Genomic DNA, 68,737 nt, shown 5'->3' on the forward strand with positions numbered 1-68,737 from the left:
GCATCGGCAGGCGGACTCTCAACCACTGCGCCACCAGGGAAGCCCCACCAATAATTCTTTAGTGTGTTAGAATTTACAAAGTTCTTTCACTCTTGCATACATTCTCGTTTGAATACAGCCTGATATTGGGCAGAAAGGTAGGACTAAAAATAAAGCACAGATACGAGATAGAGGTTGAACTGAAGGATCTGACTACTGCCTGAATACAGACAATGGGAAAACTATCAAAGGACTTCGGTCTGAGTTGAGAGCTATTCACCATCATCACCACCAACAACGTATTGAGGACATCCTAAGTCTTGGATCCTGTGCTAAAAATTTATATTAGATGATCTCATTTAATTCTCACAGCTATATGTGGTCACCCCACTTTACAGATGAGAAAGCTGAGGTTTAGGGAATATTAAGAAGTTTGTCCATTACATAGCTGGCAAGTGGCAGAGCCAAGACTTGTCTGAATTCAAAGCTGTCAACCACTTTAGCTTGTAGTAACTTCCATAATACTGGTCAGTGACAGGCATAGAAGCAAACTCCTTGTTTATATCCGCATGTCCTATGTAAGATATGCAGATCTTATAAAGAACTTAATTTGACTTTTTTTAGGTTATTCATTATTTGACTCAAGAATAAACAGTACTTTCTTTTAAAAATGAGCTGGGGGCCTCCCTGGTGGCACAGTGGTTGAGAGTCCGCCTGCCGATGCAGGGGATACGGGTTCGTGCCCCGGTCCGGGAGGATCCCACATGCCGCGGAGCGGCTGGGCCCGTGAGCCATGGGCGCTGAGCTTGCGCGTCTGGCAACGGGAAAGGCCACGACAGTGAGAGGCCCACATATCGAAAAAAAAAAAAAAATGAGCTGGGAGCCTTGTCAGAATTGATTATAATGGCAACAGATCCCATTTAAAGAAACTGGCAATCTCTTGCCACACTAGATTTTAATTAAAAGGGTGTACAAAAAATGGGAAGCTTTCTGCCAAAATGCTGTCGCATCATAATAATGTCACCTTCACTTCTGGACATTGTTACATGGAAAATCCTCAAGTGTCAAGGAAAGAAAACCATTTTCCTTTAACCACCTATTCACATATGACAGTATCTGTATCCCCAAAGTTATTATACACAGTCACAAAGTAATTTCCAACATGCCCGACTTTCAGCACTCCTGTATAAACTATTGTGGGGGGTTCTTCTGGAGCCTAACCTAAATCTTTCTGGCCAGTGGGACAACTTAGAAGGTTACTGCTTTAATCCACTAAGTGGACCTTGATGGCATGAAGCAATTAATGACTTGTCCAGAAGTACCCAGTCATAGCATCAAGAATAAGAATGAAACTTTCTATTGCTACATCTTTTACAACGTGATTTTTATATAAGTGTATGTGTACACTTCACATGGATTCTCTATGATTTTATTCTATGCTGTGCTTGAAATCACAGGCCAGTAAGTGAGGATTTATTCTTCTCTATGTATTTCATTTAATTACACAATTACATTCTCTCTCAAATACAGAGAGGCTGTATTTGAAATGACCTAGGCAAAGGAAGGTTTAAAGGTGGAGAGTCATATTATTATGAGCGTTTACAGTTCCTAGTTAAAATGACAAATCCACTCAGTTACATATATTAAAGAAATGATGAGCATCTTTTTTCACAAAGTAAATATTATCATGTTTCTCATCTTGTCTTTCCTTTGTATGGTGTGTTACTTATTTTATACATAAATTTGTCCTGGAGTAAGAGAGGATATAAACAACAGTATGCGTCAAAACGCTTTCTTTCCACAGAAAGAAAGCACTAGCAGCAGGGAAAAGCCTATTTAAAGAGTATTGTCATTTTGGTTGAGCAGGAAATGAATCTGCCACAAAGGGTTGGAACTCACTCTGATAGAATTGAAGGTAATTAAAATCTAATGGTAGAATCTAACCATTTAAATTGCAATTTAAGTTGATCAAATAGGATTGAAATCAGAATACCTGACAACCTTAAAATGGGACTATAAGAGATTCACTGTATGCATGTGAAATGTTTGCTTGCTCCGGATTGAAATGAACATAGCATGGATGAAATGAAATAGTTTCTAAATTTATATGACTTTTCAATAGTAGAAAAAGATGGTTGTGAGGATTTGCATCTTACAATATATAATGACGACAACTGGCATAAAAAGCTTTCAATTACAAACAAAAGACGATTAGGTATTTTCTGTTTATGAGATCTTATTATTCTAGCATGTATATTTTATTCCATAAAGTCTGAAGATGAGAGTTTTAAAATATCAAATTATATTTATTGCTGGCTTAACCTAAGTCTTCACGGTTAGGCTTAACAGTTACTCTCTCCAAGCACAGACAACTTAAAGTTGCAATGCATGTTTCCACATGTAATTATACTGTTTTTACTAAAACGTTAATATATTAAAGTAGTCTGATACATGAAGCAGAAAAAATGCCAGTTACATTTCTTATAGGAAATTAATAAAGCACAACAATACGGAATCTAATGGAAGTTTAGAGAGATTATGATTTGCCAAAGTGAATGTCAGTCTCCCAGCTTCTTCAACATTCTTTCTAACATAAAACCAATTTTTACTGCTTTGCATACTACCTGAGACCCTGGGTACAACTTACTTTGTTATCGACCACCAGATGTTCATTGTTGTTGAGGATATTATGCACTGCAGCTGCATCTGTCAGATTCCATCTTGTTCCAGATGACCAGGGAGAGGGTTTTCAGGCCTCACTGGCCATATAAAATCTAGATCTCTGAACAAGGCTGTGAATTAAAATACACCTAACAATAAAAGACAGATATGGGTTAAATCAACTTTTATTTTCTATTTCAATAGCCTTCTTTTAAATTGAAACTGTTTTCTAATTAAGGATTCTTTTATTGGTTGTATTACATTTATATGTACAGCCCCCCCACTCCTACCCCCACACACTTACATGCATTTTTAAGAACCTTAGTTTCCTGAGAATTTTGTGACTCAAGGAAATGAATGCTTCACTCATAGTAAAAGGCTCAACCACCACATAGCATAATCACATGACTTGAAGGGAAATCATTATACCAAAGGAAAAAAAGTTCCAACAGAAAGAAGAAAACCTAGGTCTCTGCATTAGGTTTACTGAAATTACAGACAAGCAAATGTTCATGAAAGACAGTGTATTTATGTATTTTTCCCATAGAAATAATGTTGAAATTGAGAGCTGTGCTCTTGGAAAGAGACTTGGCATAAAAGTAAGGCTAGCTTAGACCAATGATATCATTTAAAGAAAGCATAAAATTCTTCCATATATTTAATACTAAAATTCTGCTCAGAGTCCAATAAAATGAGCATAAATATCCTATACACACTGATTATACAAGAGGGCACTCTATTCTATAAAGGCTACATGCTGCACATAAATAAAATTGTGCTATAGTATAAATTAAAACTACTTAAAATTAATATGCTAGTTATAATAAAGATTAAACATTTAATTAACAATATTTTTGCTTGCCTTCTTAGAAATTTTATGATTTGAATGGACTGGGTCACTTAAATTGCTGTCTAGGGAAGTTTGAAATGACTCTTTTTCTCCTCAGTAGATTCCCTGTCTTGACCCACATGATCCCGGCTGTAAGATTCTGAGACTGTTCAGCAGACTATAGCGTAAGAGAAGTAAGCACGGTTAAGAATCCACATGCACTGGCTTCCCCGGAGGAGGTCAACCAACTAAAACTAAAAATCAAACCTGGGTCAGACTTAGATGTGATCTGGGCTGGTGTAAAATTCCATGGGGAGAAGAGACCCCAAAGAGGAATCTTCCAATACTGGTGACACCTTTGGTCAGGAGCACTGCAGCTCATAATTCTAGTTTGTAGCAGGACAGGACCTGGTAGCAACTGATAGGAGTAGAGGCAGAGAAAAGCGCTGTGCAGGCTGTCAGCAAAGTGAAGAACAAGTCAGGGATTAGAACTGAAGTCCAGTCATGAGAGGTGACAAATAACAGGAAAGAGGGCAGCCTGATGGACACACAGATGTCCAGGGAGTTCCCAGAGATCCAGAGGCAATGAGTCTGAGAAGTAGCAAGACAAACTTAAGACCCTATCATCACGACCCTGATGGAGAAGGGGCCCCTATTACTGCCAGGTTCCTTGGCTCCAAAATGGATCTGTAGTAACCTGCAGTTCAGCAGCCTGAACCTCTAATGTCATTCAGTGCTCAAAAATCGAGTTCTTGTTTTCAGAGTGTAATCTTGGTGGTTGATAAACATTCTTTCCAACAAATAAATCTGGTAATATACAACACATTTACAGCAGTGTCTAGAGCTTTAAGTTTTTGAAAAAGAGGAAAACCTTCTGAACTTGGTCCTTCTACTTACTTATTTCATACTTGTTAAATAGTTTGTTCTTCTCACTCATCTCACCCTACTAAGAGCATGAAGGCTGCTAAAGAAGATACAAATAGGAAGCTGGAGGATGTTTGGAAAGGAGGAACAGTAGTCATACTCCTCTACCTTGACTCTATGCTATTTGGGGAGGTGTTTATGGTTTGATTATATGTGTAAGGTCTTGAGGCTTCTCATTTCACTTTTTGGAATCTCATTTACTATCTCATTTTATTTACAACACTCTAACATGAATACAGAAAGAATTATTATTATCCCTGTTTTACAGATTAGGAAACTAACTTGGAGTAGAAGTGGTAAATGAAATCTGTCTTCAAAAACCTGAGGCAGAGATCTAACTGTGCTCAAGTCCTTTCACATAGTATATCTTCAAAAATATTTGCTGAATGAATGGGTGAATAGATGATTTTTTTCCACTAAAGTACTATTTTTAGGGCACAAGTAGGATAAGGAAGAGAAGTGAAGTTACAACAGGGCTGAGGAATGAAGTTAACAGTAATAGCTAACATTAATGGCATGCTTACTCTCTGTCAGTCATTTGAGAAACATCTTATACTCATTTATTCCTTAGAACAACTTGTGAAGGTAAGTGGTAGTATTTTTCACATTGAACACATGAGGAAAACACAAAATATATTTCAGAGCTGGGATTCAAACCCAGGTATACTGACCCACAGTCCATGCTCTTAACCTCCCACCACACTATGTAGAAACAAAATTAAGTCAGAAATCACAATAATGGCCAAGAACAGGTGCAACAGTGAGGAAATGAGGATAAGTGGAAGCTCTAATATCTACCAAGTGCCAGGCCTTTCCATAGATTATCCCTAGTGCTCAAATTAACCCGAAAAGTTGGTATGAGAATCTTCACTTCATAGATAAGGACGCTGAAGTTCAAAGAAGCTAAATGACTTCCTCAAAGTCATACAGCTAACAAGTGACAACTGATTCAAATCAAGTCTTTTTGATTCCAAAGCACAGAGTTTTTTTTCTATATAGAATATTTCTAGAGACCAAATCTACACAATCTAGACCACAGAAATCTTCCATGTCCTGGAGCATTCTCTGTCCTTAAGGAATATGGTACAGAGGAATTCAGGGATGTACATGTCTTTGACCAAAGAACCATCTTTCTCAATCTGCAACATTCATCCCTTCACTAAGCATATAAAATACTAAACATAGATGATAAACAAGGAGAAATGAGGGAGAAAGTACACCACTGCCCAGCCAGGTCAGCTGAATCAGCCCTGGTGATCATAAATGATGGATAAGTGTAACCATTTGGGTCAAAGTGCTATACATAATAGAGGATTTCATAATAGAGGTGTATTTCCAGCTCTAGACACTAGGTAGTATGGCTCCCTCTTTCTGTTTGGGGATATACAGATACTTCCATATATCTGTGGTGATCTCTTTTCAGCTTTCTGGAATTGCCTTCAGTCTTATTCCAGAGCAGTGGTTCTCAAACTTTAGCATGCAGCAGAATCAACTGGAGGGCTTGCTAAACAGAAAATAGAGGGCTCCACCCCCAGAGTTTCTGATTGAGTAGATCTGGACTGGGTTCTGAGAAACTGCATTTCTAACAAGTTACTGGGTAAGGCTGATGGTGAAGGTCAGGGGATCATATATCCAGGACTAAGGTTCTAGAGTTATTGTAAGTTTCCAATTTATTTCTCTTTACTTTAAACCAATGCCGGCCATAATATACCAGCTCTCAGGAATGAGCAACCTGTTTTACAAGCAATGTGCTCAATTCCTTGACTTCAAGGCCCCCAGGAAGCTCTATGTACTGATTTGCAGAGCTTCTGCATTTCATACTCAGTTCCACATTTTCCCAGAGCATAGAAAGCACAAATAAAGATGATATCTAAGATAAAAGTTAAAAACAATAATGCCTATACCTTTGCAATTTATGCACAGGTCCTCAAAACTCAATTTCGTCCTACACGGTTTAGATTCCCCAGGCTAGCCCTGCATAATCAATATAATCTAGAAAGCTTCACCTAATCAATACTGTAGAACTTGTTCCTTTTTCTGCCAATATCAGATAGAAATAAGGTTTTGCTCATGTTTTACAAATGAGTTTTTTTAAAAATTATTTTCATAACCTCACTGTGAGCCTTAGACTTCTAGTTGTCAGAGCTCAGCTAGGGAAAGCTGTAACTGTTTCATTTGACAGTTCCTTTGGAACAATTATTTAATGTGAGCATTATTTAAATGTGAGAGGAGAATGCATATATCTTGGTGTGGTTTTAAAATTTAGCCTCAACATCTTATCTTCCATTTACATTTAAAACAGCACATTATTCTTTGCTTCTTGGCTTCCACTTAGAGTTAGCACAGAGTTCAGATATTGGGGGAAGTCATTTAAACTGACGAGCAAAAGATGATAACACATTTTTCTTTCTTCAGATGGGATTAAGAGAATAACATCTCTTTTTTTTCTTTTTTGGACACCCAAATTTCTTTTGTGGAGGGAGGGTCTCTCACTGCACATCTTGTTCATGGGTTCTGCTTCCTGAGTCCTGCGGCTTCATCCCATGCGGCAGCTCGGGTGGGTTGGAGAAGGGCTCGACGCGTAGGGCCTCAAATGCTTCATCTGCTCAGAAGGCTAGTCCCACAGTAGCTGGAGCCTGAGGCCCTGCTGTCTGACTGGTGAAGCCACACTCGCCCAATGTCTTACCGTCCGGAAGCTTGCCGTCCTTGTACAGCCGCTCGCTGCTCGTCCAGCGGCCGCCTGAGGATGTCCTCTACGATGAGCTTCAGCTCGAACACGGTGCTTGACTCCTTGGCGTCCGTGAACACGGCGGTCTTGCGAGGAACGCAGCCATCGCAGCGGCTACTTCTCCCTCTAGACGCTCCAGAGCAGCCGTGCTCCGCCCCCTTCCCAGCAACCCGGGCACTGGACCCAGCATGACCCGCGCCAGGGCGGCCCCACCCCGCGACCCCAGGGCTCCGTGATTCTCTTAATCCCATTTAAAGAAAGAAAAATGTTTTAAACTGAGGCAAAATGTGATCCCAGTTGACAATTTAGGAAAAACCACACAGTCTTTAAGGCATTATTTCAAACCCTCTGGGTATGTACAAAGTTACTTACACTGGTTGCCATTCTGAGGAAAGATCCCTTTTTGAGAAAAAAATTTAACTCAAAAGAGTTCATAAATTAGCGCGGGAAAGCTGCTACAACCTTTCTCCTCAAACCTGCAGGAATTCGGACCTTATAGATGTATTTACAGTGGAGTCCTGGCCACCCTTTCCAAGGGATACTGAGTAGGGCATGGAGGGAATACCAAGAGTCTCCAAAGCAATTATCACTGTTCTGATGAGGTGATGGTGTGAGGCGAAAATGCACAGGAAATGGTTATTTGTTTACTTCAAAATATGAGTAGTGTTCAACTAAGGGGGCTAATCTGGAGAATTTCTGTATCTGTTTCATATGCCAGGCAGTGACATTATACTTATTCTGGAAATTGCCTTTATGTACAAATAGCATTCATTACATGCAGCTTTTGTCAACTCTAAAGGGCAAAGGAAAAACAGATTATTAGTAAAATTAAAAAAAAAAAACACTGGTATGTATTTTTTTCCTCAGGGTGAGAGGGAAAATGCCTGGATGTTGTTTTCAAACATTCCAGCCATCAACTCCAGAGAGCATGGACGAACATAATTTTCACTGATGACAATAATGAAGATGATAATGCTTTTCAGCATTTCCCAGAGCATAAACTCGGTTTGAATGTGAGCCTGGCTCTGTGACCATAACGAATGCTAGTGATATGGGAAAAACAAATGCACGAATGAAAAACAGTGAGTCAGATAGCTTATTCATTTCTGTCAATAGAATCCAGAATTCCCCAGATCTTCTTAGTGTCTGCCATTGTATAATCTTAAGTGCATTGCACACCATTTGCATGTTGAATAAAATGTTAGAATTGCTTTGGAATAAATAAAGCAGTTACATTCCACTGTCTCTCAGAAAGGTTTAGATTTTTGTTTTCTTCCTACATGCTCATTAGATTAAGTGCAAAGAATTTTTTTTTTCAGTAGATGAAGTTGAGAATTCATGCACCTATGTCAATAATCTAGACAAAACACTTTGCTCAACTTCCAAATTACCAGACCACTAAAATTACTTTCTCATTTAAATTATCTGGATACTTTCTCAAAAAAAAGAAAGAAAAGAAAAAAGAAAACATTCTAGAAATTAGTAGTATAAGAAGATTAATATCAAAACCAACTATTTTTCCTAACTGACCATAGTTAACTTTTCTATCAGTTTCCTTCGTGTCTTTTTTCTGTGTGAGCTCATATTATATATACAGTTCTGTATTCGCTTTTTTCTTTTCATGTTATAGCATAAGCATTTTCCATTTGGGTAAAGGCTTTTTATAACTGATTTTAGTGTTTACATATCATTATAGCACAGCAAAGGACCATAATACATCTAAGAATTCTGTATTTGGAAACATTTAAGTGGCATCTAATATTTTTTATTAAAAATAATAGTGATAAACATCCTTGTACATACATCAATGTATCTCATGTTTTAAAGCTGTGAGTAAATGATGACATGACTTGAGTAACATAGGTTTAAGTCAGATCCTCTGATGATAGCTGGCACATGGACACCCACAGTACATTTCTGAGACACCTGTGCTGGTAGTGTGATGATGTGACTAAGTTCTGGCAAGTTAAATAATGAGAGAAAGTCTCCTGTGGCAGCTTCCAGGAAATTTCCTTAAACTATTGATGTGTGTATGTCCTTTGCCTCTATTTTTGGACCTTTCTCCATCTTGGACCACAAGACAAGGGCTACAGACCAGGGATGGTGAAGTGTGAAATAAGAGAAATTCTCATTATGGATCCATTGACAAACTGGAAAGAAAGCATTAAAGTTTTGATAAATCTTTTAATGAGATAGTGAATCACCTCTGTTCCATATTGCGTTTTGAGAGTGAGGGTGATGGAAAAACTAATTGTGATTTATCTTTATAGAATTTAAGAGAAATAACTGGGTTCAATTCTCTCTCAGTGGGCATTCTGCCATCTCATTTTATGAACAACAAAATATATGTTAGCAAAACAATAGCTTTTAAAATAAAATCAGTTCCAATTCCCAAGTGGTAAATAATTTCTAAAGTTAGAAAACTACACGCAAAGGGAGAAATGGCTTCAGGACCTGTATAACTTTAAGTCAGAGTTGCATGAAATTGTCAAACCCAAACGCTCCCAGGATCTTCCAGTGTTAGTTGATTAGCCAAATGAGGAGGATTATTCAGTAATAGATTGTTCAGTAATATTCAGTAATAGATTGTGCTTTGGGCATTGCTAACACAGCTATGCTCCTGATGAAAACTAACCTCAACATTTGATCCAAGTTCCCTTTGACTAAACCTCCATATAATGATGTAACTTCTCTTTTCAACATAGAAAATGAAAGGGAAAATTGAGATAATTATGTTGGCAATTTAAGTAAAACAAAAAATATCCAGATACTTGAGGTAAAAGGGAATTGGAGGTTTGAACTATGCAGATAACAATCTGAGTTCTCAATTTCACTTCGCCAAGAATACAAAGCATTTTTTAAATGAAGTTTATTGAACAGAGATTTCCAAATATTGTGTCTAGTACCCAAACCAATTCTCTCCTTGCTATCTCAGCAAAAAGTGGTATTAATCAAGGCAATTTTAGTTCTCCTGTATTATTCAAATTTGTAAAGAGCAGGCAAGATATTCTCACAAACATGAAAGTATTACTTATATTTATCCAGTTTCCACTTCCTTTGAGTCTCTGGAGGAGACAAGTCACCATCATGACTTGGGTAACAGCTACCAGAGATTTGTTTTTGTCTTCTACCAGTGAACTCATGCCCTCTGAGAAGCTGCCTCTCCTCCCAGGGTTCAACACTTTCCTTGTTGTATTTGCCCCCTATTATCTCTGCTTTGCTGTTTTATGCTTTTCACTGCTTCTGGCCTGTTGTCGTTGCTGATGACATCACTCATTCCACTCCTTGGCCACCCACCCCCTCAATACCAACCCTGCAGGACGTAGGTCCAATCAGTACTTTGATGCCAGGCCTCCTTCTGCCCTGTTTCTCATGATAAGGAGAGATAATTCAGCATAATTTCCAAGCACATCACTTCCCACCCACTCATAGCCCTGTCTTTTCTCTGTTTGATCCATACTTTTAGCTAATATGAAAGAGGACCCTCGGCTCACAAGCCCTTACCTCTAGACATTAAATATTTCAAAGTAATTTCAAGAGAAGATTATCAAATTTTATAATATTTTTATTTATTCATTCCCTTAATATGGCTGGGTTCATTAGGACATTTTATATTTTAGTAGTGTGACACATAATAATGGTGTGTTTGCAAGTTTACCAGCTGTGATGGTTCATTTTGTGTCAACTTGACTGGGCCACGTGTTGCCCACACATTTGGTCAAACATTATTCTGGGTGTGTCTGTAGGATGTTTCTGGATGAGACCTAACATTTGAATACATGAGTAAAGCAGACTGCCCTCTCTAATGTGAGTGGACCCTATTTATTCAGTTGAAAATCAGAATAGAACAAAAAGTCTAACTCTCCCATGACTACGAGAAATTCCTCCTGCCTGATTGCCTTTCCAACTGGGACACTGGTTTAGTCCTTCCTTCGGACTAGAACTGAAATAAGAGCTCTTCTGGGGCTTGCGCCTGCTGACTTTCAGTCTGGAAACACATCACCAGCTCTCCTGTGTCTCCAGCTTGCCCACTGCAGATCTTGGGACTTGTCAGCCTCCATAATAATGAAAGCTAATCCCTTAAAATAAATCTCTTTATATGCATACATCCTATTAGTTCTTTTTCTCTGGGGAACCCTAATACACCAGCCAATCCTGGTACTTATTTTGTTTACTACCCAAGTATATACTTTTCTAAATTACAAATTTGGATTGTTTTGTATTAAATGTCTCTCCGCTTGTAAATAATTGAGGAACTTCATTTTCAAAAGCAATTGATCTATGGTCAGCTTCCTGTTTTCCTTATAAATATAAAATGAAAGCAAATGTGTACTAGCCTAATAGCCTCTATCATCTTGACAGAAGGCTCTCCATCCTGTTACAGTTCTTGCCTGCCAAGTGCTCTGAGAATCCTTCAAACTACACCTTGTGTGTGTTCACAAATGTCTCCCATATACTTCTGCTCTTTTCTCACTTCTAGAAGTTCACTGCCTTACATTTTCCACAGCTAACAATGCCCCTTCATGGACCATCATGTCTGTGATGCTCCCAAAGCTAAGTGCCAATACTTGATGACCCAGACTAATACTCAGTTCTGTAAGATTGGATTCTCCCTAAGTGAGGAAAAGGATTTCTCCTCAACTCTTTGTCATATTCCAAAACAAGTGGTGGCAGCCAGACCCTGACGGAACTGTCATGAGAGACTATGCAACTCTGGGCAGAAGCTGAGCTCCTGTCTTTCCAGTTTTTACTTTCCCCTCAAAGTTTTAAAAATCGTAGGCTCAGTTTTAGTCAGAGCTCAGACGCAAGGTAAAGTACTTCTTTACCCTCAGCTGGTCTCATGAATATGCTCCCAACACAGGGCGGTGGAAGTTCAGTGTGGAGAGGGCAGGCTTCATCTAGCCTAGAGCTACTGCCCTTCCCAGTTGCATTAGGCAGCTTATTTTAAGTTTAACCTTTCTTAATGTTTGTGAAAGTAGGAATAGAATGGTGAGAGTAGGATGGAGATATATCTTAAAAACAAAAAAAATAAAAAACAAAAAAATCATTGTTTTAAAGATATCACTTACAATTATTTTATTGAACAATCATCTTTTACATGTCATCAGACCTTACCCCTGAAATGCAAAAAACAGTTTGAGGTATTAAAACTGAAGGAATATTTGCACATATTTTGTAAGGTTTTCACACTATAGTAACTGGAATATTCAGTATAACTAAATACTACATATAACTGCAGGTTTATAAGAACAAAGCTATTTAAAGCAAACATGGTTTGCCTCATTATAGCTTTGGACATCCCACTTATGTTATAAAGGTGGCAAAAAATAATATGAGATTTAAGTTACTTGCAAACTGGCATGTGCATTATTCAGTTTTAGAAAATGGTGTATAGAATTTAACGGGTTAATAGCTGAAACAGTAACTATCCCCAAAGCACAAAAATCAAACTGACAAACCAGTTTCAATGATATAATGTACTATTCACAGGATTTAATCCTTGGATCAATGGCAATTCACTTAAAGTATCTGAAAGAGATTTACCAGAATATTTCAATACTATCCCTGTACATGGAGGGTCACATAAGTAGCATGGTCCATATTTTTTTCTGTAAGATTTCCCCCTTTAAATCAGTGATTAAATTGCTAGCACTGATAAAGTTCAGAATGGTCACTTCAAAGTTACTTTGAAGTAACATGAGGAAGAGGAGATTGGCTTTTTAAGTGTTTGTGACTCTATTATATTGAAGAAATTATCAGGAGACTTTTCAGATCCCATTTCCCTCTGACTGTGTCTATACCTTGAAAGAGAAAGTTGAGGCAATTATATAGCTAATTAGAATAATATAAATACTCTCTTCTGAACTATTCAGGCAAATTGGAGAAAAGGTATTTTTTTGATTTGATGATTGATTTAATTATTAACATCAGAGCACAGACACTTCATTTGAAACAAATCTAAGCTTGCATAGTGATTTGCATGTAGTATAGTAAAATTAAGTCCTGAATAATAGGTCACAAATGTTGAATAACAATTAGTCTCTACAGCAATTTCTACAATTATAAACAGCACTTCTAGTAGCTGCACATGCTAGGTTCTGGTGTTTGTCATTGAATTGTTTTATTTGTTCCATTGTGTAGATAGATTGAACAAAGGGAAGCTTGATTTTTTGGTAAGAATATAGGCTTGAAACTTGGCTTTTTAAAATTTTTTGCAAAACTGATAAAAAAATAAAATGCTTCTTGCAGTTTACTATTAGAGGAAAATACTGTTTCTTCCATAGCAATCATGACACCTTAAAGGAGACACCTGCAAAAGTAGGCCTCCTCCAGACTATATGTTTTGTCTACATCAGAAATTTGTAAGAAAAGCGACATTTTTTTCGTGGAGACTCCAACAAAATTCTGCAAAAACATTTAACCTGTTTCCTCTTTGTTCTAGGGAAAAAAACGGAACTTAGGTTTTTAAAAACCCACATAGGAATGCTATGCTTGTGTGTGGGGACGATGTCCTCTCCCACAACTACTGTTTGTTTTCCCATGTAATGGTCCCTGAATTAAGAATAATCTTTGCAGTCTGGAAGCACAGCTGCAGCAGCAGCTGAGTGGTTTACTTGGGAGCAGAGGGAACACGTGTTGATGTTCTCACTTGAACCAGGAGAAAATTGATCACAGATTCTTCTATCAAATGAATAACGACCTAGTGTCAGTATCCTTTAGAGGTTAACGACTATTTTTAGTGTTTGCTACACAAATGGATGCTCCCTCCAGGTTAGGATACAATACCCAAGAGTTGTATTTTTTTTTTCTAAATGAATGTTTTCAGACACGGAAATCAGCCAAAAACATAGGAGGTCACAGAATGAGAAATTAAATTTCAGGTGTCCAAATTGGCTGCTCCAGTTAAAACCTATCCCCAAGCTGCAATTATCTGGAATAAAACAAAAAGCAGCTTTCATTTCAGGACCACATATGCAAATCTAAGTGCCATCACAGTGGATTTTAATGCTTAGGGGATAAAATTGCAACAAATTTATGTTTTTTCCTATGGTCACCTTTTATCTATAAAACCAATAATCAAAAGAAAATTGAAATGAAATGAAATAATGACGGATCCTGTAAGATCTAAGTCCTGAATGTCGTTTGCTTATTTTCAGTATACCCACGGGTGCCATACAAACAGGCCTGACCACAAACGTAAGTGACAAGAGCAATATTATCAAAATTCTCTCACTATTGTCATGCTAACAAGCTACACTGAAATCTATCAAACCTACAAATATCAAATGCTGGCTGGCATTCAATTCAGATGGAACACTGACTGCAGTCACTGTAGAGCCAGTGAAGCCTTCTCCCGAGAGCAGGGGCCTGTGACAGTCAGTCAAAGACTGGGTTTCGTGTGCCGTTCAATACCAAACTGGTGGGTGCCTTCCTGTGTAGAAGGGCCAGTAAGCACAGGAGGAGGGAAAAGCTCATGACTCCCAGAATGACCATTCCTGATATCAATGCACTGGTGATGGCGTTCAGCTGGAAATGAGGTTCGTTTGGAGAACCTGCAAGTAATAAACACACACAGTGGGAAGGTCCAGTATCAGATTTAACTCACCTTATCCCAATTTAAAACTGCAAAGCATCTGTCATCAGTATCTTATAGAATAACGGCATGAGACAATTATGCTACAATTTTTTTGACTATAATTCAATTCAATACCCAAAGGATTGTATGGTTTAGAGGCCTGGTATCCCCCGGGCAGCCAAAAAAGTCATCTATAAAATGCTCTAAAAATTGACCAACAGGTTGCATATGAGTTCAGAAATCCTCAGTGAACTGTTATTTAAAATATAACAAGCTTGTTAAACCAGAGCTCATTATTTTTAGCTGATTACAGTTTTGTAACTAATCACCAAAAAATACTTAACATTTAAAAAAATTATACTTTAATTTTCAATATATGTTAATTATCTTACCAAGCTGTGAATTGTTGGTTGGAGTCTCATCTGGGGGCAAGAAAAGAAAAAGAAAAGCAATATTGTGTCTCCAAATATTTATCTGTGTCTGTTATAATTCTATAATTACTTTTTACCTATATGTCCCCTCACCTTCACCCACAAGCTCCCTGGGAAAGGCAATAACGAAAGTCCCGCTAAACCATCTGCTTTCTCATTTCCTGTTCCATGTGTCCAAGATTTCATCATCTATCTATTCCTCCAAGCCCACACCCTGCCACTGCCCTGGGAATACAAATAAAGTCGTAAAACATACTGTGCTGTATTCTTTCCTGCTTACTTTGCTTCATCATTATCTCTCCAGTCAGGTTAGTGGGGGCAGTAATTGTTAACAGCTATTACATTTTTTAAAGCCCTATAACCTGCCATTTATTATTCTGTTATAGAGAAACATTCATTATTTAGTGCCACTCTATTTTAAGTGATGCCAATTTGCCCATTATAATCTGCAAAAAACATCAAGTTCCAAGAAAATAAATTCATACTTAATAACTAAATGAAAAGAAAAATCACTCCTGAACTTGAGTTGCAGTTTTATTTGCATCTGTTAAGTAAAAGACTGAAGCCATTGATTTTTCACTTTTTCCTGACAAACATAATAGATACAATGAACACATTCACTTGGTTTCCCAGTTTTTGTTACTCATTTTGTAATCATATAGCAATTAACCCTTGAGCATACACAATGAGTGGATATTTGTGTTTAAATACATGCGTGTATATGTGCCTGTGAGTGTTTGTTATTTGAACCATAAAATGTGTGCAGCTGGCTGTTTGATTCTGGAGTATAAATACTATTACAATTAATATGTGTGTAATTTCATACAGTTTACAAAGTGCTGTCTCATATGTTATCACATTTAATTCTCATAATTGCCATATGGTTTAGATATTATTGCTACTCCCATTTTACAGATGAAGAAACTTCCATCTGTCACAGCCTCCATGATAAAGTAAACATAGGCTTAAGTAAAAGCTCAGTTTCAGAGTCCCTTTTCTAAAATAATATAAACTAGCAAGTGTGGAAATATTTTTAGTAAAAGAGATACATATCTCAAACTATAAAACTCCAGGATTAGTATTTGAAATAATTGATGGGAGAACCTGGTGAGATATTTATAAAACATCTGATACCATTTCTGTTCAGACATATGGGTCTTGGCAGAAATGATGGTTCTGCTGTTTGATGCTGAAGTATACTGTCCAAAATAAATAGAGCACTCATTTATAGGATTCTTTAGAATGGTGCAGTGCATTGCTATAGGACAAAAAGAAAAAAAAATACAAATTTTCATTATAAGACATCCTTAGGAAAATCCTAACCTCCAATCAATATCATCCTACAAGGACAATAGCTTCTCATGGAAATAGACGGGATGTACGCACTGTGATTAATTCAACCAAAAGATCTGTGTGCCCCTTTCCCAAAACAAGCTGCCTCACTGGAACATGGAAGAGAATATATAATGCTATAAAATTCCTTTTTAAACGTTATTCTTTGCTTAGGAATTACATTTATTTGTTCTTAAAAAAAAGGTTTCTATTAAAGAATAGAAAGTTTCCTCCTATGTATCCCAAATTAAGCAAAAGTTCTATGATTGTATGTCCCCACTATTTTCTACAATTTCAGGTTAACAAAAGAAGTCAGAATATCCACTCCTCTCTTACATTACGAAAGCGCTATTGTAAGAACATCCCAGCTGTCATCTACAAGGACTTGGCTGTGGACAAAATCTCTGTGTGGGGACAAAGATGCCAAATGAGCCACATCAGCTGCAGGCTCCAGGACCCTGAAAAACTGAAAGCATCCTACCTTTGGTAGATGGCTGAAATCAGAGTGTGTAATATTTGAATATTGTTTGGAATTTTACTTGATACTGAATAAACTTAGAGAGAATAAATTTATCTGTTATCTTCTGTTTCTGGTATCCTGCAGTTAGGATCATTGCAATTAAAAGAAAATCAAAAAACTGTCAGAAAAGGGAGGTAGAGATTCTTCAGGAGCTTTTTGTCACCACACACTTCTGGTTTTCTCTCACACCAACTTGGTCTTATACACATGTACACTAAAAGAAACCTTATGGAATTCTAACAGATAGGAATTCTAAACTTGGTGAGCTCTTCAAAAAACATATAGCTAGCTGAGGACCCATAGGAGGAAAGTGAAAGCAGCAATACCACAGCTGTTTAAAAGCCAGAAGTGGAAGATAAATTGTCATTCTCTGCTTTTCTCTCAGGTAAGTAGCTGAAATAAATGGAAAAGGTGAACATAAGTGCAAAGATATATGCAGAATGAATATTTTTCCTTTCTAAGCACAAACTATTTTTTTTTAAGTCTTCAATTTACCTATGTGGTAAAATGAACCACATATTTCAGGTTGAGAATCTCAAAACTTTTTACTCTGCACTGGGTCATGTTCGTTAATAGTCTGTCTCTACATTTGAATTCTAAGATTCCCCAAGGGCAAAGACTGTGACCTGTTCTCTATTTTATTCCCAGTTCCTAGCAGAGTGGCTATCCCTGTAGGGGCTAAATAAATATGCTAGAATGAATTATTCAATGAAACTCAACGACACTAGTTGGACAAGAGTTTGGCTTGAACTTCTCCATATGAATTTTTGTAAAAAAAAAAAAATGAGGTACTACTATTTTCCAGTGATTATACCTTTAAATTTCCAGGATTGTACCCCATGATAAGCATTTCCCTACTGAATAGTTTTAGCATTTCAGAGCTTAAAATAAGAATATTTCATGAATTTTGAGGATTTTGAATTCTAAGGAAATGAATATTTTCCTAAATCAACTAAAAAAGGGATTAACAATGTTGGGTAAAAATAACCACAATGGATTTGACTTCATTAAAGTAAAACAAAACAAAACAGAAGTTCTGAGGTTTAACAACTTATTAAACTTGATCCAAGCCAGATGTCTAGGGGAAGGTGTGGTTCAGTGAGTAAACAGAGCAAAAATTCCAAGTATCAGAGAGCTTTGAAGAGAGCAAATCAAGCCTGAAACTGGACTTGTCTATGAAAGATCAGCCATAGGATCTGCAGCAATAAAGATCAGCCATAGGATCTGCAGAGATAAATTCTAGCTGAATTAAGGTAAAAAGTAAAGTAAAACTAAGAGAAGAAGGTAGCCCTGGTCATTAAGCTGGACATTAAATTTACATAGAATTTTCCTGTGAATGACTATAGCTTGATTTCTGAGTTGTATTTGTATGGAATTTAAAATTAAAAAATTTTAAGGATTTTATAGTAGTATTATGAAATCATTGTTATACATGGTCCTCTAGGCAGTGAGGCCATCATGATATCCAAAAATAAGGACCATCCTACTGCTATTTATCAAAGTTACAAAAAAAAATCCACAGAGAGTGAGAGAGAAATGAAGGAAGGTTAACCATTATCCTTTGGGGGCTTTACTGGTGGAGAGACCAAGGTGACTAGGAGAGAACCTTAGTGCGCTGGGAAACAAATGTCATCTTTGAGGTGGAAACAAGTCGAAATTGGAAAGGAAGAAATCCAGGCATGACATCAGAGGTATTGTTATCAAAAGCATTAGCTCTTTGAGGTTTTAACATATATATTTCGGATGACTAGACGTGATGTGGAAGAAACCTATAAACCTGGATAGCTGGTGAGCTACAGTAGGATTAGAAACTGCTCCTTGGTAATCTTTACTGGGATTTGGAGATCTTAATAATTTTGGTCTGTTTTAAAATTATATTGCACTAGTAAATTATTTAAAATTTGTAATATTTAAATTTGATTTCGTCCAGGTAAGAAGGAAGCAAAGAAGTTAAAAAGGAGGAAAAGTCATCTACTCAACATGGACAGAGAAATGTCACTTTCAAGGTTCTTTTCTTATGGCAAACTGACTCCAGATACGCTTCATAGAAATAAGAATATTTTTTATTGTGCCTACCCAAAAGCATTCCTAATTATTGGCACAAGAGCTGAGTTTCCATGCAGTGTAATTCTATGAGCTATTTCCGACAGCTAGATAGAGATAAGGATTGGGCCTCTGACAAACCACAAACTAGTCATTTTCAAACCATTGAAAAGATACCAAACCCTCAGGGAGTACAGACTAAGTTTGAAATTTTATATTTAATAAATTTCTGTATTATTTAAAGGGCCTTTTAGGCTTTTTTTAAAAATACTAATATGTGTACACAAACACAAAGGAGTGAATAAGCAATTGTCTGGATTTTTCAGGTCAGAATGACTTTTGCTTAATCACCTCTTTCAGACAAAACTTTCTTTTCATTGTGGGACAGGAGGCGTGGGAGAAAAGGTAAAGATAATCTAATTGAAACATAATAATAGCCTATGGTTATTATAAAATAAAGAAAAATTATTAGCATATAGTCCAAATCAGAATTCTGCTTTCCCTTTTTAGACAAATTTAGAACCATAGAGTTAGAAAGAATCTGAAAGGCTACTTTTTCAAATCCTTTATTTTAAAAATAAAGAAAGAAATGTTTGCCCAGAGAAGTGGAGGAAAATCCCAAGTTCCACAGTTTATTAGGACAAAAGCTGGAACTAGAACCAGTTTTTCAGACCTCAGTGTGTGTTGTTTACAATGCATGTCTGTTTTATTCAACTGATTCTGGATATCTCCAGGTTCACACTTGTAAAGCAGTATCCCTTTGGAGAGTGTGTATGTATGGTATGGACATGCATGTACAAATATTTGTATACATGAAAATGTATTGTATAAACAATTGTGTCCATTAGAGTCATGAGCACAAATGAGTACACTGGTGGGTGTATTTACATACTACTACAATTCAGGATCCTGGGAGGAAGCAAATGGTATTCAAACTAGCAATTTAAGGAGATTTAATAGGACTATTTTTAAAGATGGAGGGAATTCACAAGAGAAAGTCAGGTTACCTGGGCTATGGGTTAAAGGGAGAGTTTCCAGAACTCTTGAGAGTAGTTGAATGGAGAGAGTTGTCTGGTGGGAGCTGTGTGGACTTCACACCCAACCTCTGACAGTGCCACCTATTGGCCAAGTCCAACCAGAAACTACTTGGCAAGGCAGCCAGGGGATGCAGTTCACAGAGACCAGTATTCAAGGTCAGAGAGGGGCTGGGAAGGGCAGAGTGGATCCGGACGGGCAAATGAAACATGTCCAGCACCATATACTTGTGTGTGTGTGTGTGTGTGTGTGAAGGGAAATGTGGTAAAGAATATTTCCCTTAGTAAGTTGAATAAACAGGAAACTACCATGAAATTAAAGTTGTCTAGCAGTTTATCTTGTCTCACAGTTAATTAGTGCTCGTTAAGAATCACTTTGAGTTCTCCTTAGAAGCCAAGGAACAAGCCATTTTGGAACCGTCTATTACTACACACAAAAGGAGGAGCGCTCTTACCACTCCGAGTAATGATGGGCCCTGCAGAAAGGACAGCATTTCCAGAAGTGCTCTGGGGGCTCCAGGTGGTCCTCCTCCCCACATCTCGCTTTTCTCTGTGGTCGCAAATCTAAGGAGTTAAGAAAATAAATGAAATTCCACACCAGCACAAAATTGTTTCTTTATGGCCATTTGGAAAGCAGATTCTCTTAGAAGAGATACCACATGTTTAATTTTATTCATTTACTTCTGTGCATTTATTTAATTTGCATATAACTACTACAGTATTTCTCATCCTGGCTTGGGCCGCATTTCTTATTTCCTCCCATTGTAATTGTGCATTGCCTCATTAATTTACATAGCTCAATGGCTCCCCTGAAAAAGAGCTGTGTTTATCAAACTTTTCTACTTTATTTCTCTCAAGGCTTTAATAAATCTTTCCCTGAAATGCTGGTCAGCACAGAGCCAAGGAAATGTGGAATCTCCATTTAACCCCAACTGATATAGCTACTTAGGACTAAAGCAATTAATGACTGTGAAGAAATGCATGAATTAGAGCACACATATAAACACATTAAAGCTATCTCAAATCAAAAAACATGACTGCATTTTTCTCAGGTTAATATTGCTGTAACACTAGGGGGCCTACTGTCTAGATATTCTACTCTGCTCCATAGCTCTACTGAAGGACTGGAAGTTCCCTGGTTACTCTGTTTCATGTGTCTGTGACTTTGACCATCCTTTGGCATGGAGTGTCTCTTACACTCTTGATTTTGCCTCTTTGGGGTTCATCTGTCTTCAAAGTCATATCTCTTCCACTGAGCCTCCCAGCCTCTCCTGTTTCATCTCTCTCACAATGATGAATAATGCCTTTTACTACAGCCCATATATATGTCTGCCTTTGCACCATAACATTTTGTCATATTTTATTCCATGATTATCTCATGATCCTAAAGGATAAGCTAACTGAATTCAGAACTCATTCATGCATCTCTGTATTACCAGCATAATGCTTGGCACAAAGCAGCATTCAATAGATCTTTCCTGGATGAATGAAAAAATTGTACTTCAAACTATTTGACCTGATGCATATCCACTTTCTATGTAGAAATTAGTTCCTAACACTTGATAACTTTCAGCTTAGATCAATTCAACAGTTCAGAATAAAGTTGCTAAAAACATACTGGCATAAGGAAGGGGCAGTCATCAGCTCTGCAGAGCTTGGTAACACAGTGCAGGAAGACAGTAGACATTTTCTGATTCTTGTGTTTCACAAATCGGAACACTTCAAAGGAAAAGCGGCCCTGCTGGCTCCTGCCGTTTTCAATGACGGTGGTTTGAGGATCTTTGTCACAGCTACACGTTAGAGAATGTGAAAACGATATTATTGGAAAGTACCAACCTACCGTGACTTGTAAATTAATTTCTGCAGTATTAAGAGTACCCTATTACATTAAGAGCTAACAAAATTATGTCATGTTATTGATACTTAATAGGAGAATAAACTAACTCAACAGATATGTAAGTGACCTAGATCACAATATTTAAGCAGACCAGTTTCTGATTATAATATTATTATCAAATTTTAGAGGAATTATACTTTCATATCGTTCAAAAATCCAAACAGTATAAAATATATATAGTAAAAAGTCTCTCCTCACATCTCTGCCCTTGTCCATGCTCTCCCGTGTCCACACACAAACCTGCCCATGGTGACCTCACATGTTACTGCAGCCTCACAGGGCATATGCAAATAGAAGCAGAAGCAATATACTCTTAATGTTTCCCCCTTCTTAAACAAATGATAGCACACTCTCTATATTATTTTGTACCTTGCCTTTTTTTAAATTTAACAATGTATCTTAGAGATCTTTCCATATCAATATTTAGAGAGCCTCCTTCATCTTTTTCCACAGTTGTACAGTATTTCATCATGCACACGTCAGAGTTTATTTAACCTGTGTCCTATTTATGTACTCTTGCATTATTTTGAATCTTTTGCATTTTTACAAAGTAATAATGAATAGTCTTAATACATCATTTTGAACATGTGCTGGGTTATCTATATATCTGTAGGATCATTCAGCAGATTTTGCCACATCGCCCTCTATAAATATTGTTGCATTTTGTACTGCCCCAGTAATGTATAAAAAATACTTATTTCCCTCAGAGCTACATCAACAAAGTATATGTATAAAATTCTGGATTATTCCCTATTTGGTAGGAACAATAAACTATCACCATATAATATCAATTCACCTTTTTCTTAGTGTGAATGGATGTGTGCATTTTTCATATTTATTAGAGCCATTTGTGTTTCTTTATCTGAAAATTGTTTATGTTCTTTGCTCAAATTTTTATTGTACTGTTGGCCTTTTCCTTAAGATTCCTATAAATTCTTGGTTTTTAGGAAGAGTGGTTCCTTGTTTGTTACATAAGTTGTAAATTGTTTTAACTTTGTTGTTTGGCTTTGGACATTCCTCCCAGTGAGTGTGTGTGTGGGTGTGTGTGTGTGTGTATGTGTGTGTGTTTGCACACAGAAATTTTATTTTTACATAATTTTAAATATTTTATTTTATGGCTTCTAGTATGTGGGCTAAGCAGGATTTTCCTTACTCCAAATTTCTAAAGATATTTTGCATGCTTTCTTCCATCACTTTTAAAGCTGTAGTTTTTACATTTAAATTAATCTATTTAAAGTTTATCATGGTATAATGAGTGAAGTACAGATCCTATGCTATTTTTTTCCTTAAGATTATCTACTATCCAGCACTATTTTTAAAAACCTCTGTCAATCTCACTGATTTGCATGTTACCAAACTCTGTCATATAGTAAATTCCCATGTTTTGGATCTATTTTTCAACTTACTATTCTAAATTTTTGTCTATGTGTCTAGCCTCACATAATATCATACCCTTTTAATAACTTTAGAGCTTCTATTAACTGTAATATCTGGTAGAGCCACACCCTCCTCATTTCGATGTTGATTTCCCCCTTTCTTTGGCATTTTATGGATTTTTTGTTTAACCCTTTTTTCTTGATTCAGTTAACTTGTGATTCTCTGTTCTTGTAGGTATGCATTTCTCCTGACTGTTTCTCGGATCTATGGCAGTGGGACCCCTCAGCAATCACTTTTCTTCCCTGCTTCTCCTGCCACTTCTTCCCACTCTGCTTCCTGCCAGCCTTTTCCTGCTCTGTTTTGTCTTGATCTTAACTGCTTTTATCAACACTAACACATATTTTGGAATTTCTAGGTTTGCTTTTCCTCCTTATCTCACTGAAAATGGCACATAGGGGACTTTTTTTAGTTATCCATTTCAGTCTCTATAGTTTCCAAGAAGAAAACTGAAAGAATTAAGCTGAAGCCATAGTCATATCAGAAGTCTGATGATCTTATTCTAGATTATCAATACGTAATCATTATAGAAATTTTGGAAAATAAGAAAAATGTCAAAACAAAATGATCCACAATCTCACTGTGCATAAATAACAAAGGTGAACCTTTTGATGTATTTCCTTATAGTCTTTCCTATCATGTATTACATAAATGAGGTCAACTGTACAATCGTGTATGCTAATTCTTTCATTTCATATTTTAATACATTTAAATTTTAAAGAACCACATATTTCTAAAGATAGAAATATCAAGAAGACAGAAGGGGAAGAGATAAAAGAGAACCAACTATTTTTTTCTATTTTATAAATAATTTTATATGATTATTATGTCTGTGTGAGCTCTCAACTTACTGGTTCTCCATAATTCACCTACCCATTTCCTTACTGCTGAACATGCAGTCGATTCTCATGTTTTACTATTTTAAATAGCACTGATAGACAAGAAAGTCATAAATATTTTAGAATATGCTTCCCATTTCACAAAAGTAGAATCAAAGGATATGAAATCTTTTAAGGTTTTTTGATACACACTGATATTTTTTCCCCAAAATGTTAACCAAATTAACACTTCCAGCAATGGAATATGAGTGTCAGTTTGATCATACCCTCTGAGTATCATCTTAACATTGATTAGCCAGTAAAACTTATTCTTTTGGTTTCCCATCATATTACTCCCATCATGTGTCAATAAGTGGCAGTGATCAGAGCCAACTGCATTCTATAAGCATGATTAGAAGCCATTGCTTGGCTCTCAAGTCTGTTCTCCTGTCAGATAAAAATGCTGAAAAGGAACTGAGATGATTGAATGTTTTTATGATCAATGTCCCCTTTCCCCAAATGTAGATTACATTCACTCTATCACTGTCTATCGGGGAATGAAGTTGAAGTTATTGGCTCTGATAAAAAAGGAGTGGTAGGCTGTATTACACTTTCATATTAAATACTGATAAATTAAGAAAAGCAGTTTGGGGTCTAAATTATCTAGCCCATTACTTTAATTTTATTCTCCTTTTGACATACCATGAGACAGTCTAGTTTTGGAAAAATGGTACCCTCTCACTGCCTTTCTCATATTGTCAATAGTACCCTAGCCATGCTTCTCCTAAGACAGTGAAATATTCCCACATGACCTAAACATTAATAAAACATCTTTGATGGAGCAAACTTATTTGTAACTGTCATTCAACAACAGCCTTATCAGCATTTCATGTTGAAAATTGTTCTCCACTTTTATAGTTCCAACTATATAAGGATTAAAAGTTCAAAATGTAAAACTTTAAATTTAAAAGCTATAAAAGTACCCTATAATTTGTTTATCTGACTTAGTTTTCTATTTTAATTATCTATAGTAGGGTTATTGCTATCAATACAAGACTTAGACACTTACCTAAGGAAGAGATCATATCGAATATCATCATTTGGGTTCCCTGATGGGGTCGTGTAGCAATAATCCATTAAGACATTCCATCTGCAGGAAGAGGTAAGAATAATCTGGAGTCAGAATCTCCTTTTGGATATTAGTTACTAATCCAAGGGAAGTAGATATTGACAAACATCTTATCCCAGGGAACATAGTTTTATATTATTTGCAGAGACTTCTTGTTTATTAAAATTTTCTCCTAAACTCAAAGTATTTAAAAGTCTGCAACAAATTGCTGTCACACATCAAGAATCACATACAACCAAGAATAAAAATGCCAAGAAGACAAAAAGGGAGAAGGTAAAGTAGAACCAGATTTCTAGAGTGTACTAATCTCTTCAGGATGCAATGTTTAAATAATAATATATGAGAAACCCAAAATAAACTATTTACATTATTTACATGCTACAATTTTTTTATTAGGGCAGAAGTGGATCTTTACTTTTGAATTTCCTTTCAATTTTGATCATTCTGAATTTTCTAAGTGTCAAATGAAACTTGATTGGTTTTGTTATTTTGCAGAGATGTTTCTGGAGATCGTTTTATATAATTTTGGCCCAGATTCTTATGGAGAGAGTTCTTTAGTTTTTTAATAAACTTTTATTGAATAGTAACACACATAGAAAATACATGAATCATAAGTGTTCACAAAATGACTGCATCTGATTAATCATCTTTCAGATGAAAGACAGAACACTCTGGTATCCCAAAAGCTCTCCCCATGCCCTCTTCCAGTCACTACCCCTCCTTCTTTATGGGAAGAATTGCTATTTTCCAATTAATGACATAAAGTGGGTGTCACCCTTTAATCCTTGCAATTTGGGGGTTTTTTAGATAAATTTATGTATTTATTTATTTATTTTTGGCTGCGTTGGGTCTTCGTTGCTGCACACGGGCTTTCTTTAGTTCCAGGGATCAGGGGCTCCTCTTTGTTGCAGTGCGCGGGTTTCTCATTGCGGTGGCTTCTCTTGCTGAGGAGCACGGGATCTAGGCGCACGGGCTTCAGTAGTTGTGGCACGTGGGCTCTACAGCGCAGGATCAGTAGTTGTGGAGCACGGGCCCATTTGCTTCACAGCATGTGGGATCTTCTTGGACCAAGGCTTGAAACTGCGACCCCTGCCCCGGCAGGCAGATTCTTAACCACTGCTCCACCAGGGAAGCACCCTTGTAATATGTTATTTCTACTTATTAGCATTTCTTTTTTTTTTTAATTTAGGCAAATATGTAAAATATATGTATTTTTACATATAGGCAAACCAAAAAATATAGGCATTACCTTCTAAACCAAAAATTGGAGTACATGATTTGATATACAGTTTGACAGGAGGCAGAATATTTGAATTCATCCCTCTCTTGGAGAATCTGAGGTCTATGGCTTCAGAAGGTGTGGCAATTGTGGGTGGGCGGGCATTCAGGTGGGAAGAGTAATGTGAACAAAGGTGTGAAAGACCAGAAGGGACTAGGAAGGTCCTGGGTTCATGTGGAGCATCAGGTGGGAGGGCTGAGATGCGAGCAGCACGGAGACACTGGAAAATCTGGACAGAAGTCTTAGGTGCTGACATTTTTGAGGGAGGAGCAGCAGGATGAAGGAAGGTCACAATCCCCAGTCTGGCAGGGATGTTTTGGGGTGAATGTGTTAGAGAGTGCAGGAGGTCGTTAGCGATGCTGACAGCTGGACCAGAGGGTGGCTGCATGGGTGGAAGAATAATAGACATAATAGGCAAGGTACTTGGGAAGGAAAACTGAAGGATAAGATGGGGTGGATTCCTAAGAAGTTTTTTGGACATTTAAGGTGAGGTTATGTCACCTTAATATAGGGTCGAGTTTCCCATTTTGGAAACTGGGAGAACAGTGTGGTTCCACTGTTATTCTTCTTTTCCTTTAAATACGTGTCTTTTCCCTTGATTAATCTCACCCCATTTTGACTGCTCTCTTGTTTGGAGTGATAAGGATAGATATCAGACAGAGATGGCACTAGATCAGGGCCAGGAACACTGGGTAGGATTTGAGCTGGCAGAAATAAAATGGAAGGATGTGTGTGAGGCAAGAGGGTGGTGGTGGAGAGAGTCTGGTCAGAGGCAATGGCATAAGCCTTGCTATGTTTGGCAAAAATGCGTAGCCATGGATGGCGAGAGTGAAATGTCTGTATCTGGTTAGGGCAGGAGACGTATTAAAATCCCTAGGGGAGTGGCCTCAGGCCTATGCCCCTAACTACATTTTTTTTCTTTTAATTAATTAATTTATTTTAGCTGCGTTGGGTCTTCACTGCTGTGCACGGGCTTTCTCTGTTTGCGGCGAGCGGGGGCTACTCTTCCTTGCTGTGCGCGGGCTTCTCACTGTGGTGGCTTCTCTTGTTGCAGAGCACGGGCTCTAGGCATGTGGGCTTCAGTAGTTGTGGCTCACGGGATCTAGAGCACAGGCTCTGTAGTTGTGGCGCACGGGCTTAGTTGCTCCATGGCACATGGGATCTTCCCGGATTAGGGTTCGAACCTGTGTCCCCTGCACTGGCAGGCGGATTCCCAACCACTGTGCCACCAGGGAAGGGAAGTCCCCTCTAACTGCTTCTTTAAGAGCCATTGTTTAGCATTTCTAAATGGAATGGCAATGGCAATTTTTTTTTTAAGTGAATGAGCTAACTTTATGATTCATGAGGCTTTAGGCAGCCAAAATGTTTTAACCAACAAAAGATAAGGGTTTGAAAATACCTGCCGTCCAGATTAATGGCTTGTACAGCTGCAAATACTTTGGTTTTCAAAGGTAATCCTATACTTGGGATAATTAACTGCTGGCTGTAGGTTGAATCCTAATGATGAAAAAAAATAAGCAATTAATCCATCATTGCCTTCCCAACAGCACATTTACTTAAGACAATAATGTCCTATAAAAGAAAAGGGGGCAAATCAACATCGATTTACAGAACCAACTCCAAAAAGGACCTAGTTAATCCTCTAGTTTTTGGCAGAACTGTTCTTAAATCATATCCAAGTAACAAATTCATGCATAAATCTTTTTGTGTCCATAGTTTACCATTTATGATGATTAATGTTCAGTGTATTTAAATTAAAAGCAACGGTTACTAGTCAGAGGTTAGTATTTAGTTTGTCTAATATTCAACTATCAATATCCAGTTTACTTAAATTCATATTCCAGTTATTTAAATTATATTAGTGGCTAATATTTAGTTTATTTAAATTATATCTGCTTCAGCTTAAGTCCTTTGCCATTGGAGATGTAAGTCTTTACACTTTAAATAATGTGTCTCATTTACCCAAAGTCACTTATCTGGCAATTTGAAATTACCAAAATTTAATAAAAAACCTAAAAAGAGACCAGTATGGTCTCTGAGTTGCCAAAATGCATGGCCTGGAATTCCTGTACAAGATTACATGGTAAGGACTTATAGAAGGGTGTCTTAGGACTTCATTTCTACCTTTTACCCTTAGCTTAGACCAATTCTGGAGAGTTTATTTACATCACATCCCAATCTACAGTAGATGAAAGCAGCAAATTAGAAACTAAGAAGTGACAGATTTAATTTGATAGTAAAGAAAAACAGAAAAAAATGTGGAATAAAGAAAAAACTTCTCAAAATCTAAGCTGTCAAATCATTTAGCATGGAAGCAAATTGTTTCCCCCAAATTCAGTAACTCTGAAGATAATGCTATTGCATTGAATTTTTAAAATTAAAACAATAATAATTTGGATGCTTCACTTTTGAAAAAGTTGCATTCATGTGGAATATTTCATTCTCAAATAAAGCCTGATAAATGAGGGATTATATGCTGTACTTATTTTCTATATTTCTGTGATAAATGATAATAGCTCCTCTAACTATTTCTGATAGGTAGTATTTTTATTTCATTATCTTTCTGGCTCCCTTTTCCAACTTCTCCAAGTTATCCACATTTCCTTAACTATACATCTCTTTCATCTTGTATTTGCATCAATATTGTCCAGAAGAATGCTTACTTTTTTTTAGAAGTATTATACTACAAAGTCATTTGCAAGTGATATGACTCAGCTGTGGTTTAATCATGACTTATCAAATTTATTCTTCTAAAAGGTAATCTTTTGATTTTATTTTGTTTAGTTGCCTTTACTCCTGTTAGTACAATATTGTCCCTAAAATCAATTATATTTATTTTACATTTTTTTCTTCAACTTTAAAAATAATTCATAATTACCATAACCCAGTTTTAGATTTACTCTGTTTCTTTATCTGCTCAGAAGACATTATTACTTAGGCACAATTCAAATTCACAAGGTCATCTTCATTTTCAGTTTCCACAGAGGAGAAAACTGATCTATTTATACCATGTAAAAATAAGGTCATAGTTCAACTTGAAGTAAACTCCATATATTAAAATCACACAGTCAATAAATGTCATTATTTATTATAAGTAAAATTTTCCTAAGTACATTCACTGAATCCCAGAACACAGAGAAATAAACAATTGCACTTTTTCCTTCCCAAGTAACTAACTATAGAATAAGAGCAGTAGGTATGTAATATAATTTTCATCATTCCTAAGGGTTAGAAATCACAAACTTTGCAGGTAAAATAGGAAAACATGGCCCCCAATGGTTGTAAAATAATACTTAGTTTGAAATGCTGCAATAAAATTACATTTGGGTAGCTAAATGTTAGTGTTCCAAACAAATAATAAATATGGTTTGGGATCAATTCGTCAAAGTATATAAAATTTTTTTCAGTATAAATTACTAGTTTTTTAATGTCCTGTAAGATGGCAAAATACTACAATGGTGCCATGTTAAGAAACTAGTTTGGGGCAGTGAAGCTCTCCTGTATGATACAGTAATAATGGACGCATGTCATACACATTTGTCAAAACCCATAGAATATATAATGTGAAGTATTAACCTAAATGTAAACTATGGACCTTACTTAATAATATGTCAGTATTGGTTCATCAATTGTAAAAAATATGCCCTATGACCCATAATACAAGGTGCAGATAATAGAGGAAGTTGTATGCAGGCACTGGAGGTCTATATGAACTCTCTGTACATTTTTTTTTTTTAAATTTTTCGCTGTGTTGGGTCTTCATTTCTGTGTGAGGGCTTTCTCTAGTTGTGGCAAGCAGGGGCCACTCTTCACCACGGTGCACGGGCCTCTCACTGTCGCGGCCTCTCTTGTTGCGGAGCACAAGCTCCAGACGCGCAGGCTCAGTAGTTGTGGCTCCCGGGCCCAGTTGCTCCGGGGCATGTGGGATCCTCCCAGACCAGGGCCCAAACCCGTGTTCCCTGCATTGGCAGGCAGACTCTCAACCACTGCGCCACCAGGCAACCCCTCTCTGTACATTTTAGGTCAACTTTTCTGTAAATCCAAAACTGCTCTAAAAAAATTAAGTCTGTTAATTTTTAAAACACTAGTTTGTAGGGAAGTGGTTGAATTTTATTAAATAACTGGTTAGTAAATAACTTTTAAATTTTAATGTATTAATTCAACCATTAGTAATACTTTCATTGCAAATTGGTTAAAAATGAGAAGGATTTTGGCACTATGTATTTCATTTATATTCTGATATCAATTACCTTTTTACCATAGAATTAAAATCTTAAGGTTATCATCAAATTACAGACTTTTATTTGGCGTTAAGATTCTAGAAACTCTTTGAAGGATTAGGTCTAGTTAGCAACAGGACTATGATACTATCTCTAATGATAAAGGAAAGGGCTTAATAGCAAAGCTCTCCTCAAATCCACACTTCTAAATTTTGATTTTCTGCTTTTCTGCTGAAAGAATAGTTTAATTTCACAGAAAACAGTGGTATCCTTAAATGTCATGTGAGTATGTTTTTCACTTTTTTAGGATCAGGAATTCCCATCTTTGTTTCACTCAATTATAACAAATAAGATTGAATCCAAACCATTCATCGCAATTCTCCCTGAGGGACCTTACACGTATAAATTAACAGAAAGGTTCCAATTTAAAAATATTGCTCACAACAATAATAAATATCTGGCCATACTGGGAATGAATGCTGGCCCATATTTGCTGAGTATTGTAAAACCAAGTATCTTGGCAGCTTCTCCTTGCAGAAGAAAGTTCAGAAATGACAGAAAGGCAATCTCCATTCCAACACATTTTAATTTGTTGTTTAGAACTCTGTGGTGTCAGACTATAAACATAAACATGATTTTTTTAAATGCCTTTGGAAAATGTCCTACTACAATATTTATAGCACATTATATTCAAAGTATAATGCAATGACTTTTAAATCAGTTGCATGAATTATAACTCAGTGCCATGATGACATGAATAATAATGTAAAAATCAGATTCATAATTTAGAAAAATGTTGGTTGATAGATTGAAAATTGATATTTAAATCAGGAATTTAACATGTATGAATAAAAATTTTTAATCAACATGAAAATATCATTGTGAGATTAATGTTAGAGTTATAAATAGAAATTCATGTATTTTTCACGTTTTTGCTGCTACTGTAGATATTTAAATGACAAAAGTTTATACAATACTGTGCAGTCAACCCCAATTATTTCAGATGTGACAGAATTGACAACAGCCAAAACCCACATTGTAAATATTAACACATTCATCACCAAGCATCGTGCCTTCAAGTCAAGTATCATTTGGACTTTTCCTATCTTTTTATCACAAATATATTATTTCCAAAATCTTGACCCTGACTATGGCTACACACACACATATACACACATAAATAAATATATATGTATAAATGTAGATAGACACTTGGAGTAACTATGCAGAATCACATTTATAAAATAAAGTTTAAATCATATACCAACTTCTAGAAAATAATGGAGTTTTTAGTATACTTTTATCACTAAGATATATGAAAATGGTGGTAAAGATGAATAAATGTTACCAAAGTATAACAAGGTTAATGTGGCTTTTGGTAGATTTTTATATAAAAGCCATTCTCATAAATGGCTCCTCAGAACAGTGAAAGAGAAGATAACATCCTTCGCCCATCAACTTACATTATAAAGGAGCAGGTTCAAAGTGCTGACAAATGTGCCATTGTTCTCCCTCACAGAAATAGCAGCTGAGGACCTAAAACAGATTGAGGAAAAGGAAGGCATTGATGAGATTTTAAAAGTTTCAGTTATACCTTAATGTTAGATTTAAGGCAAAAAACTCTTGAGTAATCCTGACATACTTTTAACTAGGTCTGTAGTGTGCATACTGTTTAAATTACTGAACAGATAAATAATCAAAAAGCAAGAGGGACTAAGTAAAGACAAACTGTTCTTTATGATCTTTTTATTTATAAAGGAACCTTTTTTACATTTTTTATTACTTACATGAAACTTTTGCAGAAAAACCTCATTCCAAAGAAAACTGAATCTGATGCAAATACATTTTCATCAATTCCACTTCAATAGAAGTTTCATGAGATCAGGGGCTTTGTTTTACTTTGTTCACTGCTGGAACATTGCATGGCACATAGTACGTGTATGATATTTATTGAATAAATGAATATATTTCCATGTGCATTGAAGTTCAGGAATGTATTCAGTGGGAAAGTTGAGGGGAGCAGAGTGAAAGACTATGACCTCCTTCCCTCTGCACCTGTATCCTTTTGACTCAAGGGCTTTCTTTTCTTTTTTTCCACATCAAAATCTTGCTTTTGACCAAGTTGTTTGTCATCATTGTGCCATTAAATCACCTATGAATATTTTTTACCTGAAGCAAAATGTGTCCTCCACGTTCCCTGTGACTAAGATTAAACAATAACTACTTTTGTGATAGAAAACCCTAGAACTGGAGAGGGAAAGATCTTATTCAATCACCCCATCTTGTCAAAAATATTTCACAAATCCATATGGTTATATTGTAACGTGGATGTATAACTGTCTTGGAGTATGTGCTTTGGGAGTAATGAATGAATACATGACTATAAACAAAAGGCAATGACCGCAGTCCATGTCTGAAGCTCTTTGGCTCTGGGTGACACCACCTTTCCTGGGAAGCATCAGCAACTGTGCAGGTGACACCTCAGCAGGAGGCATGGAGACCTCAGATTCTGGGCAGCAGAGTCCACCAGTGAAAGATACGGCAGAGAATGAAGCCAAACGGGACCCAAAAATGCAGTGACCGAATGCTCCACACACTGGAAACAGGATAGGCCCTTCTGGACTGCATAAGCACCCAGGGTTCTTGGGTTCTTGGGCAGCTCTGAAGGGAGCTAGGAGAACCCCAGGCAGACACCTGATTAGTTTGAGCCAATTTTAATTGGGGGGGGGGGATTAAAACTGAGCTGTTGATATGCATCATAACAATAACACTTACAGATGGATAGAGAGGTAGATAGGTAGATAAGTAGATAGATAAGACCTTATATGGTTTCCATTAGATTGAGTTTAGCTATTCTCAACAAATCCTACTATCTTTATAAGTCCCTCAAGGGTAAAAATGACTCAAACCAAAAGACAATATGAGAAAGCAAGAATAAAATGAAACTTACGAAGCAAGCTGGGTATTATTAACCAGGTATTCCAATGGATAACTACAACTAAATTTGTAAAGAAGTCCAGGTAGGTAGCTGATGATTGTTGGTGGGTCTGGAGTATCAATATATCCTGAAATATTTCCTATTTGTACTGAAGTTGCATTTCCATAAGCACTGACTCCAGGAATTGTGGATACCTGTTAGAATGGTAGATCAAGCTCAGTTATTAAATAGTTACATGTAAATCTAGGCATTTCATATGCAAAATAAAACATTAGACAGATCATTTCTAGGGTCTGTTGCAACTGTAACATGGCATGGTTTTGAAATTATACACATATAATGCTACTTATAAGTGATCATATGTCTTTTTTTTTCTTCCTCTCATGAAGTGGGTGATTTTATTCTTTTTTAATTAGTTTTTATTGGAGTAGAGTTGATTTACAATGTTGTGCTAGTTTCAGGTGTACAGCAAAGTGAATCAGTTATACATATACATATATCCACTCTTTTTTAGATTCTATTCCCATGTAGGTCATTACAGAGTATTGAGTAGAGTTCCCTGTGCTATACAGTAGGTTCTTATTAGTTATCTATTTCATATATAGTAGTGTGTATATGTCAACCCCAATCTCCCAATTTATCTCTCCCGTTCTCCCCTGGTAACAATAAGTTTGTTTTCTACATCTGTGACTCTATTTTGTAAATAAGCTCATTTGTAGCATTTTTTTAGATTCCACATATAAGCGATATCATATGATATTTGTCTTTCTCTGTCTGACTCATATGTGTCTTTTAACTAAATAAAACTTCATATAACCAAAGACACTATACTCATATTTCATAAATAAGAAAGTAGAGAGACTATATGTCACTCGTTGTGCTACAGCAAGTAATTTGAAAACGCTCATGGGTAAAGTCCAAATTCCGTGGCATGGCCTAAAAGACCCCTGTTAATCTGATCTTGTTTTCCATGTTAGCTTCACATCTCCAGGCTCCCAGTCTTGGTTAATAATGTCCCAGCCCCAAGGCCCTTGTTGCTCTGGCCTTTGTGCATACTCCTCCTGTCTCCACTCTCCCCTCCTCACCATGACATATCCCACTCCTCCCCTGGATCTCATCTTCCCTGGAAACTTCTCCTGATACACCCCACAGCTTCTATTCATGCAGTCACAGCGCATGAGCAGTCTGACTCAGCACACCCCTATCCATAATCAGAGCTCTTTGTGGGCAGGGGACCCTCCTGGTCTTGTTTTCCTTTGTCCCTTCAGCATAGCTCAGTGAACCAGCATCTTGGGGTCCTCGAGATAAATTCTGAACAAATGAATTAAGGTCACAAATTTTCTTAGGGTCGATCTTCTCAGGGTCTTCCTCTGTGGCACATGGAGATTCTCATCCCCTTCCAGGACAATAGTTCATAGGTGGGTTGCAGAGGGATCATGAACTCCTAGAATTTATATAAAAATATTGTCCATGTGTATATTTTCCTGGGACTGATTAGCTTTCATTTCTCCAATCCCACTAAAATTTAAGAACCAGCATTTCAGGAATAATCAATAATGTTCTTGACCTTCATAATACAATTGAGCTTCTCCCACCATGTCAAATACAATATGATGCTCAATTAATATTTTTAGCAGATATTATGGAGACGTGTAACATTTAATTTTCAACAATAGAATACACTTTATACATGAACCGAGGAGCACATGGGCAAAGCTGAAGCAATTATCTAGCTGACTCACGAAGAGAACCAAAACCATTATGAATGAAAACATTTTGATTCTAATCCAGATGATTTAGTAGTCTACTTAATTTTTCCCATACAGGACTATCCTTGGAGCAAACTCCAAAGGTGGTGACATCTAAGACAAAAATAAAAAACGAAGTGATTCTTCCTCTCTACACATTGCTTGCCTGACTGGCTAGCTAAACGTGCAAATTCTGTCTGTGAAAAAAAATTATATATGAAGGTACACACACGAACACGTAGACACACACACACACACACACACACACACACACACACACACACACACACACACAGGCTTTGTCTGGCATTTCTCCCAAATTGTTTTTCCAGCAGCAGGGTAAGACTGAAGTCAAGAGTAGAAAGCTCCTTGAAGGAGAGGCCTTGGGCGACCGTGGGAGGAGGGGCAGTGCTGTTGTCCTCCACATGGGCTCCCTCCCTGCACACGGAATCTTGGATGTGTAATAATCAACCTTCATCACTCTCCTTCACTCTCCCTTAGGCCCACTTCATAACCTCTCTGCACACAACCCAGAGAGATGAATAAACGTTTTCAATAAAAAGAGTCAACAATACTCAAGCTGTAGACTTGGAAATGGTCATGGGCACAATATTCTAACTGCCCTCCGGGAAAAGATAAAGGAGATTCAAAGAAATCTCTTTTTCCTGTCTCCTATCTCTCACCACGTCTTAAAAGCCCTGCCCTTAGAATAATCAAACTTTTCCCCTTAATCCCAAACAATAATTTATCAAGAGGAAAAACTGATCTCTCCTTCTTCACTGGGCTAAGTGGTCATATGCTCATTGAATCTTCTTTTTGTCTTTGCTAGGATTAACCAATAAGACTATATTTAAACAAGCAAAAGAAAAAATAGTGCTAAATGAATTTTAGTGTAACACCCCCCAAATCACAATATTTTTACTTCAATTAATTTTAATTCCCAGGAGAGTGAATGCCTCTTTCAATTCTATTTTTTGTGTTCACTGCATGCATAAATAAATGAGTAGTGTAGACTAGTGGTTCTCATTCAAGGTGGAAATATTTGAAGTGGTGTTTTGATTTTCACAATGACTGGACAGAGCATGCTCCTGGGATTTCATGGGTAAAACTGTGTATGATAACATTTTGAAATTCAAAGGACGGTCCCACAGGATGAAGAATTTCACACTGGAAATGCTAACAGCCCTCTTTTACAAAACAGTGGTGTGGATCACTCAATGGTAAACATGATACCTAGAAGATTCTAAGTTTCTCATTCTATATTTCATCTTTCTTCCTGAATGAGGTCACTATGAAGCAATAGGCCAAGTGATCCATTGCCAAACTCACTGGAATATAAAAGATACTTGCATAAAAAGCATGAGGAACATAGCTAATGATAAACTGTAGAGACATATTCCTCAGCGTCACTCACACAAAACAATGTTGGTTAGAGTAGCACAGTTAATCTCAGGCCCCTCAACCACCAGCTACAATAAACAGAACCACTATTGGAAAATGAAATTGTATGATTGGAAGCAGAATTCTCAAGCAGGCAAAGGAAAGCTATTTGTTCAGTTTTATTGGAATTTTTTCTCGAAAGATAGATTGGGCTTCTGATTATTTCATGAAATAGGGAGTTTTTTTAGTTATGATCCCCAAACCTAGCACACAATTTCACACTAATCTTACCACTAAATTGTTTCCACAGCCCTCCAAGGTGCTGAGATTGATGATGAAAATGACCACCGCAGGAAAGGTGTTGTTATTGATGAACCCCCTGCAGTGGGAATCCCCATGCCTTCCGTTCAGTGCCAGGTCTGTTTCAGAATAACCGGAGAAAAGTACTGTGCAAAAATTAATCTTCATTGTAATGGCCTGGACCCCACAGTAGACATTGATGTCTCTTTCAGCTGAAATAAAAAATATAAAAAAACAAACAAATCACGAAAGCACAGCATGGGGTCCAAGAATAACTTTACCATCCCCTGAGGTATCTTCATCCCCTTGGTCTGTTTAACTCATTCCTATACTTGAATACACCATAATCCAACGTGAAAGTATTAGGAAAAATAGTCTTTGATTTAGTTATTTCAGGAGAGATCTTTGAGTGTAGAGATTATAGTGCATCTCTGTTTCCTTGTGCCCGGTACACAGTGGATGTGCATTAAATGTTGATTGGGTAGTATAAAATGATTGGAGAATTGAGTGGAAAATATTAGGCCACTGAGGAAATTCAGAAGAGAGTAACTGAATTATTTAGATCACCTGTCTAGAGTAGTGAGACTCACTACAAATGAAGCATTTTCTCAAGTGTAAGGAAGAAGCAGTTAAAATCCGTCCTAAGCCAAATTGCTGAGCACTTGGTGTTTTGTAACCCATCTTATCCAGGATGTATAAACAAAAGCCATCCATCCAGATTCCATTTTATTTTATTAAATTATGCTAGAGAGGAAGAGAATGAAAACTTATCTGTTGATATTACAGTCAGACATGCAGTCTACCCTAAGAAAAATTTGCCGATGACTATACCTGAATAAAAGCAATTAACTAGGCATGAAAATGTAAATACACAATTTGCAGTTTTCCATGATTCCATGAGTTATCAGTGATGCGATCCATTCCAGGTCTATAGAGGTGAGCAGGCACACACACACAAACACACACACACACACACAAGATTTTCATGTCTCTATTTAGTTATTTTCTGCATGTAATGAGGAAAATATATGTAGAAAATGGAGAATTTGGCTGTTGCTAGGTAATTCCCCAGTGTCAGAAGCTTTTAGTTTTATTGGTTTTGGTAACTGTTACAGATTGAATTGTTTCCCTCCCTCCAGAAAAGAAAAAGATACATTGAATCTTAACCCCCAGTACCTCAGAATGTGGTAATTAGTTTAGATGAGGTCATACTGGAGTAGGGTGGGTCTCTAATCCAATATTACTGGTGTTCTTCTAAAAGAAATATCATGTGAAGAGACAGAGACACAGGAAGAATGCCATGTGAAGACAGAGAATTGGAGTGACACACCTACAAGCCAAGGAACAGCAAAGACTGCCAGCAAACCACCAGAAACTGGGAAGAGGCCAGGAAGGATTCTGTCCAGAGTCTCAGATGGAGTTTAGTCCTACTGATACCTTGATTTTGAACTTCCAGCCTCTGGAATTGCGAGAAAATAAATTTCTGTTGTTTGAAGTCACTCTGTTTATGCCACATTGTTACAGCAAACTTAGGAAATTAATACAGTAAGCTTACCACTTTTTAACACTCTTATTTTTTACCACTGAGATAAAGAATCTGAAACATACATCTGGTTTTCAAAGTGTGAAAACAAACAAATAAAAATGGATTAGGCTGTTTGGAGAAATCACCTTGACTGTTCAAAAAAGGAAAAACAAGCAAAATAAGATATTTTTTGGTAAATGATCTAAGTAATATGTAAATGTCATTCATGACTTTTTGGCATAAAGTTAATTTGCTTAAATATATCAGTTCTAATCTATGGGTAAAAGTGTTCAACAGCATATTTCTTTGGAGTGTTCTGCATCCTGGCTTTTTGTTGCTAAAGTGAGTCATATTTTGAGGATTCAAATCAATCAAAATGGAAATTTCTATATTTGATTATGATTTTAAACTCAATACAAAAAAGAAAAAAATTTTTCATAGCAAAAGATAGAAAGATGGAAAATCTTTTTCATGGCCAAAAGGCTAATATTAGGCTGCTTAGTATGGAAAACTCCAAGCAATATTCCCTATGTAGGTGGAAAATAAAATGATATCGCACAGATGAAGTATACTGTGCCAACACAGAAAATAATAAATACCACTTAAAATTGGGAGAATATCTCTATTAGCTTTCAACAACATTAGCTGTTCAAATGCAACTATAATTTTTACATGATGCTCTTATTAAAATAATGAGTTCATTTTAACAAATGTTTGAGTGTTCAAACATTCAAACTTCAAATTACATCTTAAATCTGTTGATTTTTCTCCATCTTTATGCTATTCCTTGGTCTATGCCATAATTATATTTTCCCTAGAATATTACATTAACCTCCTAACTGGTTCCTTTATTTCTACTCTTAATGCCCTCTGATTAGTACAGCTGTTAAAATGTGAATCCAATCATGTTACCTCTGCGAAGATCTTCAACAGCTATTCATTTCACTCAGGCCAAAAGTCCAAATCTTGAACCAGGTCCTAAAGACTCTCTGTGATCCACCACCTGCCTACCTCTGCACGCTCATCTCCTCTCTACTATCCCCCTTGCTCCCTACATCTGTTTCACTGAACTCTGTTCAGCTCTTTAAATGTATCACACTGAATCATAGAGGCCAGAATAGTGGTTACCTCTGAAGGAAAACTGTCTAGAATAGGGGAAACAAGGAAAATTTGGAGGGCAATAAAATTGTTCTCTATCAATCTGTGTGGTGATAACATGTGTGTATACATATGTTAAAATTTCAAGCCACACCCTTAAAATTGCTGCATCTTATTTTATATGTTATTCCTCAATAAAATACTGTATTTTAAAAAGCCTAATATAGGTTACACAAGACCTTCAATCAGTTTTTTTCCCCTCCGTAGGATGCTTCTCCTATTCCCAATCTTTGTCTGAGGAACTCCTACTCATCCCTCAGGTCTCGAATTTCATTGTCTTTTTCCCAAAGACTTTCCTGATCCCAAACCTAAATTATGCTACTCTGTCTTATGTTGTCGTATTGACTTGGAATCATATATGTATTTATATAATTGTCTTCTCAATAAATTGAAAGTCCCAGAAAGCAGGAAGCTATGATATTCATTGATGTACTCCAGTGAGTAATTAATTAATTACTCACATAAAGTATGGGGCAATAGACTGCACTAAGGATGTACAAAGTAGTGGTCCTTTTTCTTAGGTAGATCACAGTCCATAAGAGGAGATAGATGTGGCCCACATTTACAGGAAGATTGGACAGAGAACCATGGGGTGGCATAGAAAGAGAACCTTACCCAGACCAGTTGATTAGGAACAGCTTCCTGGAGAAGATGGCATTGAACTGAGTTTGGAAGTATCGGTAGGAGTTAGCTACAAAAAGGAGTGGGAAACTTACAGCACAAAAGGGGACAGCATGAATGATGACAGACGTGTGAAATAAATATGCTCAGGCTGGTTAGGAGCTGGACAGTTCATTTGAATTTAAAAAGCAAGGAGGAAATGGTAGGCAATAAGGCCAAGTAGCAAGCACATAGGCAAGATCACAGGAAACCTTCACATACAAAATGGTCTCTGTAAGGTAGCAAAATGTCTACTTAAATGTGAAATCAAATTCTCAACTACTAGACTGTGCACTAAGAACTCTTTATGCCTGGGGAAATAGAGAATGAGTATCATGGCATTACTTGGCATACCATAAATGTATGGAAGTTAATACATATCATTAAATATGTTACAAAAGAGGTATCATTCCCTTAACTTAAACCAACTAAAGATTTTAGCTTCCTCACCTTTGTTCAAGAATTAATTGATGCCTATGCTAGCTTAACAATGGCAGTGATTGCTTTGTCCAGACATAGTGCTCTCTTCCGTTTTCTGCTTTATAACTGGAGACTTGTAACCCCTGCAGTGGAACTGAATTTGCTACAAGCTGATCCCACTTGGAGAAATGATAACAAACTAAAGATTTTACAGTGTAAGAAAGGATCTGTTCAAATCCATCCTAACCTAGCTTTCTAAAGACTTTTCACTGTCCCTTCCAAGGAACACATTTTTCCCTGGTTGTAGATACTAAAGACATCTATTCAGCACAACTTTTCCATTTGTGAGGCTTTGAGGGAAACAAAAATGCTACTTCAAGTTGCCAAAAGTAGAGAAACTTTTTTCAGTCAGTTACTGAATAACAGTTGCTCTCAACAACTAAATATTTTTAGCCTTTTTATTGTCCAATCCCTGGCCTGAATTGTAGTATCCCTTTGAACAACACTGCAGTATTAAACAATCCAATGAATACAAGCTAATGACAAAAAATAATCAAGGAATAAACATCTTTAGATGTTTGGTTTCTAGTGTTTTCTGTCTAAAGATACTAAGTATGTCTAAAATGGTAGGCCTGCATACAGAGTTTATGTGCAGTTATGCTGCCAAAAGGGTGATTTTTCCCAATATTTAACCAAGCTAAGTTATTCATAGGAAATTTAAAAATGCAGTATTCAATTGAATTCAGATAAAAATAAAGAGATGTTCTGCACTCCTCTCACCTACCAATCAGGCAATGAGTTTGTCTCAGATTTTCTAAAATTATGCAAATTTAAATATCCTGTCACACTAAATATCCTGTCACTATCTATCTCACCATGTACAAAAACAGCCTGATATGGGGTTCATAGAATATGGTTACCATATACATGGAGTAAAAAGGGAATGGATCCAATTCTGTATATGTGAATAAAAATATCACTCTACCTATTTATCTCCAAGAAAGTTCCATTCCTAGAACACCTAATATACTTTTCCCTTTAGACATAATTAATGACAATATATTCTCAGCATATGATTCACATATTTAACAAATATATCTATTTTCTTTTTCTCAACAATTCCATACTCAACTGGCTTATATCCAATGGCATCCAGATGAGGCTAATGATTCCTAGTTTTTGATACATGGAATGATTTTTATCTCATCTCAATACTATTAAGTTTGAGACCTACATTTACTTTCAGTAGTGTCAGAATATTTAACATGTTCTAATTATTACCTGGATTAACAAGGGCACAGATCAATGCAACTATTCAACTAATTTGCACACATATATTCTGCAACACAAATACCCCATAATTGAACTGAACTCAGCACTGCAGTGCGGTGGCTCAAAATGTTCCTTCACTATTGACCTGAAAATGTAAAAATCTGTATGAAAAGCAATTCTGGGTGTCAGTGTAGATTGTAAAAAAAGGGTGGGGTGCACAGGAGTTGAACACACAAAATCAGTGCCATCGTTTTACACAAGCTAGAGGCTATTTGGTCCTATTTATTTTCAAGATCTAAACTACATGCCACTTCATGTTAACAAAGTATCCAAAAAAAGCATTCGTTTATATACAGTACGTTAGTCTCTATGCTAAACTCTGAGGATAAAGACATTAACAGGACTCCTTCACTTCAAGGAACTCATGGTTGGGTAAAGGACACAGAGAAAAAAAACAGACAATTGCAATGCAGTTGATAATGATATGACAGAGGTTTGAATACCACGTTATATACAACCATGTCTTGGTAGGGCACAGCTGTTTGGAAGGGATTGTTGGGAAGAAATGAAACAGTTCCAACTGGCTAAATTTTATAAGAAATTGATTAGATGATGGCATGAAGAGAAGGGGATGTCAAACTTATGGTCAAGTTTCTAGCATTAGTGACTGGGTGGATTATTCCTTGAGATAAGGAATACAGGAAGGAAAAAGATGATGAGCTCAGTTTTTGAGAAGCTGAGGTACATATGGGACATTCAAGCAGAAATATACAGCAGGTAGTTGGAAATAAGAGTCTAATATTTAGAGGACAGAAAAGAGTAAGAATTATAAATTTGATAATCACCAATACTCAGTACATCAATTATAAACAATAATAATAGATGAAATACCCATTGAGAGCACTCAGGTAATAGAAATGGGCTGAGAAAAGAAAAACAATTTCTAAGGCTTCCTTTTATAAGACTTCATTTTTCCAATGATATATAGTCATTCTCTTCCGCTCTACCCCACATCACGTTAACTATGAGTCTACAATATCACCTACATTATACCTGGGAGTGGATATTTGCTTTCCCACTAGATTATGAACTCATTGAAAGCTCTGGGTTTTCCCAGCATGCCTAACAAACATTCAGCAAGTGTTTATTAAAATATGTTTAATTAAACTCTTTCACAAACAGCATGCATGATTTCTAACTTTTTTTTTTTTTGGTACGCGGGCCTCTCACTGCCGTGGCCTCTCCCGTTGTGGAGCACAGGCTCGGGATGCGCAGGCCCAGCGGTCATGGCTCACGGGCCCAGCCGCTCCGCGGCATGTGGGATCCTCCCGGACCGGGGAACCACCGCGCCACCAGGGAAGCCCCTAACTTTTTAATATCAACTTTCAAGATTCACAAAGAAAATAATGTGCTCAATGATATAGGTTCATCTTGACTGTTCATCCAGAACTCATATTTCCTATCTGTACTCTGCCAACTGCCTGAGATGATTCCTGTTTTCAGACTTTTAGAGGAACATCAAAATTCTCTATGTCAGATATTTTCTAATTCAACACACTAAATAATATGAAATTAATAGATTTTTGCTATTTGTTTAGGTATTTAGCTTTTTTAAGTGCATTAGTCTGGCAAATAATTATCTTGCTTTATTATTAATAATAAATTTTTTAAATCATTTCCCCTTAACAGCAAGGGATTTGCTAATCCCTACTGTCATTAATAGCAAGCGTGTGACAGCCAGTTGGGGTTGGCATAAACACTCTGGTATGTAACAACATAAAGCTGGCAAGACATCATGTGTACCAGCTCCAATCAGCACTTCTTATGAATATGCATTATAGAGAATCTTATTAAAATGCAGATTCTGATTCAGTAGATCTGGATGGTGCCTGATCTTTACATTTCTCACAAGCTCCCAGGTGATGCCAATATTGCAAGTGAAGGGGAGCAGAATATGCCACCCCAAAATATGCCTCTTTGGCATAAGGATTACCTTAAATTATTTTTAAGAAACAGCAGGGATTTCCCTGGTGGCGCAGAGGTTAAGAGTCTGCACTCCCAATGCAGGGGGCCCGGGGTAAATCCGTAGTCAGGGAAATAGATCCCACATGCATTCTGCAACTAAGAGTTTGCATGTCACAACTAAGCAGCCCATGTGCCACAACTAAGACCCAGTGCAACAAAATAAATAAATAAATTTTTTTTACAAAAAAGAAAAAAGAAATGGCAGACATAGGAGAATCCCTGAAAACAAATGGAAGTTACTCTTCTGAAAGAGACATTTACATTTATAAGGGAAATCTCCATTTGTAAGTGCATCTCCTTCTCTGTACCAGGAAGGAAGAGGGGAACTGAACCTCCAGAAACTCTTACAAATGGAGGCTACAGACCTAAATCTGCATAACAACCATACTCCTGTTTACTGTGATTTACCTGATGACCTCCCATAACTGGCTTCCCCACCACCACCATCTCTTTTGTCTTTAGCTTGAGATGGTATTTAAGGTAGTGGCTTGGGCCATTTCAGGGAGTTACTCAGTTTTCCTGGGTATCACCCATGAATATAGGAGGTTTACATGTTATTAAACTTCTATTTGTTTTTTTCTATTAATCTGTCTTTTATTATAGGGGACTTCAGCTAAGAACCTAGAAGGGTAGAGGGAAAATTATCTTTCCTCCCCTACACAAGTCTCTTAACCAACTGAGTTACTTAGTCATAACTATACATTTTGATTGGGCAGGAAGTAATCCTTAGGTGGGTTCTATCAGGTGGGATTAAGCACTCCCACCAAACTGTATGATTTATAGGCTTACAAGAGGGAGAGGTTTGGATGAAAAAGGGACAGGAAAGAGAGAGAAACAAATTGTAAAGGGCATGGGTGTGTGTCTGAGTCCCTTCCTTTTTGAGGAACTAACTGGTTTGAATTACAATGAAAGAGGGTTGTGAAAGACTTTGTGAGACTGAACCCAAATGAGTCTACTTTAGTGCTCAGGTGGCAATGTGTGAAATAAAATTGGGAAGAGGGTCAGTCTTCTCCTTCCCCATAGCAGTTTAATAACCAGAGGAGCAGGACAGTTACCTCAAATGGCAACTAGGCCCTGGGCACTCCTCGAAACAATTGAAGGAGACGTGTGAGGCTGCCTGAGTCTGTTGTGAGCAACTGACGGCTCTGTGCAGTTCAGATGCAGGTATTCCCATGAATATGATTGCACCTGGATCCATGGGCTGGTTTATACACACTTAAAGGTAGCATTGGTTTAAAACTAATTGTATGAACCAAAACCTATTCAGTATAATAGGAGGAGTCTTTTCTGTATGCTGAAGACTGCGCTGCTTTGTAGTACTACAGAAATCTCACATGGAAATACAGGACACTCATCCCTCAGTATCCATGGGGGATTGATTCCAGGACCACCCTTGGATACCAAAATTTAAAAGAAATCCATGGATGCTGAAATCCCTTACATAAAATGGCATATGCAGTATTTGCATATAACCTATGCACATCTTCCTATATATTTTAAATCATCTTTAGATTACTTATAATACCTAATATGATGTAAATGTTATATAAATAGCTGTAAATACAATGTAAATGCTATATAAATGTTTGCTGGCATGCAGCAAATTCAAGTTGTGATTTTTAGACCTTTCTGGAATTTTTTTTCTGAATATTTTCATTGAGGTTGGTTGAATCCACAGAGGTGGAACCCATGGATATGGAAGGTCAACTCTAATTTATTTCCTGGACTCCAAGAGATATTCCAAGACTATATAATCTTAGCAGATTATAAAAGTAATTTATATATCATTTCTACTTCTATCTCTATAAAATGAGAGTAGCAATATTTGGCACTACATAAACTTAAAATTGCTTAGAAAACAGATGTTATATTTGTTGTTTTAACACAATTTTTAAAGTTAATTCTCCTCAAGTTTTTATACAATATTGAGCAAGAAGTTTAAAAGGGGTATTGATATTTCATCTACCCAAAATACCAGCAGCTAATGAAGAATTTAAAGTGGATTAGGAATTCAGGTTTCCCCCCTGTATTGAACAGTTCCTCACCACCTCAGTTTTCCTCTTCTGTTTCTCATTAGCAAATGCAAGCTGTTGTCTGCAGGGTTGAAAGAAATGCATACTCAGTCCTCGATAAACTTTGCAGGCTTCTATTCACACTTGCTAGAACTAGAAGAGTTTGGTCATCTTTTTCAAGCAGAAAAAAGCATACAGGTTTTACTTATACAAGTAGAGGAAATGAAAAATCATGCAATAAAGAACTTTGTTATTAAAATAAAGAAGAACAGTTCAGAACTCTGAATTGTTCAGTCACTGAACTTGCTGACTAATTCCTCTTCTCTCCACTGCACTTTATCACTGAAGGTTAATCAGGATGTGATCTGCAATCACTGTCTCGATCAGTTCTTCTGCCTCATCTGGTGTAGTAATTGCAGTCACAGCTGCAAAGCGAAAGCAAGCATCCTCTTCGCAGCTTGGAGACCAAAACACTACTACTATGTAGGAAGGCAGCAGAATTGGCCTTTCTTAGCTACACAGAGAGACAGAACGTATTCCCTGGCATAATTATTCCATAATCCACTCTTACTTTGTCTTTGGGCACACAACAGTGCAATGGTTAAGCAAAGCCTAACACAAAATCAGGCAGCTCATTTTATTTGACCTGCCCATGAAGTCTATCACTGAAGTAGGTGATTCTCTATTTTATTTCCTGGGGAAAACTGGTACTCACTGAAACATTAATAAATATTATCAGAGAAAAAATTTCCTTAGTCAAGCTGGTCCTGAAAAAGCTAAACAAATTTTCCTACCATATGATTTTTCAAATTCTTTAATGTAGCCGTTTCCATTGTGATTCTCCATTTACACATAATTCTTAAATTTTCATTTTATTGAGATACAATTGACATACGGCACTATATAAGTTTAAGGTAACAGCATAATGACTTGACTTACACTTATTGTGAAATGATTACCACAATAAGTTTAATATCCATCATTCACATAGACACAAAAAAAGGAAAAAAATGCTTTTTTTCTTATCATGAGAACTTTGAGGATTTACTCTCTCAGCAAATTTTAATATATTTTAAATATAGTATACATCAGTGTTAACTATAATCATCATGTTGTACATTACATCCCCAGTATTTATTTATCTTATAGTGTGAAGTTTGTACCTTTTGACCACTTTGATCCATTCTCCCGTGCCCCCACCCCTGCATCTGGTAAGCACAAATCTCTTCTCATTTTCTATGAGTTTTGTTTTTGTTTTTTAGATTTCACATATACATGAGATCGTATAGTATTTGTCTTTCTCTGTATGACATTTCACTTAGCATAATAACATTTTCAGTCCATCCATGTTGTCACAAATGGCAGGATTTCCTTCCTTTTTATAGTTGAATAGTATTCCATTGTGTGTGTGTGTGTGTGTGTGTGTGTGTGTGTGTGTGTGTGTGTATCTCACAACTTTATCCATTCATCTGTTGATAAACACTTTGGTTGTTTCCAGGTCTCAGCTATTGTAAATAATGCTGCAGTGAACATAGGGTACAGATGTCTCTTTGACATAATAATTTTGTTTCCTTCAGATATATACCCAGGAATGGAATTGCTGGATCATATGGTAGTTCATTTTTATTTTTTGAGAAATCTTTAAACTGTTTTCCATAATTGCTGCACCAATTTACATTTCTACCAGCAGTGCACAAGGGTTCCCTTTTCCCACATTCTCACCAGCATTTATCTGTTGTCTTTTTGATGATAGCTATTCTGACAGGTGTAAGGTGATATCTCACTGTGGTTTTAATTTGCATTTCCTTGAGGATTAGTGAGCACCTTTTCATGTGCCTACTGTCCACCTGTATGTCTTCTTTGGAAAAATGTCTATTCATTTGTTTGCCCATTTGTAATTGGATTATTTGATTTTTGGTATAAATCATTTTTTAAACTTAGTATTCAAGATTCACTTTAAGGCATCATGGTTTGATGGAAAGAGCTCTAGTGTTATATCTCTGACAATTGCTAGCTTTGCAGTATTAGAAAAATTCTAATCCTCAATCTCCATATCATAAAGTAAAAGTTAAAAAGTTTTGTAGGTTTATTGTAAGAAATAAAAGAGAGCATTACATAATGTGCCTAGCATTCTATACATGGAATTTATTCCTTCTTAGCACTATTTCAAATAGAATACAAAATGACAAGTCATAAAACATTGACTTACGTTAGTTTCCCATGACTGGTTAGTTCACCATAAAACAATGTCAGGCCACAAAGTTTCTGGTGTCATTAACCTAATCTCTCCTTGATTGTGCCTTTATCATTAAAGACTTCTTTAGAGGCTTGAAAGTTTAGGTCGACCCTTACATATACCATCTTCTAAAAGAGGGGCTGGTTCCAGAAGGTATCCATTAGTTGCAGAGGCCAAATGCATTTATCTGTATGTTTCACTTTGGCCAAATAATTCTTTGGTACTCTAAAAGTCAACTATGGATTGCATTTTATTCTTGGAAGAGCATAATTAATGAGTCTATTCTCTGCTATAGAGAATAGCAGAGGGAATAGGGAGCATGAGTCTATTCCCTGCTACTAGCTTAGATAGGCAAGAGTTAACTACCTTTAAAATTAAATGGTATACCTTTAAATTTAAAATGAATTAGGCCATGGTGGTTCCCTTGGCTTAAGGATAAATGGCATGGAAATTAAAGAAAATAGTTCTAATGTCATGAAACAGCAAAGGTCAGTTAGGGTGAGATGATTACTCTCATCATTATTAACATTACTTTGCATTTAGATAGCTCCTCTCCTTTGTCAGACTCATTCTCATTCTAGCCCATTGCTTAGTATCTGAGCAGCTTGTGGAGCTCCTAATGACATCAACGGTGATCCTGATGTGGAAGAGAAGCCACAGGTCAAGAGGGGAGTGAGCAATTAACCTTCAGGCTTTATTTGCTCACTCTGGTCTTTTGCAAACAACCTGCAAAAATGGGCTTACTTGAAAAGACTACCCATATAAACTTAAAGCCTCTCATGGAACTTTTGATTTATCTGAATTTTAGATTTTTTTAATATAAATTTTAAATTGCAACAATGTGTGTGTGTGTGTGTGTATAAATTTGGAAAGTTTGGATATTTGTTGTCTAAGCCCAAAAGTACTAAAAGTGCTAACATGCGTAAGGACAAATACAAATTAAAAATAAGAGGTTTAATTCTCCCTCTTGAAAATAAAGGAAGAGACCATTTATATCAGAAAACTTATAAGTACTTTCTCTTCTCCTTGAAATGTATATAAATCCTTTTGAAAATTAGATAGGACTTTCGTCAGCTTTATGATGCAGGGACGTCTTTCTCAAGGACTTGGGAACCATCTCTTAGAAATGTAAACATCAAGGAAAATAGTATCCTTATCTCACAGTCTGGGGAGGGTGGGAGCCTCACTTCGGTGGGAGTCTTGCTCCAAATCAAAAAAGTACCTCCTTTCATAAAGATATGAGAATTTTATCTTCCCTCTGGAGAAAGCTAATACACTAACACAGATGGTCACCTCAATTACCAGATAAATTCAGGATGAACTATATGTGACAAATGGTGCTGTCAAGTCCTCTTACTTGAGGACTAATTATTATTTATTTTGAAAACATGTATGCAATGCGTTGCCTCTGTTTGACTATGTAAAAGAGTGAGATTCCTTTCTGTCTTTGCAAACTTTTAATGAATTGCCTGTGTTGAGCATCACATTCTGGTTTAATGCTTATTCAATGATAAATGTGTTCTCATCTCTACTATCTTTGTGGAAAGAATTTTTGGGCTGGGAGAAGATTTTGTTTTTAGTTATACTTCCCCAAACATGACTTGCTTTTAACTAGAATAATGGATTCAAGAAAGTAATAGAATACCGTCAGCTGTTCTCAATCATAATGCATATGAGACTCATCTGCAGGGTTTAAAATACAAATTCCCAGCACCATATTCAGAGATTCTGACACTACATATCTGGGGGAAAGCAGTGAAGTCCTCACTGAACGACTATCTCAGGTGATTTTGACGCTGATGGTCAGTGGGCACCATTGTAAATGGAAGTTTTAACATAATTTTAAAATTTTACCATATGAAAAATACTTCCTTTTGCTGTCCTAGTCACTCTTTGGCTTATTTACAGGTTTTATTTACCTTTACAAGTATAATACATCATCAGCTAGTTCCTCTCTGCCGAGCAATCTTCTTACATTCTGGCCTTCTCTTTTATCCATAACAGGGTAAGACTTGACTACCCTTCCCAGGCCCCAGCCAGGCCTCTGGCCCCTCACTCTCTGAGGGCCTCTGCCTTCCACTTCAACCAAGAAGATGAACATAATTAGCATTTCTCAACTTCTCTGCCTCTGTCTTTTATTTCTCTTCTCTCCTAAATCAAACAAATAGCTGCCACTTTTCCAGGGTTAACTCCTCCACCTATATCTTTGATCGTTTCCATATTTTCTTTCCTCATTACATCAATTATTTCTTTGTTAGTATTCCTAGTCTCTGAATACTTTCCCTTTGCTCATGTAGACTCAGGTGTCTCTAGTCCTCTAATCCAAAAATCTCCTTTCTCATTTAAACTGCTGGCTCAGTTTACTCCTCCCTTTCTTTCACCACCAGGGTTATTTAAATTGTAGTCTATTTCCACAACTTTCCTTTTCCTACCCCTCATTCATTGCTCACCCACTGCACAGGGATTCAACTCTCACACAGCTATTTTCGGTTTCAACCTCTTTCCTCAGACCCAGGTCCTTATTTCCTACTTCTGAGTGAGGCTGCCACTCTACTCTCTAAGAGCACTTCAAAGTCATTATTTTCGAATCCAAACTTCCTTTCTAAAACATGCAAATGCCCTATACTTTTGGCGTCAGTATCTCCATCCAGTTATCTAAGTTCAAAACAGCCTCTAGCCTTCTCTTTCTCTCACTTCCCAAGTCAAGTGAGTTCTCAAGTTCTGGGGAGTCCACCACAAAATACTGCATCTCTTAATAACTGTCTCCTTCTACTGCTTCCATTGCCACTGCCTTCGTGACATTTCTCTCTGCCTCTAGTCCCTTCTAACTTGATTCTGTCCATCATACTTTCCCCAATGTCTGCTTTCTGAAACAAAATGTGACCACATCAAATCCTTAAAAAGGTATGTTTAAAAAGATGCAGTGGCTCTTCTTTGCTTACAAAATGAAGACAAAACACTTTTATTACACAAATAATACAAAAAGCATCCTTGCCAAAACAATTGAACCTGAATTTATTCAAACTAGCTCTCATTAGTTGACAGGTTATACAGGAAAAGAGGAGCATGTTAAATGACACATAAGAGTTACAGTCAACCAGATCCAGAGTGTTGGAATTCTAAGAAATAAATCACCAAATTATTTAAAGAGATAAATGGCATTTTAGAAAAGCAAGGGACTTCTATAAATTAAGACAGACTTAAGAAACACGTCAACAAATGCACCATGTGGATTTAGAGGCAAATTGGCTGAGTATAAGATGATATTGAGTAATTATTGTTAAGTTTATTAGATACACAAGTGTAATGACTTTTTTAAGTTCTTTTCACTTATATATATAATGAAACATGAATAATGAATTTATTTTTAAATATTTCAGAGATGGAGGTAGTAAGAAGGAGAGAGAAACAAAATTTATAAATGTTGATAACTGATGAAGTTGTAAGATTACTATGAGTGCTTTTTTACTAATCTCTACTTTTGCATATGTTTGAAATTTTCCATAGTAAAAAAAAAAAATCCTATCATTTGTGGTATTCAAAATCATTAAGAACCCTGCCTTAACTTACCTTTGTAAACTTGTCTTTGGACATTCCCCATCCTGACCTCCTTATTTTACTAAACCTGTCAAGTACTTTCATACTAGGTCTGGGCTCATGAAGCCATTCCTACATACTCTTGTCTTTATTCTGGAGCAAGCCAGATTACCTCTCCTCAAATAAATTAGAAACTTCACATCAACTACCTAACTACCTACTGATTGCTCTATGCAGGTGTGTTGTTACTCTGGCATGCTCCAAACACAGGAGCATGTAAAACATTGCAGAAGGTATTTCAGTTTGCAATACATAAGTAGAAAAGTAGTTTCAGATCATCTAGTTCTTATTTTGTTACTATTGAACTGTGGTTCTATAACTTTAGCTGATATAAAAAGATGACTACTTAAGTGAAACCTTAAATTACCTCTAAAAATTGCAGATTTTAGGAAACTGTGGGACACGTCTATCAATATGGTCAAAATCTCATGTCTGTCAAAATATTGATGGGTTGCTATGAAATGCATTCTGAAGCTGGCATGTGTACTTTGGTGGTGACCAACATTTCATTGAAATAGTATTTTTTTGAGTATTGCATAATATTTCACAGTCATTTTCTGAGTATTCTTCCTAAATAAATTTATCAGCATATAAGGGCAATTTTTAAAGTCTGAATTAATTTATGAGAAAAAAGCCCTCAATTAGACAAATTTTGCATGACATTAGCCTCTCCCAATTTTATCAACCATTAGCCAATATTTTTCACATCTGTGAGCAGTCATTATAATAATATAAACTACAATGAACACTTTGTGTGTTAATGTGGTTATAAGTTACAACTTCAGAAAAATGTCTTTTGTCATTTGCCATTTGTTAACATCCACTTAATATAGACAGATATCCCCCTCATTTTCCATATGTATTTAAATGATTTACTATTCAAACATAATTGCTCTTTCCAGATACAATTAGAGAAAAGATTGGGTTCAGACTTACCAGGAAATCTACTGTGGAGGTTGGTGTCACAATTGTAGCCATTGAACTGAGCAGACCCTGGAAGCACTCTGATTGTTAGAAGCAAGAGCAACCATATCCGTTCCATTGCAAAACCTAGAAAAGAGTTACTTTTCATGTGGACATCACCAGCCTTCACTCTCACTTGCTGGGAAGACTGAGGCTGATCTCAACTCACTGTTGGATAGACAGGCTGTCTACATCCATGCAGGCAAAGCTCATTAAAGACCTAAGGATTATCAGAAATAATTATCAACAATGAGGCAGAGATTTTGGCTACAATATTTCAAAATTATTTTTATTCTTTGACTCCAGTTTGCAAGCATGACAAAGCTAGGATTTTTTAGTAGAAGAACTAAGATACAAATCATAACATTTGCAAAAGAAAGATTTTTATTATAAATAGGAAGAACTCAAACCAAGTATTTAGCAGATTAGAACAGCATAGCTAGGCAGACTGACTGATTTGGAGGCAATGCTACCCTTTAAAGTACCAATATCCATAGTCAGAGCAATTTAACCTTCAATAGTTGATTTTCAGAGAATTCTCAATTCTCTCAATGACCAAATAATGTCAAGAAAAATTTCCTCTCAACAAAGGAATTCCAGGATACTACTACTTCTCAAAATCAATGGTTTGTATATCATTTTCCTAGGAAACACAGGAATAAAGCAAAAGGGAGAACAGAAAAATACTACGTGTAGAATGACATCCTGGTTTCTCCAATGGCTGCTTATTGGTGGTTAATAATTGATACAGAAGTATGAAAACCTTGGATTCTTAGGAGAGTGTAATGGAAATTGTCAGTGTGTGTTGAACAAATAAATATAAATTGACTTTAATACTTAAACTCCAGTCAGCCTGGTATTTAATTTTTTTTTCCTATATGGCCTTTTATTGTCCTGATAAAGTTAAAATATCTTCCAGAAGTGCCCAACTTATTCTCAGGGCATAGTTTGTGCACTGGAAAAAAATCTTTTGGGTTGGTGCTTTTGGTCTATGTATAAAAAACAAAAAGAAAATAAAACTGCAAATGGCTTATTCAAATAATTTATTGCATTTTTAAAGCTTTGGGCTTGGGGAAAAAAAATGATGTTTTAGCTGTCCTTAAAGATCTGCGCTTAGATGATCAATCAAGTCTTTAGCAAAAGGAAGGAAATACGTCTTGCTTTTGAATCGTCATTTTAATAGAACATGTTTATGGTGAACAAAGTCACTTTGGTGAGGATGTGGGAAAGGAAAGCATGAGTTTACTCCCCAAAATAGACACAAAAACTATTAATTAAACAGGAGCTTCCTTCCTTAGGCACTATAACATACCACTCAGGCACAAACCTAGTCACTTTAGGAAGAACAGCCACGTCTGGTTAGTTCTGATCTGCTAGGTCACTCCAGAAACAGAAGACTCACCCAAATGGCTGACCCAGACCCTGGGGTCTCTTGGCCATGCCTATGCCTTCAATGTCTAGCTCCTCAGGACACTCCAAATAGACGAAGACAGCCTTGCTCTTTTGGAGTCTTTGGAAGACTTTTAGGAAAGACAGCAGCTTGTGTCTGAACAGTACATTCCCATCACACACACAGCAATGCAATGCCCCGCCGCTTCCTTCTCATGATGGGTCCCATTAACTCCTAGAAGGCACTGGAAACTCTAGACTCACACTGTTGTCTCTCAATCTAGAGAAGTTTCCCATCCCTAGGGATTCAGAGTCAGGAATTTTCAAGAGTGAGTTATTTTTATTATTCAAAAAGGCTTTCTAGCTTTTATATTGTCTCACAGGAGAAAAATAATGCTTATTGAGTGGATGCTGTATACAAAAAAGGCAGTGTGTTGCCAGATCATTTACCTATAATCTCTCATTCAAATCCTTATAAACACTGGATGATACTGGAATCACCACTCCATGTATAGAAAAGGAAAAATAAGTCTCAGGATGCTAAAGTGACATGGAAAACAAGTGGAGGGACTAGAATTCAACTCCAGAACTTTCTGATAAGAGCTTGCTGCACAAGCTACCTAAATATCATCTGTTATTAAATAAATTTCATGTTATTTTGGTTGCCATTTATCATCAGTTGTTTTCTTCAGCTTTTAAAATTGTGTACCCTTTATTAGATCTTTTCATATAAAAATAAACAAATTCTTACATAGTGAATGCAATTGTTTTAACAGATGTATTCAATAATATGGGCATTGTGAGGAAGAAAATTATTTTTTTAAAAGGGAGAGGAGGTCCTGATTGTGGAAACAGTGAGAATTATTACTACAGACTAAACTGGACACATCTATGTTTAGCAAGAATGGTTAAGAAACACGTGCTACTTGAAATGGACCACTAATAGCAGTAGTAAAGTCTTTGCTTTACAACATTAGATCAGATCTGAGGTTGTCCAAAAGACATATCTCTACACTTTGAATAAGACTTAGAGCTCTGTCATGGAGATTAAAACTCTTAATAAATATTTTTTTGACAAGTAGAAGGTAGAGGTAGAAGGCAGCTTGCTTTAACAGAAAATCCATTGATTTTGATATCAGCAGATACAGATTCAAATTCCCCCTCAGGCATTCTCTAGATTTAGCATTTGAAAACCAAGATGATGATCACAAGACTTTATAAACTACAAACACGTAAAGAACATAGCACAGTCTGGACATAAGGCACTCTCAATCCCATGGAGAGGGATGGTGACAGGGTCTGTGCTCCTTTGACTAAGCCACATGCTCTGGAGCTAGACTGCACAATACAAAGGTGTCCCATGGGCTAGTAACAGCCCTGATTAGTTGCATCACATTATTATATTTATAATGTTATTTGTATTGGTCTGTGTTTTAATATTATGGTACATTAAGCAGGGGAATTTTGAAGGACACCACAACTTTTGTATAGGCAGTATCCACATTCTGATCCCTATAACATTGGCAGTGCTCATGGCATTTTCAAGACTTTGGGAGTTAATGAACTATTTTCTTGTACACTCCCCATCCTCAATCCTATCTCCATCATTTGCTCTGTACATAGAAAACTTGACTATCAACTCACAGTAGTAGCAAGCTTGGAGATGTTACTTGCCACAGTTTCTAGAATTTTTTTCTGAAATGGGAGTGCTTGGGGTTTGGAGACTGTGTTGAGATTCTTTACACTCATTAAAGTATAGCGTCTTGTTTGCTCAGACTCCCCAGTTCCTGGGCATGTGCAATTCTAGACATGTGTACTCCAGTCTCGATCTGGCTTAAAAAACTTAGTTGAGCTTCATGTCACAAGGCAGAACCCAGTGTCTGTGGTTTACCCTGGGATGACCTGAAATGCTTGCTGTCCCACTGTGGCTCCAGCAAACTCTGATTAGAGAACCTGAGCAGAAGCATTTCCCATCTTCTCCACCATCACTAAGTGCAGCATCCAATGACCCTACTTCGGTGCTTAACAGTGTTGTACAAGACTGTCTGACATGGTCAATATTACAAAACATTAGTAACACATTCTTAGATAACAATGACCTTGAAGACATGTATCACAAGGTTTTTGTACATCTTTCTTAACTCAGTACCTCCATAAATTTAAATTGATTGCGATAGGGGAGGGAGAGGATTGTATGTATAACATTGAATTTTAAGGAATTCAGAAGTGTTGATTTTAAAGAGACACTTGCATCTCTTAAACTGGTATTGAGGCTCTGTGTTTTTTACTTAGCGATACAAAGGAAGTCATATGCTGAGTGACTTGCTATCAAATGTCAATATTTCTCATATTAAGTTCTCATTTTAAAATAACTTCTTCTAAAATATGAATTTCTAATTTATTTGCTTAAGATTGAACTTGGAGTCAGAAAAACATAATTTCACTTTTAATTCTCAGTTTTATATAAACTGAGATAGTTCTGTCACACTGTTCTCTAGATTTTATACATTTAATAATCTTTTTTTGACCCTCCTTTTATTAAGATCTGTTAAGTGCCAGATTCTGTGCTACGTTTAATATTCAACTACTAACATAGATTTAATTTTCACCCATGTTACTAATGTGGAAACTGAAGTCAAGGTTTTTAATTGACTTGCCCAGGGTCACAGACCTAGTAAATGACAGAGAAGAATTCAAAACTAAGCTTGATCTTTGGAATTACTGTAATACTCTGTTCGACTTAATTGGAGTTTGTCAAATAAATCAAATTAATGTCTTGTTAATTTTCAGAAAGTAAATTATATTAATAATGAATTCTTAAAATATGCTTTGAGCTAAGTGCTTCAGATGACTGAGGCAAAATATCTTTAATATCTACATACTTGTCATGACTTTATTTCACTTATTCAGAGTACATAAAAATATTATTATTTTCACAAATTGATTTAATGATACTGCCAGTGACTGTTAAGGGCTGATTATGCACCAGAATGTTTTTTTAAGCATTTTTCTAACCATATTTTCTAAGTATATTTTCTAACCATGATACAGGTAAATTATTCTCCTTATTCTGAGATGAAAAAAACTGAGGCACAGAAATGTTAGGGGAATTTGCCCAAGGTTAAACAGATGACCAGTATGAGAATCAAGATTCAATGTACATACCATATGATCCAGAAATCCCACTCCTGGGCATATACCCAGAGAAAACCATAATTCAAAGAGATACATGCACCCCAGTGTTCATTGCAGCACCATGTACAATAGCCAGGTCATGGAAGCAACCTAAATGTCCATCAACAGAGGAATGGATAAAGAAGATGTGGTACGTATATACAATGGAATATTACTCAGCCATAAGAAGGAACAAAATTGTGCCATTTGCAGAGACATGGATGGACCTAGAGACTGTCATACAGCATGAAGTAAGTCAGAAAGAGAAAAACAAATATTGTATATTAATACATATATGTGGAATCTAGAAAAATGCTACAGATGAATCTATTTGCAAAGCAGAAGTAGAGACACAGCCATAGAGAACAAGTGTATGGGCACCAAGGGGGGAAAGGCGGGTGAATTGGGAGATTGGAATTGACATATATACAATACTATGTATAAAATAAATAACTAATGAGAACCTACTGTATAGCACAGGGAACTCTACTCAATGCTTTGTGGTGACCTAAATGGGAAGGAAATCCAAAAAAGAGGGGATATAAGTATACGTATAGCTGATTCACTTTGCTGTACAGCAGAAACTAACACAACATTGTAAAGCAACTATACTCCAATAAAAATTTTTTAAAAAAGATTCAATGCACAATGACTCCAGAAACCACCCTCAACTATTATATGGCATTGCCTTCCAGAAAATGACCCTTACAACAGTACCTCAAATGGAAATTTGGCGATTACTTGGTAAATTTAATCAATATTGATTTATTCCTACATTCATCAAATATTATTGAATGCTTATACATGCCTGGTAGCGTCCAGGGGAGCTGAGGTAATGCAATCAGAAAGAATTATTTGCATAGAACTTACATTCTAGTGAAGGAAGTCAGAAGAAAATGGAATCTATAAGTGGAATACAGAGTATATTTACAATTAGTGCTATGGAGAAAAAGTAAAAGGAATGATAGGAAATTCTGGGGCGGAGGAGAGGGAGTTTTGAAATTTTAAATGGTCAGGGATATAAATCAGTCCATATAAATGAAAAAAAACAACTTCATTTATGAACTACCACATCTACCTGTGTTTAATTTATACTGCACTTTTTTTTTTCTCTTTAGGCATTTCCCAAATAAAACAGATTTTCAGTGCATAAATTATTCTCTGGGAATAACTTGGACACTTTGAACTGATGCATTAACCTTTTCAGATGAATAAAGTTGGCTCTTAGTACCCAAGAAAAGTAATTTATTAAACAGCACCCCTGTGACCTTAGAAAAAGTGAATGTGTTCAAAAGTGCTTTTACCTACTTTTGAGAAATAACTTTTGCAGAAACAATTCATCAAAATTTCATATTTTTCTAATTTTATTACCTTCATATGGGCTACTGTGTATGATACTCTTCTAGTTGGGAAGAAAATTCAAACCAAAAATCATTTCTTCAAATATTTAATCGTCGATCTAAGACATGCATTTTGTTTTAGTAAACTAAAGCAAATTGTTTAATCATACAGATTCGCAAAAATATGGAATGGGCTCTTCGGCATCAGTGATCACCCTAATCCTCTCATTCTCAGCCCTCCTGTGCATTTACTGACCTGCTACCCTGCACAGACTTGCTGTCCCCTACAGGGGGCTTAACCTCTTTCCTGGTGCTTCTGTATGACCCACCCAAGCCTGCTTCTCAGAAGAGTTCAGAAACAGTTCATTAAGCTTTAAATGACTGCAAATAGTTTGAAGAGTTCCCAGGGAAGGGGAGGAGAAGAAATGTACATATTTTAATAGTGATCAAAATTTAAGGTGAAAGAATAAAGCCCTACTTCAGCCTTCAAAGGAACCAATAGGACTCAGGTAAGATCTGGGGCAAAAAGGCACTGAAGTCGTACAGGTAGGCAGCTGTCTGGCTCAGTCAAGTCTCACGGTGTTACATGGTCTTGCCTCTAGAAAAAGGACGTATTAGCTCACCCTCCAAAATGACCAGTTTTACCGTGCTGGAGACAATGACTATTTAATGAAGAAATCTGTTTTTTGATCGGGTGTCTAGACTGAAGCTCTATGTTATTTCTGTGTTTGCACTGGGACATTAGAGGCAAATATATATTAAAACGAAAATGAAAATATAAAACTTTCATCAGAAATATCCATTATTATGTACATACACATTTTTTAACATAGAATGTCCTTGTCTTGCTAAACAAAGAATAAAACACACTGTGTACTTTCAGAATAATGCCTCAAACAGAGAAGAAAAGAAAACATTCAGAAATTTTATGACTCTAAAGATACTGATGCATACTATGAGGAAATATGAATGCTAAAGGTTGTTTCTAAGAGTAAAACCTATGCCAATTTTCTCTGACACAAAGTGAGTGCTCATTTATTTCCCTTTCCCCACATTTCTCACCTGTCTTTCTGTTGAGGGTTTTCTCAAGTAATCTATAGCATTTAAATGATCTACAGTGTTTAGTTTAGAATATTTATTCTAGCACCTTAGTTTTTGGGGTACTGACAGATTGAACTAAGTCACTCTAAAAGCTCTTTTTAATAATTTACCATGTTCATTTTCAAGATACATGTACATTTTATTCTTCCGAAGTATCTTTGAAGATATATTAGTATATTGACGTCCTTCATCCTTTCATGAAGTACAGTGATAACAAATTAATAATAAAGTGATAATTTATTTATCTTAAATGCCCATTTCCCTCTAATTAATTAAACAATTGACTATTAGTGTGATCATTTCAGAATGAAAATATTTCTCAATAGAGATGACGTACAAAATACATATGAGCAGGCATAGCACAGGAATCAGCCAATCAAAAGAGACACCATGCTGATATATTCTGGCTGGATGTCAACCCACCTCCAAAAAATCAAAGGTTTCTGCATGGGTACCAATAGCAATAAAGATAACTTCATACTTTGGTCAACTCTTACCTAAGAACACAAGAGCCCCTTTCGATTAGTACTCCACTATTTGATATTCCTTGGTTAATCCATTCATTTATTTATTCATTCCACAAAATTTTATGAGCAATTTCTAAGTATTAGACTCAGGGCACTCGGAATCAATCCAGTGATGAGCAAAACAAGCATGGTCCTTACCCTCACAGAGTTTAAAAACTAGAGAGAGGAAGAGTCATTAATAATGGCATACATTAAAATATACTTAAATATATATTTGGTAAGTGCTATGAAAGAAAATAAAGAGTGCCTCAGGAAACTATAATACATATTGACAGGAGGATGTTTCTAACACATTCAGAGGGATAGCATTCTATTGAGCAGTTAGGATCTATAGCTAGCTCATATAGTCAAAATTGCCCTGGAAATTCCCTAAATTGCCCATCTCTATGTGGGATTCCTGAGTAATATAACAATATTTTGAATGAGTTTCCTCCTGATCACTTCTGTTGTCCCACAGCTCTTGATCCTTTTAGGAAGATGAGAATAGAACCTATATTAAAAGAAAAATATTGCCTAATTCTGACTTCCAAACAGCCTTATTTTAACTCAAAGTAGAGAAAATTGCATAAAGATCCATGGTTTTTGACTGCTAGAGACCAAGAAGATTTTGGTTCTCAAACATCTGGACTTTAAGAGTCAGAGTTGGAAGACTGAAGAGTTTGGAAGCCTAGAGTTTGTACTAAAGTCCACAGAGAAGGTGTGAGATTTGACAGCCATGGTGGACACAGCAAGGGCAGTGATGCTACCTAAAGACCAAACAGATGAGAATTCCCTACTAAGGCAAATTAGGACCACATGATAATAAATGGACAAAATACCCTCACCAATGCCAGGGCAATAAGTATTTTTTTTAAGTAGCTAATGTATAGAATAATTACTACTTTTCATTTTACTTACATAATTTTTCCTTTTTTTTTTTTCTTTAGTTACTCCAACATCTTAATAGACTGATTCACCCATGTGGCCTATAGGCATATAGGTAGTGTATATAAGTCCATACCACTCTCTCACTTTGTCCCAGCTTACCCTTCCCCCTCCCCGTGTCCTCAAGTCCATTCTCTATGTCTGTGTCTTTATTCCTGTCTTGACCCTAGGTTCTTCAGAAACATTTTTTTTTTTAGATTCTATATATATGTGTTAGCATACAGTATTTGTTTTTCTCTTTCTGACTTATTTCACTCTGTATGACAGACTCTAGGTCCATCCACCTCACTACAAATAACTCAATTTCGTTTCTTTTATGGCTGAGTAATATTCCATTGTATATATGTGCCACATCTTCTTTATCCATTCATCTGTCGATGGACACTTAGATTGCTTCCATGTCCTGGCTACTGTAAATAGAGCTGCAGTGAACATTGCGGTACATGACTCTTTCTGAATTATGGTTTTCTCAGGGTATATGCCCAGTAGTGGGATTGCTGGGTCGTATGGTAGTTCAATTTTTAGTTTTTTAAGAAACCTCCCTACTGTTCTCTATAGTGGCTGTATCAACTTACATTCCTACCAACAGTGCAAGAAGGTTCCCTTTTCTCCACACCCTCTCCAGCATTTATTGTTTGTAGATGTTTTTGATGATGGCCATCCTGACCAGTGTGAGGTGATACCTCTTTGTAGTTTTGATTTGCATTCCTCTAATGATTAGTGATGCTGAGCCTTCTGTCATGTGTTTGTTGGCAATCTGTATATCTTCTTTGGAGAAATGTCTATTTAGGTCTTCTGCCCATTTTTGTATTGAAGACGAAAAGACAACCCTCAGAATGGGAGAAAATATTTGTAAATGAAGCAACTGACAAAGGATTAATCTCCAAAATATATAGGCAGCTCATGCAGCTCAATATCAAAAAAAACAAACAACCCAATCTCCTTCATTTATGATTGCTCATTTCCTACCACACTGATCACGCTCCTCCTTGAAACTTCCCAACTTCATACAAATTTAAAGTTCAAGTCCCTATACTTCTCTTGTCATCAGATTTTCAGCTCTTCTCTCTCTCCTCACATCCAGACCTGTATTTCCAGCCTAAGTATTCCATATAGAAGTCCTATGTGAGTATCTGATGCAGTACACACAAACCTTAACTTTTCACCCAATCACATTTTTCTCCTGTATTTTTAGTCCTATGTTTCACTCAGTAACTAGAGTTTTAATAGTTATTTGCAACTCTACTGATCCTACCCCTCACATAGATACCAAAGGCTTCACTCTTGTTATTTGCAACTTTACTGGCATCTTTATTTAAGTTCCTCATCAATTCCTCAATCTGACTCCAAACATTCCCTATTGGTTTACTTTACCTCTTCCTTATCCACCCCCACCTCACACAATATGTGGTCTAGCATACGCTCTTATCACAACTTCCAGAACATGTCATGCTTTTGTTTGTTTTCTTTTTCTCATATGCATTCTCCTCTGCTCAAATGCTCTTTTTCTCCAGGAATATGTCTCCTTTGTGGAGACTTTTCTGATTCTGGCTCCCTCCTGAATTATTTCCATTTCCAAGTTGCTTCAAACAGATTTGGTAACCTGCTAAGTATTTACAATTTGCTGCCATCTGTATTTTGACACTGGAACCAGGTTTAAACTAAAGTCAAGCACATCTTTTGCTCCAGAGCCGCTAATAATCCATGACATAGACTGCTCTTCTTGATTTTTTCAGTTGAAGAAACTGACTCTCCTTGCTTTTTTTTTCCCCAACTCTAACACTGACACCTTACCATTCTAGTAGAAAGGGTTTTTTTGTTTGTTTGTATTAATTTTGTGGTTGGAACTCAGGCCTACTTGAAATGTGATAACTGTGCCCACTAAGATCAGGAGAATGGCAAACATGAATGAGCCAGTGGAGTCATATGAGGCCCCACGGGGTAGGCTGGAGCCACCTGGATTTATTTCTACCCATTCAAACATCTGCTTGTATTATGATAGCTGGCTTTTAGGAGATCAAAGGAGCTGGTGTGGAAATGTTGTTTCTATGACTGTGCAGCACACAAACATTATTTAAATGTTCCCTCAACATGCGCATATATCCAAAGCCCATTGGAGCATCAGATGCAATAGGAGCTGGTACCATGCCCACATTGTTAGCCTTGCTCCATTACGATGGAAATAACCAGCAAGACAGAGACAGATAGCAAGGAAAGAGGTGAGGTGTACTGTGGCACAGGAGACACAGTGCCTGTAACATATTTGAATTTCCAATTTTGTCTTGAAAAAGCAAATCAATCTGACCATGGCTCTACAATCTCCATGGCTGCAGGTGATTTGTCAAAAACCTCCTCTTCTATCTCTACAGAGATAGAGCTCTAAGGCCACGTGAGATCTTAGCATTGAGATTAATCCCCCATGTGTGGAAGGCAAAAATAGTTAAAATAATCAATGTATGCATGGCTGAGCAGGTTGAATGCCAGAGGCCAAAGGGTAAATGATATCAGCAAGCAGCAATGCTTCTGGTCATTCTCCTCCCAGGATCCTGTTCCTGAAAGCATATTGTAAGTGTACTTCATGGGATGATTTTTGTAACATTCATTTATCAAGTATTTTATACTATTCAAAGGACTTTGATATGTATCCATTTATTTAGAACTTACATCTCTCCTGTAATGTCATAAAGCATTAGAACTGGAAAATTCCTTAGAGATCATTTCTTCAACATCTGCATTTACTAAAACCCAAAGAGATCTTAGATTGCCTAAAATCCTATGAGTAGTTAGTAATCCTGGATCCTACACCTGCTGATTTTTCACTCTGTAGCTTCTCCCATAACTCTAAGGAGCCATCTAGGCAAGAATTTGTTCATCAGATACTTTATCAATTTTTATCATTTATTTGTTTATATAATTACTATTGATAACCATTATTTAATAGTTATTAAACATTATTTACCAATATTACCTTTAAATTCTCACCGCAAACTTATAAGTATTATAATTGTCCCCATTTTACAGGTGAAGAAATTGAAGCACAGGATAGTTAGATAGCTTACTTTAGGCCACTCACCTAGGAGGTGGTAGAGACGGCACCTGAACCCAGGTTATCTGGCTACAGAATCAGTGCTCTTAAACCTGCACTATACTATCTCCCTACCATCTCTTTCCATACATGAAACATGAGGAGTTAGGAGAAGGAGGATGAAGAGAATATTGACTATGACTGAATAGTTAACACCAAAGAAACTAAATTTTAAACCAGAGTTATCTTGAAATGGCAAGATTAAGTGTTCCCTGCCATGGACAAAAATCAGTCTCTTGCATAATTTGAGTTCACTTAAAGAGAAAGAACAAAACTTCATTTGAATGTATCCAAGATGCAAACTAATTTTAAATACAAAACCTTGTACAGAGATATACATTATCCATGAGCTGTTCACAGCCAGGTTTTCTTCTCACAATTGAATAGATTAGTATCTTTGGAGATGAGATCTATATTATCAAGGTTACATTCTCAGATGCTGAGGCCACCATGAACTCGAACACAGTCTTGAGATGTGAAGGGTCCATGTAGATATTATTTTCTCATAGTTTTGTTTTACTTTCTCTCTCCATCCATCCATCTATCTGTTGTTGTGATGATGGTGATTGTTGAATCATTTGGTATTAAGTTTCAGACATTTTGGCCCTTAATATTTCAGCACACATCTCATAAGAAAAAAGGGACCATCTCTACATAACCACAATGCCATTACCAAAGTTAAGAAAATTACAATTAACTCACAATAGCATCCAATATCAATTCAATATTCAATTTTCCCCAATTCACCAAAAGTATATGTTACACCTGTTTTTTTTTCCTTAATCTGGGATCCAAAAAAAGAGACCAGAAAGTTAATACAACTAAATGCAAAGGTTTATGCTTTGCATTTAAGGTGTGATAGCCCTTTAGCCTCTTTTAATACAGAAAATCTGAGCACTTTATCTTGGTAAGAATTCTATGGTCCCACCAGACCAAAAGAATGTGAGAAAATGCAAGATTCTGTCAAAATCAGAAATATTTAAAGCTAGATGAAATTCATTCAAATATCTTGAGCCCATAAATGCAAAATTTAATCAAATATTAAGAGCTGCATGACTGAGATTGCAGAGAGAAAAACTGAGTTAACATGTTAACATGAATCTAAAGAACATTAGAAATGTGGATTATATTGTCTGGAAAAGTCATGTGGGCTCTAACAATTCTTCTCTAATTTATCAAGTCCTTGTATAGGCTGTAAATAAGGTTATGTTGCATGATGATTACTAATAAGAACCTACCCATTGTCCCAGTCAAAACCTCTGGCTAATAAGCAATTGCAGTTAGCTTAGAAGATAAGTGCTTTCCATCTATCAGCATCTATCAGCATCTATTAACCCCAGGATTATGTAGGCATAGAAGTGTTAAAGATAATCAAAAACTAGAGAATCATTTTTCATGTTACAGAATCTATGCATGTTGGTATTCTTAGTAATTCAAATGCGTTAGAGAAGTTGACCTACTTAACTAATGTCCTTTTATTTTGATTTGAGATGCGTAACTGAGTAGACAATTTAGACTTTTAAGGTAAAATTGACATGATTATATATAAGATTTTATATATATTATTGAGATAGTTAAGAAAATGTAAGATTGAACAAATTTTAAAATCTATTTTTAAGGGCTAGATAAATAATTTATAGATGGATTATTATAGCAGATAATTAAACTCCTTCAAACATATTAAATTGCCTTTTATAAAAATTTATTATATTCAATTTCCTATTCTGTACATCAGTTAACTACCTGCATATAAAATCAAATATTTCTCAAAAACCTGTTAAAAAATGATTATCAAAGTCTGCTTAAACTTACAGATAAATGGTCAGAATTTGAGCTTAAAATCTTCAAGAATAGTTAGGTTTGGTCATTTACAGTTTTAATTTAATGTTGATTCTTAAAAAATTCAGAAGATATTTTTCAATTACTCAGAACAGAACATCAGGAAAACCTCACACTAAACACAGAGTAAATGGTTGTTTTGCTTCAGAAGCCATAATAAAAGCTGAGATAGACTCACACCTTTAAATGCTAAAATCATATACCACACTTTGAGATGCTTACACTCAGAATTACAGGGGAACTAAGATCAACTGTAGGATATCAGTTTGATGTTGTCTATCTCACGTTTACATAAAGTCATAAATAAATTCATTGACTGGAATAACAGGAAGACTGAACATGCTATTTAAATTAATTGTGTTTCTCTTTTTTGTCCAAGATTACATAGTTGAATTTGTTGATGATAAATGCCAGTTTGATGTAACTTCACTAAATGCACAGAATATGCATTTCTGAATATGTGTTTCTGCCCTCCAAAAGTTTTTAATTAAAAGGCAAACACTTCAGCTTCATAATTACATTATCAACATTAAAACTTGTAGAGGTTAATTTATGGAGAATATGTTTATGACCTTGGGATAATGAAGATTTCTTAGGAAAAAACATTGTTGTAACATCATAAATTATAAGCTGGGCCTCCTAACAACTTCCTTCTAGAGGCTTACTGAGATATTTTTGTTTTCATGTCGCCCATTAATTCATATAATGTGACATTTATGCAACACACACTAACATACCTTTGAATAAATATAATCATAGGCTTGGGCTCTGGTTCCCATTTCATCACCAATTGTCTGTGGTCTTGGGGAAGTCACATAATGTGCCTTACCCTCAGTTACCTCATGTGTGAAATGAAATGTTTGGCTAGAAATGACTGAGATGACTTCCAGATATAAAGAGCCAGTGAATGCATGATGCTTTAACAACTGTAGCAGAATATAGTGATAAATTCCCCAGAGACTTCTTTCTAAAATCACCTCCCTTATCAGAATTTAGGTCTTACTATATCAGGAAGATTTAGAGATCTTCTACTGCTTTTTTAACTCTGTCAGTGACAGTCAATTAGGTGGCAAATGTTGCATCTAGAACACCCTCATATCTATCTCTTGTCATTTTTATAAGAAATGAAACCTGTAAGAGGTCTCACAGCCTAATCTCAATAGTGTTAAAAAAAAAAAATGGCAATAGCCCTTTCACTTTTAGAGCAGCTCTGTCCTTCCACAGACAAAAATGGTAAAATTAAAATTACATGAAAAAATATAAATAAGTTGTTATTGGTTTTATACTTTTATTTATTTCTCCTTGCATCTATATTTGTTTGTTTCTCAAAGGTCTCAAAAGCCTTTAGGAAGCAATAATCACAAAATAAAATAGGCTGCTGGTAATTTATAACAGCACTTTGTTCTGCCTGAAATACATTTTCAACCCTGTTCTCATTATTGTTCATAATCTTCTTTGTCATGTTGAACTATTTGGGGGGATGTAATATTAACCTTCACGACAACACTCTGAGGAATACATTGAAGTGAACAGAGAGCTGCCTTTGTTTTTTAGATGTGGGAATTGATACCAAGTGGCTAAATGTTTTTCCGAGGTAGTGCATGTTTGTAATAGATAATATAAAAGGAGGTAACTAAAAGAAGCTTCCGAAGTAATAATTTCTAATATCTCTAGCTCAGCTATTTGCTAACAACAAAATTGTGTCCACAAAGCACAACACTTCGGGACATAATGGAATGAGATACACACACAAAAGCATTACTCAAGAATTGATGTTGAAGTCGGGGAGAACCTAAAATTTAAATCCTTCTATTTAAACATTTCAATAAGCACCACATTAATTGTTTCTATTTTATGAATTTAAAAGGTTATTAATAGATCACTGGAAGTGATCATTATATCAAATCCTTACTCTGAAAATCAGTAGTTAAGAGGACAGAATTAAGCATTAATCCTGACTTTCAAGGAGCAGCAGTATTTCTGTTTTAAAAATAACTCATTGAAAAAAAAGTTTGTGTGTGCGTGTAGGAAATATAGAAAAAATATTAAAGATTATGCTATTATTTCAACATCTTGTATATTTGTAATTTATCATAATAAAAACTCAAAATCAGGGGACCTAGTGGTAACTTATTCTGTGATAATTTGAGTAACTCATTTTGCTTCTCTTTGATTTTCTGATTATCTGTAAAATAAGGACCTACATGATCTAAGTGACTAACTAAAACTGGGTTACAGAACCTTTGCAAAAAGGACATTTCATCCTTTATCTAGTAGAGTTAAGGGAAAG

At 36.3% G+C, this 68,737-nt stretch overlaps 1 protein-coding gene and 1 pseudogene across 1 annotated transcript; both read right to left on the reverse strand.

Annotated features, from left to right (window-relative positions):
- Positions 1–6,882: 6,882 nt before the first annotated feature.
- Positions 6,883–10,579, reverse strand: LOC103079085 (transcription elongation factor B polypeptide 2 pseudogene; annotated as a pseudogene).
- Positions 10,580–14,498: 3,919 nt separating this feature from the next.
- ZPLD1 (zona pellucida like domain containing 1) lies at positions 14,499–53,147 on the reverse strand. Its single transcript, XM_007469143.1, has 10 exons — positions 53,042–53,147; positions 37,192–37,412; positions 33,785–33,966; positions 32,298–32,370; positions 28,014–28,111; positions 25,276–25,356; positions 21,676–21,847; positions 20,513–20,621; positions 15,090–15,119; positions 14,499–14,674 (listed from the first exon to the last, which is right to left on the reverse strand). Exons 1-10 carry the CDS (start codon positions 53,145–53,147, stop codon positions 14,499–14,501), a joined length of 1,248 nt encoding a protein of 415 aa, XP_007469205.1.
- Positions 53,148–68,737: the final 15,590 nt, after the last annotated feature.

The sequence above is a fragment of the Lipotes vexillifer genome, unplaced genomic scaffold, assembly GCF_000442215.2.
Source record: "Lipotes vexillifer unplaced genomic scaffold, Lipotes_vexillifer_v1.1 scaffold772, whole genome shotgun sequence".
Classification (NCBI taxonomy): domain Eukaryota; kingdom Metazoa; phylum Chordata; class Mammalia; order Artiodactyla; family Lipotidae; genus Lipotes; species Lipotes vexillifer.

Bases quoted from the DNA above. Each gene is read 5' to 3' on its own strand.
- ZPLD1 (XM_007469143.1), bottom strand. From the start codon at position 53,147: ATGGAACGGATATGGTTGCTCTTGCTTCTAACAATCAGAGTGCTTCCA. The intron at 28,112-32,297 runs GTAAGTTGATGG...TTTCATCATTAG, and splicing joins TGAACCTGCTCCTTTATAAT to GATTCAACCTACAGCCAGCA. The intron at 15,120-20,512 runs GTAAGAGCGCTC...TCTTGCCCCCAG, and splicing joins GCCCATCATTACTCGGAGTG to ATGAGACTCCAACCAACAAT.